Source organism: Hylaeus volcanicus, chromosome 2, assembly GCF_026283585.1.
Source record: "Hylaeus volcanicus isolate JK05 chromosome 2, UHH_iyHylVolc1.0_haploid, whole genome shotgun sequence".
Classification (NCBI taxonomy): domain Eukaryota; kingdom Metazoa; phylum Arthropoda; class Insecta; order Hymenoptera; family Colletidae; genus Hylaeus; species Hylaeus volcanicus.
In genome coordinates this window covers 15,821,911-15,893,999 of record NC_071977.1, presented here as the reverse complement: position 1 = coordinate 15,893,999, position 72,089 = coordinate 15,821,911, and the positions used below count along the sequence as shown (strand labels likewise).

The window sequence follows — 72,089 nt, the reverse complement described above, 5'->3', positions numbered from 1 at the left end:
TTCGAGGGACTGAAACACTTTTCATCTAATTAACTTCTAAAAATATATACTTAGTTCAAGTTTATATATTTTAAACAGAGCTTAGTTTATAAGCTTGACTATTGCATTTGATATTCTAAGAATATAGAAATATCTGCTTTCGGATTTTTCAACAGAAATGGGAAAATTTCTTATGAAGATACAAATTTGGAATAATTTGAGTTACTCTCCGTTCTTTGCTCAGTCAAAATCACTTGTTTTTTTATTATTGTTTATGTTTACATGTATTCTGATGATTTTAACGAGGTACCCCCATTTACAGATAAATATTAATAATAGTATGACTTATGAAATGAGTTTATATTTCATGTTGAATAAATGGAAGTTTATGTTAATATAGAACTACAGAATAGATCATTGTATGATATTTTTATTAATTATTATATGAATTAAATTTTGTCCATTTTTGTCTTACAATACTTGTCAAAAATTCGTGTACAGAAAATGTAATGTTACCTAACGGTTAAACAAATATGTAACTGCAACTCCATACCATAAACGAGGTGTATTGGTGAATCCAACGCCATCAAACGATCGATGCTGGATTCTATCGTCGACGATGAGTTCTCGTCTTCGCGTTTGATTTTTAATTAGTGACTCGTGAACGTGTGAGATCCGTAAACGATATGCATGCACAAGTAGCGTATCTCGACGATGATCATAAGCGAAAGTGGAACCCGTTTAGAAGTAAAAAGTATTTAACAAACTTCAATAGTTGCTTCCCTTGGGTACCGCGTTCAATAGGAAAGGCCTAGTTGGGGGTACTCGAGTAACGCTTAAAAAAAAAGTGGAAAAAAAATATGCTTAAAGATGCATCTATTTACGAGTACTTCTGCACAATATAATGCGCAATACAGTAAAGTCTCCATAAATGCACAAACTCGGGACTGAACTAGTGCATTTATGGTGGACTTCGTACATTCTCTGATATTTCCCGACAAGCTTTGAACGTAGAGAAGGACAGCGATTAAAGGAAGAGGACGGAGCGAAAACACCAGGGTATGTCGGTGAGACAATGTAATGCAACGGTGAAACTTTTTTATTATTAACTTTTTTGTTGTAAAACTTTTACCATCATATTCCTGACATTTTTCTAATTAAAATGAGACCAATCACAATATAATTCGGACGATATTTACCATGCATTTTTTTTTTAGTTAGTGTTCTACTATATATGATACATAATAAGTTGTTACAAGTAAATATGTTGCGAATTACGTCATGTTTGGTCTCATTTTAATTAGAAAAATGTCAGGAATATGATGGTAAAAGTTTTACAACAAAAAAGTCAATAATAAAAAAGTTTCACCGTTGCATTACATTGTCTCACCGACATACCCTGGTGTTTTCGCTCCGTCCTCTTCCTTTAATCGCTGTCCTTCTCTACGTTCGAAGGTCGTCGGAAAACGTCAGAGAATATGCGATCAAGTAAACACTGCTCTGCAATCGAACTCCTCGACCCCCCAAGAGGTATACCCCCCAGTGGTGGGGATGGTTTCGATGCATTTATGGTAGAGATATTTGTGCATTTATGGAGACTTTACTGTAACAGGTACATCCGTAGGATGTATATTTTTAATAATTTGAAATTCTCGCGGTTATACAGGATAAATAGGATATAGCTGTAGAGAATCTGTAAGGAAAATGAAAAGACACGCGCCTACTAGATATAATATTTCCTGTGAAAAAAGAAAACGAAACTGATACACAGATTAATCTTTACCCTCTGCATAGTCGCAAGGGCTAATAGTAATCTTGTTTTTGAGTGTCGAAGATCCCTTTCCGTTCGACAAACTAGACGTATTTTTGTCATTCTCTCTTTGTCGTCCCCTCCCCTCCCCCCTCCTGTATCTCCCCAATTCACTTTCATTAGTTGTATCTTCGTCTTTTACGACTGTTCTGTTATTAAACGATACTACTGTTTTGGCTACTACGATTATAATTATAATATATGGAAAATTATATGTAAACAAATATAAATACTATAAATATTGGAGAAATTACGTCGCAGGTGTGCTTCCTGGAACCTGACCACGATATTCTTTTCGTTTTTAGTTTAGGTATTGGAGGTATTTTTTTAATCTTTTGTTTCTAGAACACTGTTCATGTAATTATATAATAGTACCTCCAAGTATGGTCTAATGTTGATCAATGGTTTATTTTCAGTTTTAGGTAGAAGCAACTGTAGTTGATATTTTCATTTCTGTTATTTTAGAGGTTCCACAATTGGTGATTATAATTACAATCTTTTCACATTTGTATGTGACGCATTTTGATATTAATCATAATTAAACTGGAAAAAGTATGCTAAACAAAAGATACTATATATATTTTAAACGAAATATTATCATTGTTGTATTAATTAATAGAACATATTCTACATGTATTATGTATATTTTTTCCTTGTTTTTCATGTTAGTGTATATCAGTGCTCGGAATTGCTCATTTCGGGCTGATTCCTGAGGCACCGCCTAGTGTACCCTCACTACCGCTCTAGGCTCGACGGCCGAGCCGCGGATCGCGCGCGGGACGCTGTGCCTCAGGGGCGTCCTACAATAGATATGTACAGCTTGTCCCAAAAATGTTGTAACACTTGTAACAATGTTGTTGAAAGGAGTGGTTTGGGAGGTGATTTGAAACAACTTTTTCCTTAGCGAAAATGTTGTCGGACACTTCGTTAAGCAGATATTAACAAAAAGTCCCGACTAATCAGAGCGCGCGTATACCGGTGAAGCGCCCGCGGTAGCGTATGAACGAATCCGCCTAGCGCGTAGCCTACGCTCCACCGGCATACGCGCGCTCCGATTGGTCGGGGTTTTCCATTAATATCTGCTTAACGAAGCCTCGTACAACATTTTCGCTAAGGAAAAAGTTGTTTCACGTCACCTCCCGACCCACCGCTTTCAAGGTATTACAACATTTTTGGGACACCCTGTATTACAAATATGTACGGAAAAATGTGTACGCAGTCTAATTATGATATATTTATAAACATCTACATATTATTAGCTTGGTCAGTAACAAAGTTTCTTCAGGTCCATGTCCATGCTAACTTACCTATTTTCTTACTTTTTTCAAATTTTAACTATTAAAATTGTTACACAAATTCCTTCCATTTTTACAACTGCGCTCACGTATTTTAATAATGTAAACAAAAAATTGTCCCTGTCAGAGCATGTTATTCACTCTATAGTCCTCTTTTTCAGACCAATCCCAAAGACCTCACTCGACAACTAGACAATTGAAAATTTTATGTTCTTGGTGTTATAAATTACAATGTACACAAATGTATAGATATACATATTGATTTATTATGGATCTGTTTGAAAGCAGTAAGTGTACTTTTACGAAAGTTTTCAATTATATTTCTGAACGTGCCTATCTAGAAACAACTATTGGTTGAAACTAGGGATGGCGTGAAAAATCACTAACAGTGATTTTTCACGGTGATCACACAATCACGATCGCAGTCGTGATTAAACTTCGATCACGACCGTGATCCGGAAGGTAGCGTTTCAGAAGCGGTTCATGTTAATTGTTGGTTGGTTAATGCGTTTATTGGTTTACAGCTAAAATGTATACAGCCTTGTTTCCTTATTGCTAGTTATCCTTATCGTATATATCTACAATTAACGTCCATTTGAACTATTGCAGATTCCTTATTTTGGATTTAACTCTCTTACTCACAACTACTATCGATAAATTTATATAAAAAATAATGCACCATACGTCCTATATTCTAGTTATACATTTGTCCTCTAAGTTGCGCACTCTGATTTCAATACTTAATTTGTAGTTTTGTGATTGCATGTTAGTCAGTCTTTCTTACCCTGGGTCCACACTGCGCGAACACGAAACAAGAACATACCCTAAAAACATTCGCAAGGGTGTTCTTACTGTCGCTAACATGTCGGCGAACATCTACGATGTTCGTACTCCTGTGAAACTGATGTTATTTTGTGGATTCGGGCGATCCGCATCCCCTTCATGGTTGGAAATACGCCGGCAGATACTCCAAAGGGATAATATGCGTGACTGTAGTTAATATTATTTTCTTATTACTCATCCAAGTTTGTATATTTTTTGTTGTATCTTGATGAAAATATATGCAATATATTGGCGAGATTTTTCTGATAAAAATGATATCAAACACGACGCAATTCAGACAATTTTGAGTTTCGCTTATGATAAGTAATAGATTTTGTTACAGCCTATATATGTATATTACACATACTCTTCTTCAAGAAATGTTCGTTGAACTTTTTTTTTAAGACAGTATGGTTGCGTATTAATATTTTTAAACATACCATTTTACGTCCTTTGTCAGCTTCACGTCTTAAAAAAGTTAACTATCTGAACCTGATACCCGACTTTTCAAAAATTCATTTGTTTATGGAAAATAATAGCATTTCGTTTGTACTTGATTGAACCATCAATAGTTTCGTTTGTACCTTCATCAATTAATAAATAAAAAAAAAAAATGACAAGCACCTGACATTGAGATTTTGTAATCTGTTTTTTCACTTCGTTTATACTTCACTAGTTTAAATTTTACAGAACAATTGTTGTACGCGTAAGAAAGGAGTAAATGAATTTTCAAAATTTTTTTAATCTGTTCTTCCTCTGTGCCTGTAACTTTCATTTTGAAAACAATGCGGTCTCATTCCCTTACGTTTCCACTTCAAAATGAGATCTTCAGAAATACGCAGAATTGATGAGTGACGAACTCTCCCCTTACGTGTATAAACAATTGCTTATAAATCATAAACTATTGAGGTACAAACGAAACGAAAAGCGATACAAACGGATACAAACGATTCTAAAGAATAGGGAAAAAACAGATTTCAAAAATCTCAATGTCGGGTGCTTGTCATTTTTTTTTTTTTTTTATTAATTGATGAAGGTACAAACGAAACTATTGATGGTACAATCAAGTACAAACGAAATGCTATTATTTTCCATAAAAAAAATGAATTTCTGAAAAGTCGGGTATCAGGTTCACATAGCTACAAAAGTTACCTAGTTTTTTCATAGGCCCTAATTATCTCCTGGCAAGAATTTTACAATCTGTTTCCTATTTTCGAAGAAACTTTCTAATCGGTTACTGACTCACAAAATCAAATATTAATATTATAAAAATATTGCATATTGTAAACGAAACTTGAACTTGTCTGAATTGCATCGTGTTTGGTGCCATTTTTATCAGAAAAATCTCGCCAATATATTGCATATACTTTCATCAAGATACAACAAAAAATATATAAACTTGGATGAGTAATAAGAAAATAATGGTAACTTCGGTCACGCATATTATCCCTTTGGAGTATGTACCTACCTGCGGATGGTCATAAAGACCAGCCCCACAGTTGGAAAGAATAGCAATGCCCAAGCTCCGAAGGTTTGAAAAGCGACAAGAACGAGGAAAAAGGCGATGTCTTTCCCGAACGTGTTCGGCGGATCCACCACCTCGTGGATCGCTGAATTTGGTTCGCGAACTCAGTTTTCGCCTAACCCAGCGGAGCTACTTTTACGATTTTACGCCTATTAGGAAGGTCATTTGTTAGCGAACTCTGCTATTTCCCGTTCACACTACGGCGAAAACCGGTGAATAACAGGGTTAGCTACCATGTTCACGAACGATGTACGCGAACCAGTGTTCGCGCAGTGTGGACCCGAGGTTAGGAACTCTATAAAAATACCGGCTCATTACTTGAGCTATATAAATTCCTAGTGCTTATGTTATAGAACTATATCACAGTCAAAAAAGAATTTTGCAATTATTTTGATTATCCGGGAGTCTATGTTTTTCAATAGATCTTCGATTGACGGGGCTCCTTTAACTCCCAGTTTCTCTAAACTCTCCCTCATGATTCTCCTTTCGTTTTTAAATTTATTGGATCTCCATAGAACATGGTTAAGTTCTTCCGGTTCTTGTCCACAATCACATGTCGGGTTATGTTAATTGTTATCGTTAGTGTCTCGCTGTCTCCCCTTAGCGGAAATTCAAGAAACTACAAATGAGTCAAATTTAAATTGTATTAAAATTGTATTAACATTGCTTTTAGACCATATTATAATACATACATAATCTAAGAACAACATAATTCGTGAAAAGTGAAAAGAAAGTGATTCAAAAGTAGCAGTTCATGCCATTTCTAGTCGAAACCGAACGTTTGGTCTGCCACTACTCGTTTGTGTTCGATCGACCCAGTAACAGTCCACCCAGGGGCACCTGGAGCAACGTCGATGCTTCCAGCCTGTAAAAGACCTTTGGTCTTTAGTTCTTTATCGTATCCTTGTCGGTCGATTCGATATCTATTCGATACCCCACTCGATATTCGTCTCTGTCACAGAGGGGTGTGTATCGGCGATTTAATAAGGCAACCGCGTCACATTGTCATCTCGAGTAAACTCCTTTCCAGCCGGTCTAACCCCTTAAAATGGTAAAGGACCTTTGGTCTTTACTACTTTAAACGCGGTGATAGAGTGGTTGAAAGGTGAGGACCACTCGAGCGGTGCCGGAAGAGACGCGAGTACGTACCAGAAGGGGGTTGGCTGGGCTGCTTTTATGCAGTACCAACGAGGGCCACTCGAGAGGGTAGGAAGCACAAAGGTGAGGGCGACTCCGTGACTATCGCTGAATCTTCCACGGTAATTATTTTTAAACACGTCCTGGAGATACGAATCTTTAGTGGGCTCTAGCACCGAACAGCCGAGTAAACTTCTCGCATCTCCGTAGCCTAACTAAATAACTGGGCTAATTAGGCTGTACCTCACGTGCCTTTCCAGCACGTTGGTGGTATCTGGCGCTGGCAATTGTTTTCTTCTCGTTTTTTAAATCTAGACGACTGCCACCCTTGTCTGGCCGCTGGGAAGCTTCCCCTAATCAATTGCGTGGGCGGTAAATGGCGGCGCCGCTACGGTCCTAGAGAAGTCTGCTTGGAAGCAAACAGTTCTTACGAAATTGAAGATAAATTGTAATGGAAATAGAAGTTGAGGGTGTATAGGTGAATTAAACAGAAATGTATTTTAGTTTTATAGTATTAGGAGTCTCGAGTGGAGGAATGTAATATATTGTATTTATTATTCGTTTCACTGCTTGGATAAGAAAGTAATAAGAAATGGATATAAAACAATTTGTGGAACCCTTATTGTTTTAAGTTTATATATTTTTTTAAATGTATACCTCTACTTTTTATTAGGAACATCAAGTAGAGAAATGTAACAGAATGTATTTATTATCTAGAGACGCAGTAGCGTCTCAACGTCAAATACATGGAAAATTATACACCACCGCGTATGCCTGGCGCTGGAACTACCGCGTATCTTTTACTCATAAACCGGCTATTTCAACCTAACCTGAAACTTCTTTCATTAATGTCTCATCACGCCTGCAATATTTTCTAAAATTAAAGGTACTTTTCTGATGTAAATCGCATATAAGCTTTCGAGTAAAACCAAAATAAATAAATTCGGTCGACGTACAACTGAGATATCGTAATATCATGTCATGAATCTGCCAGAAACGGTATTTTTCGTATGATTTTCCTTTTGCCAACCCTTAGCCAATAGGAGCTAAGCTAAAGCCGAGTGTTTGTTCGTCAACTCTCGGAATCATTTGGTTCAACATGGCTCTTACAGACCGTGGTCGAAACAGATGTCATTATTCATAACTTGTCAAGTGTCAAAAGTTTTTACAGTATTGCGTTATTAATTATATTTATATCAGCAAAATGTTTTCAATTTAGACTTTTTATGTAGGGTTTAATAACAAATTGCAGTCAGTGTTGTAAAGTGATGATCAATCTTGATTACAAGGTAAGTTGTCTAAATCTGAATTGCCAGATACCTTTATTCATACAGAAAACTGTTTTTAATATAGATCCATACCACCAAAGTGTTTTTAATTTAAACTTTTTATGTAGAGCTTATAGAAACGAAGAGGACTCACAGATGTGGAGGTTGTTCAGAGAAATTTGTAGATGGAGAAGCATCTCCTTTCGCATTTCAATTTACCGATAAACATCTTAGATTAATGTTATAATCTAATACAATAAATTGTGCGTTCTCCCTTTCTTTTTCTCTATTCAATTAAAAAAATAATAATTTTGACTATTTATGTAGAGCTTATAGAAATTGTGTGGTACACCTTGCACTGTCCAAGATGTTGAAAAAATCATTTGAATTTAAAGATATAATAAAACACAATTTCACAGGATGAATAAATCTAAAAGGTCCTTGCAATACAAATACAATACAATACAAATTTTCTGAAGAGCGAGCTGCATACAAGGTGCGCAATCATTTTATTTATGCGAATTCACTTACGACTTGGGTGATTTCCATAGTACACAAGTTTTTTTTTCATTTAAAATGAACAATATAAAGAAAAAAAAAATTTGCTCCTGGGGACTGTGTTCGAAAAAAGTCGCCGTCTTGAATGGGGTTAAGGGGCGGGCATGCTAAGTAGTCTTACTGACGAGTCCACTAGCAGGCCCAGGAGACAGTATAAGTACAACCAGTAGCTTCACTTGGCAAAAGTAGCGTCCGCAAATATGTGCATACCAAGAACATGGCGACGACGCTGTTTCCTATATTGTACACTAGATGGTACTAATAGTAACCGACATGTGGCGACCCCTACCGATGCTGGCAGAAAGAAGAGAATCATTTTCATGACAGCGCCATCTGGCGTTTCCGGTTTTAGATAGAAAGCAAACTAGGGAAAACGTGTTCAGTCCAGTTCCGATATTACGAGAGTACATATACGATTTTGAATAAAGCTGTTATTGTTATTAAAAGTTTTCTTTCATTTATTTGTCCGAGGAGTTTTACGGAGTCGAAAGATTCTTGTCGTGTGGTGTTTAACACATTTGAGAACGCCACAGACATGTGGGGTAATCACAGATAATGAATCTGTGATCACGCCCACTCCTGATAGATCAGCCGTGGAAGGATGGTGTAAATAACGATTCTGCAGTACTCAGAATAACTCTCTTTCACTTTCTTCCTACTCTCTACAAAGGTTCACAAAGCTCTTAGACTGAGAGCTGGCTACGAAAATCACGAATGATAAGGCGCACTGAAAATGGGTATCTGAAAACACTCCTTACTAGATGACGAAGCCCATAGCGCTGCAGCCAGAAGGCGCTCCCGGGTCAGGAAGCGTGGGCGGGTGGTCAAACATGTTAATTTTTAATCAAAATAAAATCTTTAAGTGTAGCCCTGAAATTTTGTGTAGTTATAGTTTTTAACTGTAGAAATCGCGTAAAGCTACTGCCAGAAGTTTAGGTCGGGGCTTAAACGCTGCCAGAAGTCGATAAAGTTGTAAAAAAATTGTTTAAATTTTAATGACAAGGTGCAATTCTGGCGAATTCGTTTTCATATTGTTGCGACAGTATGAAGATGCCGCACTACAGTTCCGAGTTACATCTTCGCGACGGTGTGAAAATGTTGCGACGATGTGAAGTTGCGGAAACGAGTTCCCGCGCTTCCGGTCGCCAGGAAGTGGCAAACTTTTAAAACAGAAGAGAGCGATTCGAGATCTCAAAGAGAGAAGACGTATCGCTACAAGTCTCTAAGTTTATTGTTGAATTATTGTTAAATCATTACAAGTTAAAGTTTGTTAATAAACGTTATATATAGTTTAACATGGATTCTCGTGTTTCAACCCCCGGCGTAACAATATTATTTATTGCTTAAACAACCTGGATAACAATTGCCAGAAGACAGTATGGTGGCTAAGTACATGAAAAATGATAATATCGTCATAAGTTGGTAAACAGGAAAGTAATTCTTTACAATTTAAATAATAAGGTACAGTTCTGGCAATGTGTTTTTCTTATTATTTATACTATTAGATAATTAATAAATAAAATAAATAAAATAATTACATTAATTATAATTTTGTTTTAAATTATTTATAATTATTTATACTTATTCTTCTCTTGTATACTCCTTATTTATTTATACTTCATAAAATGTTGATGATCTATTAAACTCGATTCGATTTTATTTATCACATAATTTATTTACTCTTCAATTCAATAATTTGTATTGTTCTTTTTTGTATGCATTTCCCGCACTTTAGCCTTCTGTCATTGCATATGTAATTAACTAATAGTACAAATAATAAGAAAAACACATTACCAGAACTGCAGCTTATTATTTAAATTTTAAAGAATTGCTTTCCTGTTTACCAACTTATGACGATATTATCATTTTTCATGTACTTAGCCACCATTCTGTCTTCTGGCAATTGTTATCCAGGTTTTTTACGCGATAAATAATATGAAAACGAATTCGCCAGAACTGCATCTTGTCATTAAAATTTAAACAATTTTTTTACAACTTTATCGACTTCTGGCAATAGCTTTACGCGATTTCTACAGTTAAAAACTATAACTACACAAAATTTTAGGACTGCACTCAAAGATTTCATTTTGATTAAAAATTAACATGTTTGACCGCCCACCCACGCTTCCAGCCCCGGGAGCGCCTTCTGACTGCCACGCTATGGACTTTGTCATCTAGTAAGGAGTGTTTTCAGATACAAAGGGTATAGCCGGGTTTGAGGGTCAAAAGTGCCCTTAGACCGATTTCGATTCGCGATGAAGTATTCGATAGGTTATCAAAAAAGACTAATCTGTGCCAAGTTTCAAGTCCCTATCTCGACGGGTGGAGGAGTAAACTAGAAAAAACGTGATTTTTGTTTTTTCTTCTTTACTCATGCTTCGTTTTTTCTCATGCGTGGCTCCTTCATTGGATCACATACAAACGTTGAGTCTCAACAACTTAGCTTCCATCTTTACAACAGAAAGCGCTGCCATAGACATGGCACTGGACCTAATCATCTCCAAGAACTGCTCAAAGACTTTGATCTGCACAGACTCGCTATCTGTCCTTCAAGCCATAAATGGAAAAAACTTTCAACAAATATACTAATCAATACATCATTCAAATAAAAAATAAATTATTTCAGTTAACACACAAGTCATCAACAAGCCATACAATCACCTTTATGTGGATACCCTCCCACTTAGGCATCACAGGAAACGAAGCAGCCGATACAGCTGCCAAAGAGGCAACAAATAGTACATCAAATACGGATGACAATCTCCCACTCTCAGATGCACTCAGCCATCTACGGGAGGAAATATGGCTACACACTCTTCAGACATGGATAACGGACTCATCTACTAAGGGATCAATCTATTAGGTACTGGAAAAAGTTCGTGCGGTTTATTCGTTAATTCTAACTATATATCGATTTTTCGTGTGGTAATTGGCAACTGTAAGACATGAGTTTGGTTTCATTTTAAAGCTTGATCTTTGTAATTGGTATGCATGCTCTGTGGAGTTCAATTGTTTCGTTGTTGTGTAGCTATAGGAACCGTAAACATGGACAGCGAAAGAGTAAAAATTCGTGCTTTTATTCTTTACGAATTTAAACTTGGCAGTACAGCAGCAAATGCAGTAAGACGCATTTGTAGCGGAAATAGTTTGTGGGGAAGGTGCTGTTAGTGAAAGAACCGCACAGAAATGGTTTAAAAGGTTCAAAGAAGGAAATGAATCGCTAGATGACGAACCGCGTTCAGGGCGTTCATCTGTCATCGAAGACGAAAAATTCATCGAGTACGTAAGTTCAAATCCAAGAAAAAGATGTTCTGAGCTTGCTCAAGTATTCGAATGTGAAGAATCTACCGCAAGAAAGCGAATTCATTTACTTAATTTTCACAAAATATTGGGCAAATGGATACCGCACTGTTTAACGGAAGAGAACTAATACTCCCGGCTGAGCATTTGCAATATCCATTTATCGATCGAATTTTAACTTGTGATGAAAAGTGGGTGGAATATGATAATGTACGACGATCACATCACTGAGTTCAGAAGGAGTCGTGTGCAACAGGAACCATACAAAAACCGAGTCTCCATTCGAAGAAGGTGCTGATCACTGTTTGGTGGACTACACGAGGTATCGTTCACGTTAATTTTCTTCCACGTGGCAGACTATTACTGCAGATACTTATTGTAAAGAAATTGATGAAGTCATTGATGAAATTGATGATAAATGGTGATTATTTCGTTGAATAAATCTATGATTTAAAACAGATTTGAGTATTTGTATTTTTCTCTGAAAATTCGCACGAACTTTTTCCGGTACCTAATACTTCCAGTGGAAGTCTTCCACACATTTTTTGAACCAATCAAAACTCCTTGGTTCCATAACTGCAGACTTCCCAGATATATCACTTCCTGGATCACACGATATAGGTCTAACCATTACAACCTCGCAGCATCTTTGGGAAGAACTGGGATCATCAAGGATAGTAAATGCTGGTGCTGCCACCCAGAACAAACCTTGAACCACATATTATGGGACTGTCCCAAATACTTGAATACCAGTCAACAAATGATCACCTCGCTGGCTCAACACGGATGGAAATCTCTATACTCCATAGAACCTCTTCTCCAAGGACCTAATATCATAGCAGTGAAAATAATAACTAAGTTTCTGCAAATCAACAACCTTAACATATAACCGTTACAAAAGTCGAAATCACTCTACCCATCAGCTCACAACTCCAACAATCACACACTAATACCTACACACTCACAACTCTACTTTTCTATACTCTATTTGTAACCTTATTGTAATGTAAAATGTAAATGAAAATGTAATATACTTTAATTGTAATTGACAGCTTATGGATCATTATTGAGTCCAAACCTTAATAAATAATGAAAAAATAACGCGCAGGTCACACGTCGATTCAATTTATTGCGCAGCGTCACAGTAACATACTGTGGCAGCGTGGTTACGTGTGGTGTGTTGTGTTTTATTTTTTTTTCTATTTATTACTTTTATTTTTCACTTTTTTTGTTTATAGAAAAATATGAATAGAATGTTTTTTTTATTAAAACACCATATTTTTTAAATTCCGGCATTTATGTTCAGTGTTTTATACATACCGTTTGCAATTACTTTTCTTTTTCTCTCAGTTTAAATATGCGCGCGGTGCATACCAGGAACATGGCGGACCTCGGACACCAACATCAAAGGCGCTGACACCGAGTGACGTTACTGGTTGTACCTATACTGTGTCCAGGACGAAACGCTCCCTTCTTTTTCTCCCGTCTCCCGTTCTCCCATCACAAGAACCGCCACCACAGGCTCATTAGACAATATTGCGAGCTTCCATAAAATTCAAATTTCAAATATCCCCTTTCTGTTTTACTGTCTTACTATTGCTGTCAAAAGTTTCACTCGCTCCTTATTCAATTTCGCCAGATACAAAATTAGTCCAATGTCTCACGATCTCTGGCAACTCCTTATCGTTCATGAAGCGAAAAAAGTAAGAGGGGAAGGTATAAAAGCCCCCCGTTGATGTCTCGAGAACCAGAGTAAGGATCAGCATCGACGGATAGAGGATATATTCGTGGCGGAGGGGACGGCATTACTGCCCACGTGCCGTTTAACTTGATCACCCTGGGCAATCTGGCCTCATTTCAACCTCCGGTTACTACGACACTTCCGCTAACAAATAACATTGTCGACGACCCTGCGGGGGTGTTCTGATTCGATTTGCACACTGCGAAAGCGTGCTGCCGGAGAGCTGGCGAAAGGACAGAGAAGCTCGACAATCGGAAGACCGACGGAGAAGGATCAACAAAAGAAAGGGAAAGGGGTAGAGGCGCGAGAAAAGGGAGAGGAGTGGAAAATTTAATATTATTGGTGTCTACCAATGCATGGCCCTCGAATGACAACAGAAAGTTGTCAATTTTCAAATGTTAAGGAGGGAAGACATTTATTTGTTACTCTTGAAATGGGTAAGAAGATTGGAGGACTTAGGGAAGGCAGGCGTCGAGGAAGAAACAGTTTTGACTACTAAAATAATTGAAATATCGTTGAAATTAGTGCGCACCTAAGCAACTTTTTTTTTCCTTGTCTGTTTTATGTCGCATCGACTACAAGGTCATTAGCGACAGAACTATTTGCGATTATTTATATCTTAGAATATATATTGATGTCTTTGCGGAAGTCTATTGTATTTCTAATGTGGTCCTGCACTGTTAGGGCTGAGTCTGGTTCATTTCAAAACTAGAAATAAAAGAAATAAAGCCTTCCAAAATTAAGATTGTATTTTTCATCCATTTAGAGATGAAGATAAGATCCATATGAATCCTCCGAGACAAATGACATGGACCGTTTATTTTGAAAGTAGTGTAAGTCCATTTTCTCTTGTTTCGAGAAAAGTAAAGGTTAACATATCTGTTAATTAAAAAATTTAGGCAAATTATACGAAGTCTGGCAATGTTTCTACTGTTTTATCAATATGTAATTTGGTTATATAAATTTGTTTTCGTCGTATTTTACTAAACTGATGTATACTTACGGGCTGGCAAATGGACTTACACCACTTTCAAAATTAGACAATTGTAAAAATCGTTTGATTTCAATTTAAAAAAATGAAATATCACTTAAAATATATTTCATATTAATCCAATTTTGTTTACAAAGAATGACACGACATAAAATAAAAGTAGTATTTTTAATTTTAGATGCTAATTACATTGTTAAAATTACAGGATATTGATAGTATTTACTTATGCTCTGCCTGTGGCAGTGTTTCGAAATATGCATGATGCACTGGAGATATATAAAGTAGTAACTGCTTGATGTCTTTATACTTTTCATAAGTAATAGGCCTGGCATCTTGATATAAAGGCGCAAGGGCGATTTTTTCAAATTTTAGCGATCTTCGAGGACGTGTAGGTAATAGATTTATATTTTGTTAATTCTTTGTCCTTCATCGATGTTTTATAGAAAATAGTGTATGGTGCACTTCTGAGAAACCTCATCCAACATATTTACAGCCAATTTACCTGTTTTCCATTAGTGTTTTTTCTTATCTGTAATATGACACGTAATATAAAAAAAATGTGAAATAACAGGCTACTGATTGTCAACCATCTGCTAAGCTACCTACCTCTGTCAATCTAGAGACGCGGTAGCGTCTAGGCGCCAAGTACATGAAAAATTATCCGTCACAGCGTATACATATATGGCGTTGGAGCTACCACGTATCTTTTACAGGAGAGATGGTCCATTCCAACCTGATCTGAAACTTCTTTCATGAATATCTTAACACACCTGCAATATTTTCGAAATTTAAAGGCATCTTTCTCATGTAAACCGCATATAAGCTTTCGAATAAAACTGAGATATCGTAATATCATGTCATGAATCTGTCAGAAACGGTATTTTTCGTATGATTCTCCCGTCGTCAACCCTTAGCCAATAGGAGCTAAGCAAAAGCCGAGTGTGGTTCGTCGACGCTCGGAATCATTCGGTTCGCCATGGCTCGTCGGCCATCGAGCGTCGAGAGTCGAAACAGATGTCATCATTCATAACCTCCCAAGTATCAAAAGTTTTTACACTATTGCATTATTAATTATATTTATATCAGCAAAATGTTTTCAATTTAGACTTTTTATGTAGGGTTTAATAACAAATTGCACCCAGTGTTGTAAAGTGTTGATCAATTTTGATTACAAGGTAAGTTGTAAAAATCTGAATTCCCAGATACCTTTATTCATACAGAAAACTGTTTTTAATATAGATCCATACCACCAAAGTGTTTTTAATTTAGACTTTTTATGTAGAGCTTATAGAAATGGAGTCATTTTCTCATTTCATCATTAACATTAACATTTTTTGCAGCAAGAAAAAAAATTGCAGGTATATATTATTACTTATATATTGAACGAATAAGTATTTATAATTAATAAATTATATGAAATATATAGATATATAGATATAGAATATATAGAAAATAGAATATATATATATATATTTTATTTTATTATATATTCTATTTTATTATCCCCCCTTCCTTTATTTTACTCTATCCAATTAAAAAAACAAATAATAATTTAGACTTCTTATGTAGAGTTTACAGAAATATCAATTTTATTTTTATAAATTTAAAATAGATTCTACATAATAATTGATTTGTAAAAAGAAGTGAGATCTGATAAAAAACTTCAAAAAAGTAAAAAAATTACGCCAAGTACATGAAAAAGTGGAGGACTCAAGGAGTTATCATTGAAAAGTAGGAGATCCCCACAAAAAACTACAAGAAAATAGAAAAAGATGTGAAATCGAAACAAGCTGGTAGATGATTTGCCTAGATTTCCGCGCCCTGGAAGTCAAATGCTTGGCGTGGCCAGGCAAGGTCAAGGTGTCGATGAATAAGAGTTATTTTAAAACGCAAAACAATTTATTGATAATATTGTCAGAGTTTTAAATTGACAAATTATCTGAAAGTCTGTGAGAGAGAAAGTATGGGTATTGATGATCTAAGAATGCCTTGCCTGGCCACGCCAAGCATTTGACTTTCAGGGCGCGGAAATCTAGGCAAATCATCTGCCAGCTTATTTCGATTTCACATCTTTTTCTATTTTCTTGTAGTTTTTTATGGGGATCTTCTATTTTTCAATGATAACTCCTTGAGTCCTCCACTTTTCCATGTACTTGGCGTAATTTTTTTACTTTTTTGAAGTGTTTTATCGGATTGGACTTACACCACTTTCATAGTCGACGATTATGCAATTTCATTTACCGACCAATTTTAAATTGTACAAAACATGGGAATTTTTTAAGAAATTAAACACGGACTACCCATACATAAAAAATTTACCTTAAATTAAGCATGAATTACGTGATATCTCATTCTTTCAAAAATGGACTTACACCACTTTCAAAATAAACGGTCCACATATTGAAACTTGAATAGCTTCTTGCATAAAGCTTTTTTAATTACAGGAAGAAGAGAAACGCGTGGAGGACAATAAATCTGTAAAATAATTGAAATGTCGTTGATATTAGCGAGCACCGTTAAAGGAGTTACTGTTATCCTGACGCAATGAGAGAGCAAGGAGCAGACAATGGTATAACGTTTGATAGGAAGTGAAATGTCAAGCTAAAGAGCGGTAAAGAGGCTCAAGCGCATCGTGTTCGATGAACAGCACCCAACCGTTAGGCTAACAAGCTGTCAAGACGTCGCCGCGTGTCAATCCATGGGTCTCAACGAACCCTCCGAATAAATCTACCCGGAGCCCAGTTTCCCTTCCTCGCTCAACCCTGGAACCAGCAACCAGAGCTACCACTGTCTCTAAACCGCTGCTTACAAATTTTTAGCCCCATGAACGCTTTAACCTCCTCCTATTACGTTTCTCTCGTATTTGGTCACGTGTGACGTAGTTTTTTTTCTTAAATCCTTACTCGTACAGATTAATCGAAGCATGTTTCTTCGTTCTTCATTACTTCGTTAGATGAATTGAGGTATTTATTGTATCAACGCTCGTTCTAAGTCAACATGTATTAGTTGAAAATTTTTCAGTGGATATTTCATAAGCTGGAAAATTTATAAGAGTTTGGAACATTGTGGTTGAGTAATATTGTATATTTAATACAAGATTATTTTGGGAAGGTTGTTGGAACATGTTTTGAGAGAGCGTAATCGATAAATGTATGTTCCAATAATCAAAGCAATAATATGTATTATATAGGGTGAGTCTTCTAACACGATGACCTCAAATAACTCGTAAGATATCCGTTGTACGACAAACCGTTTCAAACAAAAGTTGCATAGTATCTAGGAGGATATACAGTGCTCTAATCTGGTTTTTATTACTTTACTTTTTTATTGAAATATTAGGGTACTCTTCAGTTTTTTAAATGGAATGTCTAATAGTTTTGTTCGAATTTGGATAAATTATCAAATTTTGCGTAAAAAAGTATTTATAAAAAAAATTTTCTCTCAAAAACGATTTAACCGATTTTGATAAAATTTTGGCATATTATAGAGACACATAAAGACTTTCTTGAGACAGATTAACAATCGTATGGTGATTCATTATTTAGTAGAAAAAAATATTTTTTTTTCCAATATTCTTTTTTTTTAAGCGTGATATAATTTGAGAAAAATTATGAAATTCTTGATTTTAAAAGCATCATGTTCCCTTATGTAGCATATATTTTTTTCTATTCATTCGAAATGCTGCGCCAATAATAGTACATTTTATTATGAATTTTCCTTTTTTTTTTATATTTATTGATCATTATTTTGTAACAATTAATATGTTATAAAATTGAGTAAAAAAAAGCAAAATTATTTCACTAAAATTAATAAGAAAATTTGTAGATTTATATGTATAAATATAAATTTATATTATAATAACAAAAACAAGGCAGAGGTCAGGATGAATTACAATCATGTAATAATTATTAAAAGAAACAGGGAAAAGCACGATAATAAAAAGAAAAATATAAATATAATATAATATAAATATAAATTCAGATTTTATTGGTAGTATTAATATATAACATGTATTTGTTTAATCGATTAAAAATCGTAATATGAATTTAAATTACACAGGTAGCCCTTATCCAAGCTACTTAATTAAATATAAGAAAAGTTACAAGACTACTAGAAATCGCCACGTTTATTAACTTGATATATCAACCAGTGAATCGTTCTGTTATTGAATTCGTGAAATGTTCTCTATCGTCATACTTGACAAGTGTGCTCGATTATAAACTTTCCTGGATCCTTTGTGGGGGCGTTCATAGATCTTATCTGCTTGCGGCAGTAATTTGATTTGCTGGGATTACAACATAGGCACATGGCACTCTCGGCGCATGCTATAATTTCCTCCTTTCATCTACCTATGACATACTGTTTCGTGTTATACACTTTATAACCAGTAATAGGTTCAATTTAACATTCGACTGAGATATTCAGATCAATTACGAAGATAAGGAGTCCTTGATACAGTTTATAACTAGCTAGAATCACCTCATAACTTTTATAGTTTCCATGAAATTCCATGAAAAGTGACTACTGTGTAACAATTAATGTATCTATTTTTTTTTTAATTTTAAATTGCAGATTCTTTAAACCCTTTCTCTTTTAAAGAAAGTTATACAATAAATAATCAATACTGTGTTTGAAATCACTGACTTTTCTGGAGGTTTATTAGTTAGAAATTAATTGTTAGTTGTAACATATATGTGCATTAAAATTATGTCTTCTGTAAGAAAATAATTTTTATTTTGTTCGGGAGTATCATTAAATGGTTTGTTCTTAGATTTTCCTTTTTATAATGGTTTTTTCTTCGTTTCTTTTAATTATTATATAAGTATAATTCTTTCGAACCTTTCCTTTGTTTTTCGTTATTATAAATTACATATGAGTTCCGTAATAAATATGAATTACACATATATCTAATTTATTTAAAAAAAAAAAAAAAAACACGAAGTAAGGTTGAATCATTGAATAATAACAACAATCCAAAACTAAGTTTAAATTTCCCGCTGTAAATAATTAAAGAATAAAATCTACAAGCAAATACTTCATTACCATTGGGAAATGATATTTGATCCTTAATAACGTGTTATTATCGTTTAACTCCGTTTTCGGATACATCGGTCTTCAGGCATCTGACGGAAGGTCACTTTGTGGAAAACAAGTTTAATAACCTCTCCAAGAAATAAGCTGAAATTCCATACTCTTGTAATATAAATACAGCTGTTGAGCTCTGGAGTTCACTCGAATTTTGAATGTTGTTCGAGTAATATGCTTGGGACCTCATCGAAGTCGAGCTATGTGAACCTGGCACTCGACTTGTTGAAAATTAATTTTTTTTTATAGAAACTGATAGTATTTCGTTTGTACTTGATTGTACCACCAATAGTTTCGTTTGTACCTTCATCGATTAATAATTTATAAAAATTAAAAAACATAGTCAGCACCAGACATTGAGATTTTTGAAATCTGTTTTTCCCCATTCTTTAGAATCGTTTGTACTCGTTTGTACCGCTTTTCATTTCGTTTGTACCTCAATAGTTCAAATTTTACAAGCAATTGTTGATATGGTTGAATTATAAAATTTAAACTATTGAGGTACAAACGAAACGAAAAGCGGCACAAACGGGTACAAACGATTCTAAAGAATAGGGAAAAAACAGATTTCAAAAATTTTAGTGTTGGGTACTGACCATTTTTTTAATTTTTTTTAATTATTAATTGATGGAGGTACAAACGAAACTATTGGTGGTACAATCAAGTACAAACAAAATACTATCATTTTCTATAAGAAAAAAATTTATTTTTGAAAAGTCGGATGCCAGGTTCACATAGCTTCGAAGTCGCGCGATTTTCCAGTATACCTGCCGCGAGACAAACACGAAGCTCAGATCAGTCAGCACGCATATAAAGCATTTTCTACGAGTACCTTTAGGATTTTAATTTTAATAACTACAGTGGAAACATTTATGCATTTATGCAAAATAAAATATTAATATCATGAATTAATTAATAGAATATATTGTAGTCAGGAACTTTTTTTGCTTGAGAAGATTAATTATTATATTTATTTAATTGTGAATTGAATAAACTTCGAGATTTTATTTTTAATAACTAGAGTGCGAATATTTATGCCTTTATGCAAAACGAAATATTAAAATTATTGAATTAATTAATAGAGTATATTCTAAGATGAATTATTTTGGATTGAAAAAATTAATTATTCCATTTATTTTATTATACCAATTTCGCTATTATCAATATTTACTTCAATAATTGCCCCATTTTTACTGGAGAAATATTTTGGTTTGACAGATAAATAAATTGAACAATTTTAAATTATATGTGTTATGAATATTGGAAAAACATAATTCAGTATGTACATATATTTTTAATATGATCACCACATTATCGTACGCGATAAATGCTTAAATTTGCAATCTAATTATAATTAATGCAGACCAGTTTAGACATTATGGTATTTAAAGTTTAACCAGCGCAATAAATAAAGCGATTCTCGAACACCGAATATTTGACTTGTTTAACGCGTTGAGGCTTTAAATACTTTAATGAGGAACAAATTCAATCGAATAGCCGATCCCTATAATCATGTCAAAAGTAGAGTACATATACAGGGCGTTTTGGAATGCGTAGTGATATAAAAAAAAGAGTAACTGCACGTTATAAATTTCTGTGCAAAATGAATTGTAAAAACTACCAAATATATACCTTAATGTACCTAAAATTTCTTCAAAGCTAAAGAACTTTACATAAATTCTTTTTTGTAAAAAGAAATCACAAGAAATACTTAATATTTGATGTTTTAATCTGGTTTCTTCCTTCGTTCCCTTTAATTGTTATATTAAGGGGACTGAAAAGTAATCAAAATGTTCTCGACTTGGAGAAGTTTTTCAATGAAAAATCGAATGACTTTTTTAAAAAGGGAATCGAAAAACTGCCCTTACGCTGGCAAAAAGTGTTAGAAAATGATGGAAATTATTTTGTTGATTAGTATTTAAGATTTCTTTAATAAATAAATGTTGATAAAATTTTGATTACTTTTCGGTCACTCTAATATAATTATAATTCATGCAGATCTTTGCTTTATTTTTCATTATTATAAATTACATATTGTTATGTCCTAGCATCGATTCGAAGGAATCGAAGTTCACACGTAGATTATTTTTCTCACTTTTGCTTCACGCGAATATGATAAAAGTCTATAAGTTTCAGCGAATGTGGTAAAAGTCTATAAGTTTATCAAAATTCGTCCAGTTTGCGCAGCTGCCTGGCTTCTATCATAACGTAAACCATTGCTAGACAACACGAAACAACGCACTAGCAGCATACAGCCTGTTCATTATTGGCGGTGTTTGTCGATGTTGGAGACTAGTGTCTGCACGTAAGGACGATAAATTAACATTTTCAAAATTTCAACTAACCCTAATCCTACTTCAACACTTGAAGAGTCTCCGGAATTAATGCACTGTTGAATTTTGAAAACCGTCGCGAAACCGTACTTCGATGGAAAAAGGGGCTAATACGGCGTTTTCAGCCACTTTTTCACTTATGCGAGCTGTCTATTAGGGTTACATCCCCCGTTTAGACAGCTTGACGCACTTAGATTTTTGATCCGACGCACTTTTGAAATTTTGAAATTTTGAAATTTTTCAACAATTTTGAAAATTTCAATTCAACGTCCTTATAGCCGAACACTTACCACGAGGTCCTTCAAATGTTATCCCAATCGTTACACCTCCCACAACCTACCTCCCATTTCCGGCTCCTACACGAGTTTTGGGACACCCTGTATAAGAATGAAAGCCCTGACTCACTGACATATCAATGCCCAGGCTAAACCCTTGAACCTAGAAAGCTAAAATTTTGCACAGAGGTTTCCTTTATGATGTATACAAGGAATAAGAGGGGATATTTCGAAATTCTACCCCGAAGGGGGTAAAAAGGGATTTTAACGTTTATATCAAGAATGTTTTATTTATGGTTGGATTTGCATGAAACTTAATCGTAATGCCCTTTAATATAATTAATCAAGTACCTATTTTGGTATTTTAAAAAATTCAATCTCTGAAAAGGGGAAAAATTGTAGTGTCTGTCTGTTTCTCTGTCTATTTAAACGGCCTAATCTCCGGAACTACTGAACCAATTTTAAACATTTGTTCATTAATAAAAAGCTACACTATCCCTAAGTAACATAGCCTATGTTTTATTTTGATAAAAATACGTTTTCAATTTGAAATCTCAAAATTTGTAAATAATATTTTGGCATCGTTATACTCGTAATGAGAAATATCAATTGAAACATTGAGTTACGGAAAACAAAAGGCAGTCACCTAATAATTCACGAAAGGAACAAGCGGTTGACAGTCAGTCGAACGCGAACAATGTAAAATAAATCCGATAAAAAACTTCAAAAAAGAAAAAAAATTACGCCTAGATTTCCGTGGCCTAGAAGTCAAATGCTTGGCGTGGTCAGCCAAGGTCAAGGTGTCTATGAATAAGAACTATTTTCAAACGCAAAATAATGAAAGTGTACTCATATTGTCAAATTTTTAAACTGACAAATTATCTGAAAGCTTGCGAGAGTAAAGGTATTGGCGTCAATGAATGACCTGAGAAATATTTTAAAACCCAATACAATGAAAGTGTACTCATAATATTGTCAGAGTTTTAATAGACGAAACTTGGAAAAGTATTTCAATCGATCGCTGTATTCGTCTTATTGACTCTATGCCACGTCGTGTGGTGAGGTAATAAGAAAAAAGGGAGACACAACGAAATATTAATTTGTTATTGTGAATATGTTGTTTATATTACAAAATAAAATAATTCTGTAGTTCCCTATTTAGATCCTCTCCAAAAATGTCCTTATTTCAAGTCTACTATTTTTTTTATATTAATTAAACGGCGTTAGTAATTAAAACTATACAGCATTGTAAAGCTTAGAAAATGTACTTCTGACGTATGGAAAGACTAAAGGAGAAATACCAATCGGGACTGCAGAACAACGTCTTATAAGTTAACAAAACATTTTCCCTATTTATATGCTCGCCACTGTATGTATAATACTGTTGGCAGGTGGATTTAGAGGTACCTTGGACGTTTACTGAACCGCTGGCGTCCAGCACTGCGCATATCGGTGCCCGAACCCCAGTGACGGAAAATAATGAAAGTAATGGGAACACGCCCACTGCATTTAGCCCGCTCAGCTACCCCACTCGGCTTCAACCCCCGTCGAAGCTCCTCTGGGCTCGCCGCCTTGTTCATTCTCATCCGTCCTAGGCTCCATTGGTTATTGTACCTGCCACTTCATTGTCCTTTATTTCATTATTTTTGCCGCATTCCAGCTCCCTTTGCCCGGCAACGGGTGCGAATCTTCCCCCTTTATTTACGTACTTTAATAACAGACGTCTTAACGGAATCCAATAAACGTCATAAATGGCCTCCTGTGATGTCATTAGTTTACGAGATACTTGCTTTTTCTATACCCACCCTCCGGGTACCGTGTCGCTGTCGTTCCTCGGCTTCGTTCTCCAATCTTCTGGCTTGCGTCGAGGTTCCTAATTGTTAATTACGCATTTTCAAGCCGTTGGGAACATTAGAGCCCCAATTTCGCTATAAATAGAATAATAGGGGGGATCAACTATCCACGGGGTTAAAATTGTTCTAAAGTTTTTGGTTCCGAGTACTTTACTTATTTAGACGCGTGGAAAGTAGGATCAGCGAAAATTAGGTAGTTTGTGGCAGATCAGGTTGGGATAGAGCTTTTCAAGCTGTTGGGAACGTTGAAGCTCTCATTTTGCTATAAATAGAGTGGTACTGGGAATAAATTATCGACAAGATTAAAATTGTCATCAGGTTTTTGTTTCTGAATATTTTTTTGCTTGGTTAGAATTTTTAACTTGCAATTAGAAGTGTGAATGGGAAAATGGACTTCTTTGATTTTTTGGGAATATTTTACATTAGTTATAGGTTTTTATCAATCTAACTCTATGATTTACATTATCACAGAGTTTGACAACATTAGGTAATTGTAGGTTTTCATGATCTATTTCTTTCAAATTTTCGAATATTCTAATGTATTTGTCAAGGCTACTTTACCAATGGAAATTGTATGAAACTGAATAGAAATTATGTAAAAATTGTATAATTCGTTCCTTATTTTTAGGGCCTCTGCAGGAATAGTTTTTTTATAGGCTAGGTAACCACGTGCTTGAAGTGGACAAATTCTTTTACGTACAAGATAATCCTCTATTGTGAAATAGAATAAGAAAATTCCTGTTGAAAAACAGTATAAAATTTCCTTCCCTTCTGTTATTTATGGTTTATACAAATTTTAAAATAAACAAACTTATTAGGACTTTTCAGAAACATTTAAAATTCCAATTCATACATTCAGGGTCCTTTTTAAAATTAGTAAATGCATACATTTAGAATACTTTCTAGAATTAGTAAATTGGTTTTTGGAAAACATTATAAAAATTATTTTCCTTCTGTTTCGCTGGAGAATATAATTTATGAAAGTGTTAAAATAAACACTTATTGGACTCACCTCGATTGAAGTTACCACGTAATTAAAAAAGAAAGGAATTTCTTTGTTTACAGAAACAAGTCTTCGTCAAAGAAATAAGAAAGCAATTTTTAAATAAGGTTTAGTGTCGGCACACACTTGAACAAAAATAAAACAGTTGCTCCCTGCTATTTGCCTTCTGTGTATAATTCAGTCTACCGTGTTGTGTTGTGTTAGTGCGCGCAATGATATGGCGTAACATCTCACTACTACAACATAATAATCCATAGTGTATGCTACACCAACGAGACTCCGAAATATAGAATCTCAACAATGGAAACAAACAATCACAACTCATCGAATACTTGCCCTACCACAGATCACGCAATAATTATTGATGCTGTAAATGGCTTAAGGGGATCCACCTGTGTAAGATTTTCAAAAAATCAAAAATTTTTTGGTAATTATAGAGAACAAGTACATCCTCTCCAATTTCGATGATTTTTAAATATGTTGTAGAAATCAATATTGTGAATAACTTTTTCCTATACATATAACCGTCGCTCGGCCTTAGTTTCCGAGATATTTGCAAAATACCATGTGCTGCTACAACAATGAATATTGCGTATAGCTACGCGTCTGTGACAGCGTGTGTATAAGCGTTGAGTCGTCAATTGTTTAGGGTCGGAATACACGTACGCGCTGTGAGTCTGTATGCGTTAGCTATCATTCGCTGGTAAAGTAGCACATGATCTGTATTCGTACAGTAAAAAAAATGGGGTCCGGGGGCTTGCCCCCGATCGGAAGTTTGGGGGCAAAGCCCCCAACAACAAGTACTGCAGCGCACCACTCAGGTGTGTATATATACGGTTAGCCTGAGGGATGTTTATAGTTTAGCGGGGGGTCGAGCCCCGCCTGGCAGGGGGTCTGGAGGGCGCAGCCCCCCAGCATGCGTATAATTGAGACATATATGCTTTTCAATTTTTGTAAAAGGATTTTGCGCGAAAAATATACGCCTCGAAATTACGGGAACTCACTGACGCGTACGTGCATTCCGAGCCTAAACAATCGACGACAGAACGCTTACACACACGTTGCCACAGTCGCGTAGCTATACGCAGTATAACGCGTGTTTCTATTGAAAATACTTATGACTATTAACAGATGCTTTTAAATTTTAATTCAAACATCCATTCGATCTTTTTATCCAGTTTGTCGACACACCTTTAAACAAAGATATCTCATCCAATCCTAAGCGTTGACGATCCTCACCATCTTTCTTGAATTCTTGTTGAACTAATTGGATCTAAATATTGTATTTAGTCCGATAACAAAAATGAATCTGGCATTTCTTCTATGAAGTCTTTTTTTCGTGGAATTTCCTTTTGATTTTATAATTATTGTAACTCTTCTAAGCATTAAATTAACTAAATTATTAGTTATTCGAAGTGGGATCTTTTTCCATTCCTCTATTCGAGCCATTTTTAAAGGTATTTTACTGGAAATTTGATGTTTTTTAATTCTTACGGAGCAATAAACTAATGTGTTTACGTTACAAACTCTACTGTAAATGGTTCGTCATAAGAATCATACAAATACTTATTGCTTCTATACTTTCACCTAGTTTTCACATTTTTTTGTTAATTTCACAAATTATATTAACTATAGTAAATGTTGTTTGGACTATATCTATCTTAGAGAAGACTTTCGAGAATATGTAAAATATCATTGATTATAATAAAAGAAGTTAAGAAACTACAATTTCACACAAAAGTTTTTTTGGGAAATTGATCGGTGTACGAATACATTCTACACCCACTGTAAACACCCGTGGCGAAAACTTGAGTTCGACGGTTAGAGTGTCAGTTAGTCGAGAGACAACCTCTATGGTGAACGCGACTACCTCTCTTAGCCTCTAAGTGATAAAATATCATTTAATATAAAATTATGTGGTGTCGCGAAAGTCAGGGGACGAGGTAGACACCACGTCAAGAGGTTTCGGCGCGACGCCGCGCCGCACAGTGGTTCGGATCGAGAATTTAGTGACATTTGCTTATAACTTTTGAACCATACGAGATATGAGCATGAAACTTGGACTAAATAATATTCGTATGCATAATAATAGGAAGGAAATTGAAAAATGTTATAACAATAATAATTGTATATACTAACAACAAAAATATTACAAAATTAATTTTTTTTTGTACCCTGTTACTTATTTTTCATACATACATGAAACTATATAATTTTTCTTTATCTTATAATAAATAATAATTTCTTTGTTTTTTTCAATATTTGATTTTATTTGCATAGATACCAATAATATTAAATGAATGGTAAGTACAGATATTATACATGATAAAATCAATCACATCAATAATAAAATAGAATATATACCATGGTTTTGTCGCTCAATTAAATTCGAATTTGTTAAAGAAACCCAGAAAATTATAGATGACATAACAAATACCATTAATCATGAAATAGTAAATCTAAAGCCGGTTAAAATAAATAATGTACAAATAGAATATGTAATGCTCCCTAGAATGGTGGATAATAAAATTTGCAATGCCCTTACTAATACGAAATCTGCAATACGTTGTTATGTTTGTAAGGCTAAACGAACCGAAGTGAATGATTTGGATCTGGAAAATTCAAAAGTGTGCGATGTTAACAATTATTCATTTGGCCTTTCTACTCTCCATGCATGGATCAGATGTTTTGAATGCCTTTTACACGTTTCGTACAACATACCCTTTCAACAATGTACTGCAAATACACCCAATTTACACCATTTTTCGATACGTTTTAAAAATTTGTCCTGTATATAACGAGATTGCACCTATTTCTGTTTTAAATTAGAAACAAACTTTTTTAAATTCGTTTTTAACAAATTTGATGTTTCTAATGGCATATTCATTTCTTTACATACTTTCTCATATAAAAATGAATAGTCATTTAAATCTTTGGACGAATTTCTTAACGTCATAAATAAATCTAAATTTGTATGAAAAGCGTCCATTCTTATTAAGTAACAAATGCCCGAATAAGAAAAGAAGAAGACTTAAACACAGAAAGTACCACACGTAACAAATGTCCATGTATTTAAGTAGGTACTTACCAAATATAAGTGAAATATATAACAGAAACGTAATCACTAATCACTTCACTAAACAATAATTAAACTACAGTAAATAATGTAAAAGAAAAAAACTATATCGAGATAAACATTAAATAAAAACTACGCAATACAAGATTTTAACAATAGGAAAAAAAGATAGAATATAATGCTCAAATAAATGTCACTGTTCACGCTGGTAAGGCTTCGGATCAACTGAATGCAGATCGAAAGAGAAAAGCCTAGTCGAACTCTTATCTGTACCATAGCATAAACATTTGAAGTGTTTCAATCGGAAGGATTTTGTATTGCATTGTGGTGACTGAAACATGACCGCGGCCATCTAGCGCTGATAGATCCTATACACCCAGCGATATGCACAGCTTTGAAGAATAATAACTTGTAAAGTAGGACGAAGTAGGAAATAATTCTTGTATAATTATATAGGAGAGAGTATGCTGAAGATATTCGATGTTGTAGAATTTTATGATCTCTTAAGACTCAAAAGATACTCCTTGCCAATTACTAATAACTTTAAGAATTTTCTTTATTACATTCAACGTAACATTTGTAATACATTATGTACAGTAACTTTTAAGTGACACTGCTAATTTGTAATTTAACGATATACCTTTCATTTAAACAAAAATTGAAAAAAAGATATTGAAAAGAATCATTAGGGCACCTTAAACAAAACAGGTAATTTTTTCTGCGAAGAAAGTTGTTTTCAAAACTTTCAACTTTAATTGTCTATTACACTTACGGCTTTTATTCAATTTTATTAAGTTTTCATTTCTGAGATTACCAGACATTTACAAAGCAATATACATTCATCATACATCTATGTGAAAATGTTGACTTTTTCGTTAAATGTCACTAAATTTCTCGATCCGGACCACTATGCGCCGTCGCCGATGTGTTTAGATTATAAGATACAGCATAGACTGTTTAGTTTTAAAGGATTGCTTGTATGAATGTATGAATGTATGTGTGGATGTTCAGAGAATGAGCTTGGCTGCGTTTTTCTTCAACACAGTCAAGCAGTGGAATGCGAAGCGTGAATGAGGAAACTTCCGTCTACAAGGTGCGACGGAATATTAAATAATTGTTTTTTTTGAGATCTGCAAGGAGCGGTCAAGCGTCGCGTCATATAATATAATTTTACATCTATATTTTATTAAATATACCTATATCCCGTTTTTCTTTTATCGCGAGTTGTGTCAGTCATTTTTCCCACCACAATTATATTCTTATTTTATTTCTTGCTTCCACCCATAATCTAACAATTCTCACCATAAATTATCAAAATGAATTAAGCTATTGTACTAACCATCGTGATCGAGGGATCGATAGTGAAATTGCTCGTGGTATCCATAGTTGAATCGATGAAAGTTGTAAAAGAGGATTTTCATTTACGTCTTTAGCTACCTGTTGCCGAAGATAAGAGAGTTGCGATCATGTCTGGAAAGAAAGGGATATTCCGAACTGACAGCCAGAATATTTTCGGTTCGGGGCACGGCATCGGCATAGGCGGAGTCTGCGGAACACGTCGTGCTTCCAGTTGGGGTGAATCCTAATACCCAGATAATGGGAAGTAATTGCGAGGGATCAGAGCGAGCGTAGCTACTCTCTCGGTTCAGGACCGTACTATATATAGGGAGGGTGGAGGTGTCGGTGTTCTCATCCCCCTTGCGGCACCGGAGATTCGTTGGGTGGCGGCGGCCCGGGGGAGGGAATGAAAAGGACGGTCCAACAGACGCACACGTACACGTACACACGGGGGCGTAGGAGCGTGGGAAGGGATGAAGAGAGAGTGGGAGAGAGACAGAGGACTATAATCACATTATCGGGGCAAAATCACGCTGCATGTTCTCAAATGTATGGTGGATGACAGTATTTTGCGAGGAAAATCACGCACGCTGATCCTTCGATACTCCGTACACGGACACGGTGAATTATCTCGTCAAGAAACTCGATACGAGCGGGATCAAGATGCGGATTTCAAATGGTAATTAAGGGAACGGAGCTTCGCGAACCGAACTTAGACTGAATTTTAGTTCGTGTTGGTTAGCAGGAATTTACCGAGGACTATTGATTATGGAAAGCTTTATGGATGCTTCAACTTGTTGACTCTCTCATGGATCTCGAGTAATTTTAATGGAGTTACTATGCAAAGCTGAGAAGACGACTAGTGGGTCTTGTAAAGTATTGAACTTTAATTTACTTCGTTTCTTGTCTATTATTCGTTTATAGGTGCATGGACAGTTTAAGTAAATGGTTTATAAGTATTTAGTAAGGACTATTGATTATAGGAAGAATGCTTCGGCTTGTTTTTTGTGGATGTAAAGTAATTTTGACGGGGCTACTGTGCGGAGGTAAGAAGATGGTTAGTGGGCTTAATTGACAGCAGTGTAATCTCCCAGATTATAGTACAGAATCCTACACTATGTATACATCTTCTTCTTCAATAAAGACTCGAGAACTAATAATTTTTTTGCCATGGTACTCTAATCATTTTTTACGTAGGATGAACAGAAGAATCGATCTGTGTAAACAAAAATATGCATTTCTATTTAAAGAAATGATGCAATTGTTAATTGCACATGCACTGCTACATCTAAAAAAAATTTAAAGGCCTATAAATGTAGTGCTCTTCGAACCATTTATCTTTCTCCTTTGGCATTTTTTCGTAAATGCAATGATAACGGAGTTATGACTTGAAGCAATTGCGTGGACCACCCTGTATAGTATAGATCAGTGTTTCCCAATCTTTTTTCTGTTATGCCTCACCTAAGCTTTTCTAAAATATTTATGCCTCCCTCCCCTAATATACATCATTTTGAATATTCAGAAATGGAAATCTTCAATAAAGAAACTTAACTGATAGGTTTTAGGAAGAAATGACTAGGAAATTATTGATCAAATACAGTAAATAAACATTCAAATTGTCTCCCCTAACAATCAAATTGCCCCACGTTGGGAAACACTAGTACAGATTATATTATAGAATTTTATAGTATAATCAATGATTTTATTCAATACTTTTTCAATAAATTTTTCAATAAATAAGTAAACCTTTTTCGTGAGATTCAGGCATCTTTTTGTGAAGGATCAAACTGTTTATTTTTATAATATTCTCTAGACTCCCAACTATTAAAAACAGCTTGTAATTTATGCATATCTTTTAGATTTCGCTAAAATTGCAATTTACATAGGAAGTTTTAACTACTTTCTACTAATTGGTTAAGAAAAGTATCTTTACTACAATTGTACGAAGTGAAAGTATTAAGTTTTATGTTTTTATGTTTGTGGTTGCTCACTATAGAGTAATGGAGTATAATGATTAGACTGCAGATGTTTATGCATTTATGGCAAATAAAAGTATGGTGAAATTTATAAAAATATGCACAAATGCAAAATTATATAAAATACCAACAATCAAGTAAATATTCCTCTGTTTAAAAAATAAAATGTACTTTCACTTAAATTTCAAGTCTTTATCTGAAAAAACAAATTTGCATAAACATTCACAGTCTAATGGTCATGAATAGACTGCAAGTATTTTACGCATTCGTACCAAGTGTAAATATGTATATGTACACAAATATACAAGGTTGTGTACAAATGTATAAACATATAAAATATGAAAAATAAAATACACGTTACTGCATTTGGAAGACAAAACATACTTTAATTTACGTTTCTGTTCTTTATTTGTTTATAGAACAGTATGAATTCGCATAAACATCCACAGTATATTCAGTAAAATGAAAAAGTTGAGATAAGTCGAAGTGATACGCAAGCTCAATTATCGTAATGGACGTTGGCTCGTGTCAACTTGAAATTAATCTCGTCCTAATTGCTTTCCTTTAACTCGTTGAACCACATTAAGCCCCGAAAATGTCCCAAACGACGTCGAGAAAATGTCATGCTGTTAATTAGTGGAATGGTAACGTTCCACTAAAGGCACGATCATAGTTCCTGACCCGAAACGCCATAAAATGTCAATCGAACGACACTGTTTGTCACAGTGTGATGTGATGTGTCTATAAGCATGTTGCACAAGCCCCCCTAATTTTCCCATTAAAATTCTTCTTGTAATTAATAATTATATCGTAGTTTCCATTATATATATAATTATTAGACTGTGGATGTCTATACAAATTTATACTTTCACAGATACAGAAAAGAAATGAATCCTAAATGAAAGTATACCTTATCTTCTAAACGGTATAATATACAGGGTGTTCAGGTTATTACTAGCCAGCGTTTTTCTCATAAATGGTATATATGACAAAAAAATGAAAGAGGACAAATTTATACTGTTTTTTGTGTGCAATGTAACCAGGTATATAGATCTTTCGTATTTGTACTATTTTCTGAGAAATGAAGGTGACCTTCAGTTTTTTAAATAGAATGGTATATTTTTTGTACAAAAATATGGTAGAGTATCAAATTTTAAATAAAAAAAGTATTTACTTTTATTAGCCCTAAACCTCATGGGTAACGAGTAATTTCACTTTATTACTTGAAAATTTTTTTAACGTAATATCAAGATGGATATTCAAACAAGTGTTCTATGAATTCTTCGTAAAGAAAAACATCAACCTTGTCACCTAGCACTTCATCAGGAGCTTCATGCCTGCACACGTCGCTGTCCTGCGGAAATCTGTGATAAGGTTGAATCTCTATCTTGATATTACGTTAAGAACATTTTTAAGTAATAAAGTGAAATTACTCGTTACCTATTAGGTGTAGGGCTAATAAAGGTCAATATTTTTTTATTTAGAATTCGATACTCTACCTTATTTTTGTGCAAAAAATGTACCATTCCATTTAAAAAACTGAAGGTCACCTTCATTTCTCAGAAAATAGTACAATCTACCTGGCTACATTGCACGTCAAAAACAGTATCACTTGTTCCTCTTGTATCACATCTTGTAACAGTATCACTTGTACAGTTTTTTTTCATATGTACCATTTACGAAAAAAACGCTGGCTAGTAATAGCCTGAACACCCTGTATATGTACATGGGCAAATCCACAGAACTTTTAGATTTGCAATCTCGCGACTTCATTTAATGTTATCTTCTAATGTTTCAATATTTTAACTATCATATGGACGTTTTTAGTGGAAGGTATGATAAAAAAAGAAGTTTTCCATGGGTTTTGTAAAATTTGTAAGCTATCTGAAAAGCCAGGAAGCCGTTAAAAAATTAATATTTTTAAAATTACCTTGTGAATTTAGTAATTTTCAAGTATTTTAAAATAGTTGTAGGAGCGCTGTCGAATATTTTGATGTGACAATAATCGGAAAAGATTGCAGGCATATATGTGAAATGAACCTACAAATCTCATTAATGTGAGATCATTCTATAAATAGCCATATAAATTCTAAAATTTATGCACAAATATTTACTGACTTTAAAATTCTATAAATTCGTTATTCTGCAAGAAAATTAATTTTAACGAAAATAAGTCTGAAAGAAAATTACTGGCCTATCATATAAAATTTCAAGCTGTCACATTATTAACCCATTTGCATCGCTAGCACATATATGCGCGCAATTTACTTGGAAATTGAATTGAAATAAAATATTGGTGATAAGAACGAATTTTCCACTTTTCTGTGTGGTGCAAATGGGTTAATAAATCTTATTATCTGTAATCTTATTACACTGTTAAGTCTTCAACGTAATAAAATTGTCATATAAAAATTTAACAATCAATTCCAAGAATAAAACCCATGGGAAATAGTAACTGATTGCGTAACTATCATTATCAAATCATCAAAATATAGGAGCGCTGCAGTCTTGTCAATAACTGTTTATATATTTGACGATGACCTGATTCGTGGTCGACAGTGTTCACATCTCCACGACATAAACGTGTTCTATAAAAAAAGATAGAATAAATGTTTAAGTTACTATAGAAAAAACTATATTTTAATTTTCTCTCTCAAACAATTGAATATTAAAATAAAAAAATTGTATAAATATCCCCCAATGTTTAAATTACTATAGAAAAAGCCTTGTTTTAATTTCCCTCTTCAGCAATTGGATAATAAGATAATAAAATTTTATAAATATCCCTCAGTACTCGATAATGGCGACACGACGGAAAAGATGTGATAAGGAGGGCAAAAAGAACATACTGCGTAATTACATCGTGACATTTTAATCCCAACTTGAACCACAGGCTAACTTTCTACTTCGCTATAAAAAGTGACACGAAACAGACTAGCTTTAATTACGGCATTTTGCTATAAAAAGTGTCGCGAGAAATCGATTAGCGAGTCATTTACACGTTTACACTTTCTACATTCTTTTTTTCGCTCGCGGAGCTTATCAAAGTCTTATCTTACACCATTTTACGTCCGCTTTTTTTTTTACAGTATCGTTTAATTCTCATTGGCATTGAAAATAGTTCCAAAGCTTTTCTCTCAACGTTCTCAAGGTTTCACTAATTTCCGAATAATTGAAACGAAAATCGCGGAAAACAGTTCTTCTTACACTTCCATATATATATATATATTTTTACACTTATAACACAGTCTCGTAATACGTTTCAGTTGCTAAAAATTAGGCGCACTGGGAATGAAAAACTTTTATTGAAATTGTTGTCTATCTTCGAAGAATCTACATCACTTTGTTTGATCGACAACGTTTCCTTTCTCTACGATTTCGTCGATTAAATCGTTACCAAGATCATTGAAAATTTGATTGGAACCACGATTTTCCTAAATTCCACAGGTTATCCGATAAAATTAGATTGGTTGAATTGCACGAGGAATTTCCCTGGACGATGGATAAATAAATCTTTCTTGAACGATGATCGTTCGAATCAGCGTTTCTCAAATTTTAACTTTTTCTTGATAAAGAATTTTTGGTGAACCTCCAAAAAGTAGAATGGGAAATTCTTATTTTCTTAGTAACTTTGAAACTGTTTTTCAAAAGACTATGTTTAAGTTTAAACAAATTTTCATTTAATTTGGAGTACGTAGAATTTTTTAATTTAGACTGTTTGTGTTGCTTATAAAAGACATCTGAAGTGATTCTTGAGACTTTTTAGTACTATTTATTAATGAAATTAATCTTTCAAGCAAAACTGTCTTCTTTTACATGATAAATTCATTAAAATTCAGTGGTTTTCTATTGCTTTTAACAAGTGGAATGAAAAAGTGACAGACTGTAGAATTTATACATTAATCGTGCATACAAACACGAAAAACACATGCAAAACGTGTGCAACACACATGCACTTATGCGAAATAAAATATAACAATTTATGAGACATTCATCTACATGTACAATGGGTGTAGAATGTATTCGTACACCGATCAATTTCCCAAAAAAACTTTCGTGTGAAATTGTAATTTCTTAACTTCTTTTTTTATAATTAATGATATTTTACATATTCTCGAAAGTATTCTCTAAGATAGATATAGTCCAAACAACATTTACTAGTTAATATAATTTGTGAAATTAACAAAAATATGCGAAAGTGGGTAAAAGTATAGAAGCAATAAGTATTTGTACGATTCTTATGACGAACCATTTATAGTAGAGTTTGTAACGTAAACACATTAGTTTATTGCTTCGTACGAATTAGAAAACATCAAATTTCCAGTAAAATACTTTTAAAAATGGCTCTAATAGAGGAATTGAAGATCCCACTTTGAATAACTAATAACACTAGTTTACAAAATAAAAAAAAGAAATGTACATTCAATGCCACAATTTTTTTCTTATGTATTTTGGCCTACTAAACTTAAAAATCGCAAGAAAAATTTTTTCTTTGGATAAGTTTTTTTTATATGAATTTTTGAATTTTTTTTCGATTTTTTTCTGATATATGCTCACATTTTAGGCCATATCTTGAGTTAGAAACTTCCGATTGGGTCGCGCAAGACGCCATTTTAAAGGTAATCGAATTTCCAACAATTACTTTTTACATTATTTTCCAATCGGTTCAATAGTTTAAGTGTTTAATTTACTTCGTTTCTTTTCTATTATTTGTTTATAGGTGCATGGACAGTTTAAGTAAATGGGTTATAAGTATTTAGTAAGGACTATTGATTATAGGAAGAATGCTTCGGCTTGTTTTTTGTGGGTGTAAAGTAATTTTGACGGAGGTACTGTGCGGAGGTAAGAAGATGACCAGTGGGTCTGATTGAATTTTAATTTACTTCGTTTCTTTTCTATTGTTCGTTTATAAGTCCATGGACCGTTTAAGTAAATGGCTATCAAGGAATGTGGGATGAAAGAATGTTGGGAGACTACATTTGGTTCCTCATCAGAGAAACGAACCCATCGAATAACAGAAGACAAAGTAAAGGCCGCAATTATTTCTAATCGAAATTAATTAAATAAATGTTTCTCTCCTATATAAATAGGAGAAAACTACAAAAACAGAGTAAAATTGGAATTTTTGTACCTTTACTCAATGGTTCCTAACTCCGGTATTTATCCATAAATTTTCTTCAACAAAAGCTTGTTTTCTTCGTAAAAGTGCGATCTATACGTAAACAATAAGAAACTGGACATAATTTGACAATTTCTATTTTTCATAGCGATGGAAGAAATATTCGTGTTCTATTTTAGCCGAAAAAATCAAAGTTTCTCATATATATTGGCTCGTAACACTTAAACTATTGAACCTATTGAAAAATAATGTAAAAAGCAATTGTTGGAAATTCGATTACCTTTAAAATGGCGTCTTGCGCGACCCAATCGGATGTTTGTAACTCGAGATATGGCCTAAAATGTGAACGTATGTCAGAAAAAATCGAAAAAAAATTAAAAAATTCATATAAAAAAAACCTATACATAGACAAATTTTTTCTTGCAATTTTGGAGTTCAGTAGGCCAAAATACGTAAGAAAAAAATTGTGGCATTGAATGTACATTTTGGCTGTAAACTAGTGTAATTTAGTTAATTTAACGCTTAGAAGAGTTGCAATAATTAAACAATCAAAAGAAAATCCCACGAAGGAAGTATTATATACTTGTAAATTAATGAAAATTTCTTTTTTTTAATGAATTTTCAAAAATTAAACAGTTGTGCAAATACTTATTGCTTCAATATTTCTATCGATTAATTGTTTTTTTTTTTTTTTTGTAATTTCGTAACTTACATGAATAGCTATCTTTTTTTTGTTCTCTATCTATTCTAGAGATTTCCGAGAATATGTAGAATGTCATTGTTTATAAAAAATAAGTTGATAAATTACAATTTTACATAGTTTTTGTTGGAAATTGAACGGTGTACGAATACTATCTACACCCACTGTATTTCGCACGTGTTATTCATATCAGTATGCCTCATAAATGTATAAAATCCACAGTTTAGAGATAAATAACGAATAAAAATCTCATTTATTTATGACTTTCCATTATCTTTTTAAATAATTTCACTCTCATCAACAATAAATTGATTAACCTCTTGAAGGATATTGACATATATGCGTACTTTTGCTTCTGTATTCAAATTACCATTGTTTACGATTATAATATCTTCTAGAATGTTAAAGTGGCAGCATATTTGCATGTCAAAATTAGAGAGCTAAGTATTAGATGCTTTTCGGGATATCTTTTTTCCCAGAAGAATTTATATGAAGTTTTTTTAACTTCGAGAATATTTTAGGTATATTTTAAAGTACGTTTGATAATTTTTATAATTCATTTCGTACAGGAATTTTTGTGATATCGCATTTATTTGATTGTTTTTAAACTTTACATATGTTTTGTTTATTTAATACCTTGAATATGAACTAAAAATTGGGATTCAGTCTTTGTGTAAAATATGTTTTTTTTTATTGCTAAAAGCTTAAAAGATTGCATAAAAGATTGCGAAAATTGATACTTTTTCTTTAGATACTCCTAAAAAATTTAGTTCTTAACTTTTTTAACCACAGTTTGGTTTACTTTCTTGGAAAATATGTTAATAATGTAAAGAATTGTGACCTCCAGAATTTTCATCGATAGAGACTTGGACAAAAACTTGCTACAGAGAACAAAGCTGATATTTCAAATATTTCTTTGAGAAATAAATTGAAAAAATTACCAAATGTACGTTAAAGCATGCCTAAAATATTCTCAAAGTTAAAAGAACTTCATTTGAATTTTTCTGGGAAAAAGAAAATCGCGGAAACACTAATAATAATATTAATATTAATATTTGGCTTCTTAATGTGGTTTTATACCTTGCAGCAAAAGGAAAACCATTGCAAATTCGTTCCTCACAATACAATATAATATCACACGAAGCATTCTTCTTATGCTTCTCTACAATATGCTTTCCACCTCGGCCAATTTGAGAAAAAATAATTCACACAATAACTCTTCGAAAATTAGTACCTACTCGCCTCACCTAAATTAATAACTACTCGCTTCTTGAAACGTCCTTCAAGAGCTTAACCGTTACATGCCCTAAGTTTCAAATTTGATATCGGACTTTCAAATCGAATTGTACACTTGCAATTGGTTTGTTTTTAATATTTTTCTGTATGTATGTTATCTTTGTATAATATTCTTTTGAACAAAAGTTAAAAAAATAAACGTCAGCTGTCAAAATTGTTCAAATAATAAATACATTGGTATTTTTAAAAATTTAATTTGGAAAATCAGGCTTCTAAGGGTTCATGGCTTCTCTCAATATAAACAAAACACTCCAAGAAGCATTTCATTCCACTCAGCAATATCCTTCTCCGTCTTGTCCAATTTGAGAAACTCTTATTCAAACGATAACTCCACGGAAATGAACCTTTAAAGTCTTCAGCCATCCTCGACATCTCGATTCGACATCACCACTCACATCCTGAATGTTTAAGGCTCAAACTTTCCCAATTTCCGTGTCCTCGAGGTGCCACTCGAAGATGTTCGTTTCACCCTGAGGTAGGAGCGTGTCGTTGTTAAAAGATCGACACGCTTGGGCTATCTCATTTCAGCGATGTTGACGTTGGATTGGTTGGCCGTGTTGCGGTTGGTGGGACAAGCTAACCGAATGGGGATGCGTCATCTGATGAAAACTCGTCGGCGAACCAACGCGTCTGGATACGTGGATGTTCCCCGTTCGCGTCGGAGACGGCGCCGGCGTTTCGTCGCCCAGGACGTCGATCTCGTCGTCATCGGAGTCCACGGGAGCGTCGCTGCTTCCTCGCGACTCTCTACCGCCGCTTAGCGAGAAATCCACTGGTCGTTCTGCGAACAATCGTCATAAAATACGGTTAACATTTTGGTACATCCTAAATCCCCTTTGGTTCGTTAACATGTTAACCGTCACGTCATCCACAAATGGCTAACAAGAATTTTTACTAAGGAATTACAGTCTGTCTCATAAGAGCGCGTCGGCTATATTTCTGTGAATGTCTATACAGGGTGTCTACGTATAAGTTCGGACATACGCAGAGTGTGAATTCTACAACAAATTTCCAACAAAGAATTACTCTTAGTCATTTTCTTTGTGTCGTCTCATTCTGGAGTATTTTCACTTTTAACTTTTGTTCTGCATTTTCGACTTGACACTCTTTAAACGGCCATAACTCCAAAAATTATACTGCAAACTTAAAACTAAGTATACCATTCGAAAGAGCGTTAAATTTCCCATCTCTCTGATGTCAACCCAAAATTTATAACGTAAATTTAACAAGTGAAAAATTAGGTCAAACTTTACATTGTGATACTTTCAAAAAATTTGATTCTTTCTCAATCGGTTTTTCGGTTTCAAAGACATAGTTTTTTGGCGGGCACTCTTCGGGAAAAACTTCCCCAGTCTCAACTCTTCAATGCTATATAACAAAAAATTTTACAGTGGTATTTGAGGGAAAAAATGACGTTTGAATGCAGAAAAGTGTGGGTTTTTTTAGGTGAAAATCGAAATTTTTCAACAAAAATCGCCTTGTCACTTTAAAATTAACATGACATCGGGTTCGATGTATTTTTTAGTGACACTCATGAGCCTCCTCAATTAGGAAAAAAAAAACGATTTTTTGACACCTGAAACCTCTCCCAACCGTGTGTAGAGTCTGAGAGCGAGGCGAATAATAATTGTTTTTTGAACATGTATCCATAGAATTTTCGTTTTTAGAGACTACTTAATCAAAATCAACCTCGGTGTACCGATAAATGATATGGAGATTGGAACACGATCGATTACACAAAGCAAGAAATCGATGTTTTTGGCACAGGAGAACCGATAAGTTTTGATTTAGGAGGCAGGCATTTTGAACGCTTTTCTGCATTTAAACTTCATTTTCTCCCTAAAATACCACCGTACAATTTCTTTTGATAATACCATTTAAAAGCTGAGACTTCGAGGATGTTTTTCCCGAAGAGTGCCCATCAAACAACTATGTCTTTGAAACCGAAAAACGAATACAGAAAAAGTTAAATGTTTAAAATTTGTCACAATGTAAAGTTTGACCTAATTTTTCACTTGTTAAATTTACGTTATAAATTTTGGTTTCGAATCAGAGAGATGGTAAATTTAACGCTCTTTCGAATGGTATACTTAGTTTTAAGTTTCCACTGTAATTTAGTGGAGTGGCCGTTTAAAGAGTGTCAAGTCGAAAACGCAGAAAAAATATTAATAGTGAAAATTCTCGAGAATAAGGCGACACAAAGAAAATGTCTAAGAGTAATTTTTTGTTAGAAATTTGTTGTAAAATTGACACCCTGCGTATGTCTGAACTCATACATGGACACCCTGTATATTTGTACAAAATTTTATATGGGTCGAATCTACACCTAAAACACTAATACACATTTACCTGGTAAGGTGTCCAATCTCCTCTATTAGCAATTACAACTTGCCACCGTCTCGGCATGCTTTCTATTAATTTTTCGGGGTAAGATGCTGAAAACGACCTCCATATCTTTCGAATATACATTATACTATCGTTATCACCATAGTACGATGATAACGTTTTCCTCTTTCCATCTTTTATAGACCCGACTTCGATGTTTAGGGTCGTTGTCTCCTTGTAATATCCACTGGTCTTTGGTTTGATTGAACCAACGTTTCATGGATGTGAGTCCCCCTTGATATAATTTCAGCATTGTTTGCGCATTCAGATTGTGAGTGGAGATACAGTGGGTGTAGAAAGTATTCGTACACCGATCAATTTCCAGAAAAACTATGTAGAATTGTAATTTATTAACGTATTTTTTATAAACAATGACATTCTACATGTTCTAGGAAATCTCTAAAATAGATAGATTACAAAAAAGGTAGCTATTTATGTAAGTTGCAAAATTAACAAGAAAAAAACAATTAATCGATAGAAATATTGAAACAATAAGTATCCGCACAACTGTTTAAAAGTACTTTCCTGGAAATTTGATGTTTCCTAATTCGCACGAAGCAATAAACTAATGTGTTTACGTTACAAACTCTGTTGTAAATGGTTCGTCATAAGAATCGTACAAATACTTATTGCTTCTATACTTTTACCCACTTTTCGCATTTTTTTGTTAATTTCACAAATTATATTAACTAGTAAATGTTGTTTGGACTATATCTATCTTGGAGACTTCCGAGAATATCTGAAATATCATTGATTATAAAAAAGGAAGTTAAGAAACTACAATTTCACACAAAAGTTTTTTGGAAAATTGATCGGTGTACGAATACATTCTACACCCACTGTACATAAAGTCCCGAAACATCTTGCAATAAAGCAACTCCAAACATGCACTATTATGGGGTGTTTCACACATCTTTGTATTATTTTTTTTTCCACGGGCAGACCAAGCATGTCTAATAGGACACCAAGCCCAAAACAAAGATTCGTCACTCAACACTGTATTGCTCCAATCACAATCACTACTTTCGTGAGCCAACGCCAGACAATTTTTGACAAGTTAGTAGAGAGCATGCAGAAAAGGTGCCAAACTATAATTGCTAATGGTGGATATTGGACACCTTACTAGGTAAATGCGTATTAGTGTTTTAGGTGTAGATTCGACCCATATAAAACTTTGTACAAATATATAAATATTGTTGCGGCGACAGAGTCCTCTCGTCCAAGAAGAGGACTCTTCATCGCAGACGGCGAGGGTAGGAATTTCTCCGTTTAGCTGGGAGAATTCCTATCCGAGAGACCTCAAGAATGAAACATGCAAGCCTCAAGAGTCAAGAGGAAGGGCGAGAATTAGTCAAGAGTTTACCTCGAACCGGAAACTGGAACACCGGCGCCATGCTCAAGGTTTTTGAGCGGTTTTCCTTGAGCCGATGGACGAATGTCGTGGCGCAAGCTGTCTCGTAAAGGCCGCTCAGATAAATGTTTTGCCTGTTACTTTACTTCCTTTTCAGACAGAGGTGTTTGGATATGTGACAGTTCCGAGGTTAGAGGATAGCTGAATGAAATTGCCGCGGACGGGACGTCCGCCTTGAAGAGGAGGGAGCAATGTTGTACGGAGGTATGAAGATGCCGCAATATTGCGAAGTTGTATCGTCGCGGCAGCGTGAAAATGCTGCGACGATCTGAAGTACGATCTGAAGAGCGAGCGGAAGCGGATCGTCGAGATGTTCCCGTTACCAAGAGAACCGGCAACTTTTGAATTGGTAGAACGTCGCCAGACTTGCTATCGAACAGACATGTTTACCGATTGTGTTCTTGTTATTGTTGATAAACGTTTTGAGTTCTTGTTCCTTTTATAAAAGACATGTTGATTATTAAAAATGTCTACTCCTCGAAGTGCCACCACCCCCGGCGTAACAATATTTACAAAAATATAGACAACATGCCCTTGTGACACAGACTGTAAATAAATTAATTCTGAAGATGAGATATTAAAGAAAATAAGTCTCGATAGGATTGGTAACTTTTAAAGAGGTTGCAAAAATGAGTTCTACCATAGATATTAGATTACGTCATTTGTAATTGTATAGAAACGAAAGTTTAGCCTTGTAGGAATTTCACAACACAAAAACGTCCTACATATCTTGTTTCTCACTGTTAGTAAAATACATTTTCTTGTATTTAGTGAAATACAGTTACACTTTTTCAAATTCTTAGTTTTCGTACTCGAGTTACGATACGTGCATCGCTACTGAATGATGAAATGCTTACTCGTACAAATCAATTTCTGTTATGATAACAATGTCCAACCTTTACAAGCGTGTTTACTTTACTAGTCATGAAGCGTTTGAGCATCTTCTTCAATAAAGACATATTTTGAAAATATCTCGAGATCTAATAATTTTTTTGCCATGGTACCCTAATTATTTCTTACGTAGAATGAACAGAAGAATCGATCTATGTAAAAAAAAATACATTTCTATTTAAAGAAATAATGCAATTGTTAGTTGCATATACACTGCTGCATCTAAAAAAAATTGTAAGGCCTACAGATGTAGTGCTCTTCGAATCATTTATCTTTCTCCTTTGGCATTTTTTCGTTGATGCAATAATAACGGAGTTATGACTTGAAACAATTGTGTGGACCACCCTGTATATAATGGTAGCAAGAATTTAAGAGTGTATGTTTTGTCACTCGAACAGAAAGTTATATCAAGTTTGGTAATTTTTAATGTAAGTAATTTTTAATTTTGTGCGGACTACGAAAAGGTTATTTAACATAATTTAATATAACATAATAGAAGATTGCGGATTATGATAGATGTTGTGTTGATAAACACTGTCACGTAAACATCGCTGTCCTGTGGAAATCTATGATAAGATTGAATTTCCAACTTGATACCTCCGGGACAAAAAGATAGCACACTTTAAAATTAACATAATTTTTATTTATTTAACATTACAACCAAAGTTTTGTTTTTATACATTCTTGCAGAATACCTCTATAAACATACACAAATAAAATTGGATTGAATTTCGTCAGTCTATACAATTTTATTAAAAAAAAAAAGAACTTTTAAGGAAATATGGTGGGGCAAAGTGATAGCACATTTAACTTAAAATTGTGTATAACAATGAATCAACGAATGATATTTAATGCTTAATATCTTATGGCTCCTCCTTTACATTTAATAACAGCCATCATTCTCTTTGGCAAAGATTTATAGAGTTTGTTAATAGTTTTTTGCTTTAATTGCTCCCACTCATCTTGAATACATTTTTTTAATTCGGCAATATTTCTAAATTGTCTGCCATTTCCATATACAGCTCGGGCAAGATTTCCCGAACAATTTTCAGTAATGTTAAGGTCAGGTGACCTTGCTGGCTAATCCAAAACGTGAATTTTTTCTCGAGAAAAGTATTCTTTTACTACTTTTGCAGTGTGTACTGCGGCATTATCCTGCTGAAAAATAAACTTCTCTCCAGCAATTCTGGTGGCGTACGTGTTTATTTGTTCCTTAATCATTTCCAAGTACATTTTGCTATTCATTTTTCCTGTTGTAAATTTGATTTCCATTTTACCATAGTACCCGATACCGCACTAAATCATCACACCACCACCTCCCATTTGCCGACGACTCAAAAACTGTTCCTCTTTTCGCATATCGTGAAAATAGTAACTCAGACCATCAGGTCCATCTAAGTTAAACCTCTTTTCATCCGTAAATATTATTCTTCGCCATTTCTTTCGCATATGAATATTCTTTTCCGCAAAGTGTAATCGATTCATCTTACGTTGCACAGTTAACCAAGGCTTTATCTTCAATTTTCTTCGAGTTATGTTTTTGCAGTTTTGTAAAACACGTCTCACATTCTTTATATTAGTGTCTACACCAACACTTTGAGCTATTTGCCTTGCAGTCATCTTAGAATTTGATGCTGCTCTTAGTATTGCACACCGTTCCCGGGATTTTTCAAGAAGTTCATTATTACTTTTCGACTTCTATTCATAATTTTTGCTATTTTTGTCACTTAATGTTGTTCTTCTTTCAATTTTATTATAGTGTCAATTTCATACGCGTTCAATCTTTTTCCGCGATCCATTTTTGTATAATACTTCGCCTTTTTTGAACAAATATACAACACGAAATAATATCATGGACTTTATTAACTATGTTCCGGAGTTGATGTTCGGAATTTGCGAGCTTCAGTGTAACTGGAAAGCGTAGATTTACTACATGTGCTATCATTTTGTCCCGCTTGCGAATAATAATATTTACATTTTTTATGTTAGAATCCTGTCGAGGTATATGTTGTGGACGATATTTCGTAAATTGTATACACAGACATGGTCTGGGTTATCAGTAAAAGAAAATATGTATCTTAATCAGCTTTTAACACAAAATAGGGGAAAATATAAGGTATGCTATCTTTTTGTCCCGGAGTGCATTACGCGAAGAAAATGTTTAAGTAATAAAGTAAAATTACTCGTTACCTATTCGTGTTAGGGCTAATAAAGGTCAATACTTTCTTATTCAGAATTTGATACTCTACTATATTTTTGTATAAAAAACATAGCATTCCATTTAAAAGAATGAGATTGACCTCCAGATCTCCTCTATTACTCCATCCACAACTTGTGGACCACAAGGAAACGATTATTACTACATGATGTAAGCCGCTGTATCGAACAACTTTTATAGGAACAGATTTTTAATAACTACAACATCTTTCAAGATATCCTGCTGTACTCGCTTAAACAAAACATCCTGTATAACAATTGTCAATGAAAAAAATACAAATAATTAGTTTCAGCACTACTCAATGTTACGAGGAAATCTTGTGTCAATATTCCTTACCTTTTTAACGAAAAAGAAAAGATTCTAGAAAATCGACTATTTTTCAGTTGTACAAACCAGAACAGTCCCTTAAAAACGAAGCGCCTTGAATCGACCAGAGGGGCTCGGCTAACGCGATAATTCGATCGTTGAATGTTTCACGCAAAACTGAAACTGTTCGGGTTCGTCGTCGTCGAACGAACGAACGAACGAACGAACGATGAAATATCTCAAATTTCGCGTCGGCGGTAATTACCTCTCGCCGTAGAGCACTAGGACGAAAGTAATAATCCGCGTAAAAGTAGATCGGCGGCTTGTGTATCGCAATTAAATCGTTATTAGTATAAACTTCGTAATTGTGATTATCAATTTTGCATTTGAGCGCGGCATGGCCGGGGCGTCGGAATTTCGGTGTACGTCAAATAGTTCCCCCGGTTATCATGCTAATGGACCATATAATGCAACCAAAATTCGGCTGGCAATAAATTACGCAACTTTAGTTAACTAACCATACAATAACCGAGCCGGCAGGAACTATAATGATCAACTGCCGTTGCCCTGGGGATAATGATCGCTTTTTCCTCGTCTACGATTCCCCCGCAAATTCGTATTTCCCTGGGTTTTAACAATGTTATCGCTTTATAAATTGGCACGGGGACCTTGAATCGGGACAATTAATTGCCCCACCGGCCGTGATTATATTATATTATCGAGCGATAGTTTCACCGTAGAGGGAGACCAAAAAAAAAGAAAATAAAAGCAAAGTAGGTAGATCGAATCCACTCGAATCGGTTCCGTTCGTTTGTTTATAGATTCGTGTTATTAATTTCACACCGGCCGTTGTAAATTATCGATTGCGCAGTCGCGATAAAAGGTGTTAATCGCAGATGAAAATTTCCAAACGCCACTTGTGTTTCCAGAGATTAATCAACCCCCCTCGACGAGTTTTCGGGCAAGGCTTTCGAATTAAAATTTCATGCAAAATCGCTTGATCCCATCAGCCGCTGCTACCAGGTTACGACAGATCGTCCCCGCTATATTTTAACGTCGAAATTCAATTACCATTTTTTTTCCACCCTCTCCAACGGAGACGAGTTTACTTTTCTCGTTTAAAAGCTCGATTCTTACGAAAAATGATGAAACGTTTGGGTTGGGTTTAAGAAAACGGAGTACCTTCCGATCGAGCTGATCTTTGTATCGTAGATAGCCCTTGGCCTGACGATTACAATGGTGGTCATCTTGACCCTTAACTCTGTTGGGATCCAGGTGCGGACCGTGGAGACCGATTTGTACACTTACAAATATATTTCGAACGTTTCAAAAATACAACTCTGGATACGTGCGGAATCAAAATATCAGACTGACACGCAGAAGGATCGATTACAACGATGGTCTCTACTGAAGATTTCTAAATCTTATAACCTAGACCTCTTGGGTTGAAAGGGGGTAACTATGACCCTTGGTACTGGATGACCAACTCCAGGAAAACATCCTGTAGGGTCTTTGATAACAGTGTTACGTATGGAGCCTTCACTCTATTTCGTAATTTCTATCAAACTTCTCCTCCGTGACATTTGGCCTTTCGAGCGGATATGGCCGCGACACTTTGATAAAGTTTTTACTAAGAAACTAAGGCGCGTCGCGGGACTGATTTCCACGGAAAAATAGGAGCTGCGTGCCTCTACGCATCTCCGCATACGGCAGCATAGAATTCATAGAATCAACTCCCACTACCGATTTTTAATAAAATTTACAGTATATAAACCGATGCGTTTCGCATCTCTGGGGCTCATTTCTTGAGGACACGTTACAGTTACGTCGCGCTATATTTTAACCCGCGTAGCAAGATCGGATAGCTATTCCCATTGAGCATAACATTAAAATAGGAGTTCGGGACTCTATTGAGTACAATTTAGCTGCAGACTTCAGCTTCGTCGACTCACTGCAAGATCGAGTAGAATTCTCTTCTGAATTGTAAACGTGACCCCCACATTTCAACCTCGGTGCGTAACCTAGAAAGGAGAAATTAGGTTCCGCAATTTACACAAAATCACTTCTATAGTCCATTAACCAATCCTTCAATATATACATAGTTTAGTAGATTAAATTTAACTATTTTTCTGAATACCTATCCCTTGAATTATCTAGTTAAGGAGACCTACAGCAATACATCTTTACCGCTCGATGTGTATTGCATAATAGAAGTTACGAGGCCAACTAACAATCCTAGTGGCAACCCTACGTTAGCCATATGTAGGTACGTCCACGAACGCACATCCCCATTAACAAAAATTGTCCAAACGACAACTATCTTCGGCAGCGCGGCCGAAACAAGCCTCTCAGCCCTCGGCTCATAACAACAGATATGAAAAACAAGTCTGACTAGTTTGTGTTGACACTTTGATTCCGATATCTTTATCTATAGTTCGTCAATAGATTGGTCAGCCAACAACTCCCACCCTCTCCCTCCCAGGGGTCAAAAACTGAAATGGTTCAAAAATTGTTTTTTGCACCGGTCTCGGTGATTACGTCATTTCCAACTTTTTTTTTATGTGGAGAATGTTGGTTTATTATTAAATAAACGTAACAAAAATAAATCTAGAGTTGAGGGACACTGCTTCTCTCATAAGGGAAAGTTTCATTTCTGCTGCCTTCGTAGTTGGGCTTCTGGCAGTATTTGTGTTCAAGAGGGCAGTGTGAAAAACATGTGGCAGACCCAAGCCGTATTTTTCTTCTACGACGTAGGCGCCGGTTTTTCTATGCGCTTTGGAAAAAGCTTTCACTTTTAGTTTGACTCTTGCGACGAAAAGACGTCCTTCCGCGACTAAGAAATAAACGTTAAAACATATAAAGATTTGCAGACTAAATATTTATTCTCGTAACCAATCCCATAATCCAATAGAGGAACATCATAACACTAGGCTCGAAATCTACTGTTCGAGTAGGTTTGGAGTAGTTTGGTGTACGTGGGGGTGGCAATACTGAATACTGTTAATGTCAACAACTGATGTTCCTCCACGGAAAACAAATTGGAAATGATGTCAAAGGCTATCTATGATAAAAGAATCAGCTCGATCGGAGGGTATCCCATTTTCTTAAGACTTTATCAACCGGGCTATTTAGAAACAGTCTTTAATTCAAAAAAGAATTTTCTATAGTAACATATGCCAATCTAGGCTGACAATAATTCCTTCATACTATTGGGTTGGAAAGAAAGTTCGTAGTGTTTTTAAAGCAAACCTTTAAAGCAAAGTTTATATTCTTCCACATAATATTATTCTACAATGTATTTGCCACTTTGTTCTATTACTTTTTGCCATCTATATGGTAGCTTGAAGATTCCATTCTTCCAGAAAGTGTCCTCTTTCTAGGCGATAAACTGGTTCACATGACTTTTGCAAGCTTCTATGGAGTTGACCTTTGTTCCATTTAGAAAATTTTGTAGGGATCGAAATAGGTGGAAATCTGATGGTGCCAGATCAGGTGAATATGGCGGATGTAGAAGAACATCCCACCCAAGCTGCAACAACTTCTGTCTTGTTTGTATCGAGACGTGCGGTCTGGCGTTGTCGTGCTGGAACACGATACCTTTTCGATTTGCTAATTCCGGTCGTTTTTCGTCAATAGCTGTCTTCAAACGGTCCAGTTGGGCACAGTATGTATCGGAATTTATCGTTCTGTTATGCGGTAACAGTTCGTAGTATAGGACACCTTTCCAATCCCACCAAATGCATAGCATGACCTTTTTTTGGTGAAGACCGTCTTTTGCAGTCGTTAATGGTGCCTCACTTTGTTTTCCCCATGATCTCTTTCGCTGCACATTGTTATAGAGGACCCATTTTTCATCACCCGTTATTAGCCGTTTTAAGAATGGATCATTTTCATTTCGCTTCAGGAGTGAATCGTTTATGGAAATGCGATCCATTAAGTTTTTCTCCGTCAGGTCGTGCGGCACCCAGACATCCTAACGACTTACGAATCCGAGGGCCTTTAAACAGTTGACAACGGTCGTGTGGGATATGTGGGCTATCTCTGCGATGTTCCGTGTTGTTTGCCGTGGATTATTTTCCACTAGTGTTCTGATTAAATCGTTATCGGCAACTAAAGGCCTACCAGAACGTTCTCGGTCCTCCAAATCAAAATTGCCACTTTTGAAGCGAGCAAACCATTTTCGCACGGTACTTTCAGCAACAGAACCTTCTCCATAAACGGCAGAAATCTTTCGTGCTGTTTCTGTAGCGTTTTTTCCCTTTCGAAAATAAAAAGCCATCAAATGACGGAAGTGCACCTTATATTCCTCCATATTTACACTTCTATTACGTAGTTGTAAAATTGATTAATACAAAAATTACTTGCACAGAAAGATGCGTTGAACCATAACCTTTTATAATATGTATGCATGTCTTTTGTTTTAAACAAACATCGAACTGACACACGCTTCCAACGCAACCTGCTAGAAAACGCTACGAACTTTCTTTCCAACCCAATATTACTAGGTACATTGAAAGCCAAGTCTGTTTCCAAAACCTCAACATTGTAAGTAAACAACCATCAGCACAGTAAATAAATTCGAAAAGCTAAATACTAGAATTAAAAATATATAAATATATATATATACATAAATGGGCTCACGGTAAATAAAGTGTTAAGACACCGATCAGTGGGAAAAAAATATCAATTTGAAATGTAATTACAGCTGAATATATGTAAAGGCACTGAACTTATTTGTACACCTAATATATCGTACGTCATAAATGCATAAAATCCGCGATGTAATCATAATACATGTAATTGTACAACTTGGTACCCATGATTCATCTATTCTACTCGTTCCGTTTCATTCATATTCGACGGTTGATTTCAGTCACATACGCCAGACAATGGGACGCCATGTGGACAGTATTTTTGTTTATGAACATCACGTTGCAACTTTTAATCGGTTCCACTGTATGCGGGCGTGAGAAAACCGATTCAATTGATTGCAGATCGTACCATTTACTCCACTACACCTACGTCGATCGTACGCGATGTTATATCGAGGGTCTGCGTGTGTGTATAAAACGACGCAGTTATCACCAATTACTGTTCCATCTATGCTCTATTTGTGTAATGGCGTTACCCCTTCTTGAACGTTGTTATTGATACCTTGATGCAATGGTATCGCGTTCCTTTTAACAAAGACTATTAACGAACGCTTGCTGCCATTAGATTGACGCACTGAAATTGATTCCGACACCAAAATTGAATTCCTCCAAATGAATTTCCCTCGCAACAACTAAGGGGGTATTCTGGGTCGAACGACTGAAACAAAGTCATTCCATGTGACATCGGGTACTAAATGAAATAACATTTCAGATTTTGTCCAAATTTGTATATGTTGTAGTCTTTAGTGATACTTACACATACCCCAAAGGATTTTTCAAAATATCAAAAATTATGGATTTTACAGGTGTTTGAAAATGAGTGCTACATTTTTCACGAAATTATAGCTCTTGAACTAATGGATGAACGAGAATGAGGTTTTTGGGACCTTATACAGAAGATATTGAAGTATCAACTAAAATTTTTTTTACAATTTTTTTAAACAAATGCACAATTCTTATAGCCGGTACGGAGTTTAAAAATCCTGAAAAAAATAGAGAATGTAATCCTATATGTCTCCTTTAAGAAGCAGCGTTTAAAAATATTGACATTTTAAAACTGACTGAATAAATGTTATATTAAGATTATCTCAACTTTTTCAGATTTTAAACAAAATTAAAAAAAAAATAATAAAAAACCTTTTTTTTAACTGAAAGAAATTTTAGTTCGTACTTCAATATCTTCTGTATAAGCTCCCAAAACCTCATTCTCGTTCATCCATTAGTTCAAGAGCTATAATTTCTTGAAAAAATGTAGCACTCATTTTCAAACACTTGTAAAATCCGTAATTTTAAAAATTTTCAGGAATCCTTTGAGATACGTTTAAGTTTCACTAAAGAATAATTTCATACTCATATTTGCACAAAATCTAACATGTTATTCCATTTAGTGCCCAATTTCACACGGAATGACCCAAAATAGACGAATATTGAAACAGGACTTTCCCATAATATTAAGTGGTGTTAAAATTACTTATTTGTATTTTTTTCATTGAGAGTTATTTTATAATAAATATTGAAACATTGGCTTCAACGATGCGGAATGTACACGACAGGTTCGCGCTCCGTGTACGTTTTCTTCCAGTTTGTGTAATTGAAACAAATCAAACTGATGAATTCTCAAGTAAAACAACTTTCTACGGAATATGACATACAGTTTTTTTGCAAAATATTGAATACAGGCGAGATGGTATCACTTTGAATGTGAAGTCGTTACTTCGCACGCCTTTTTTTTTCATTCGTGGTACGTAAAAAACAGTAATTTATAATATTTACAAAATTCTCCGTTGTTATTTTCCGTGTGACACCATCTTTTTTTGGAAAATCATTGGTTTAAGGAAATCGGTTGAACCATCATTGAGAAACTTTGCGCACAAGGACGAAAAAAATAGTTTCAAGAAAAACGTGTGTAAAGTTTGTCGTTAGGCTAGCCACTATCTTTATTCCAATGCTCTTTCATTAGTTTTTGGAAAAAATCTACACAATTTAATTTATTTACATCGTAGGTATCCAAGTCGAGAACAATTTTAAATATTTGTGTGTCCCCATTGTCAATATAATAAGCATATTTGAATTTCGAAAAATCCTTTAGCAGAATATTTTTAAATATTTTAAAGATTCCAAATATACATTATTTTTAAAATTGTCTTTTTGAACCGGTTAGACCAGAACATCTCCTTAATGTGTTTAAAATCACAGCTACAGATTTTATTATTTTTCTCCTTGATAGAATTTCCTTTGGAATGGTTAAATATAGTTTAAATCGACCCAAATATAAAATTTCCTGGATATAATGTTTATTCGTTCCACGTTTCGACTTTGTCTCAGGTGCTCTTGAGTAGGAGACATTCAAGCAAGTGAATCATTCAGAGAGATATGATTTATCTTCATAGGCGATTACCTCTTTTTATTTCCCACTGATACCAGTAGATAAATGTAGTTTATTGTTTCGAAATTATTTTTCTTTCGCTCTGAGATTATCTGTTGTGACTCTGACGATATCTTGTTGAAAACCGTCCACACACTGCATTATCGCATAGGTTTGTTTATTCGTTTAAACCGAAATATGAGCTTGTACTGTACGTTCACAACAAGTTGGCGAGGCAAACTCATTTTCTTTCTCACTCTGTCTCTCTCTTCTGCTACCATGAGTTACGTCGTTATTGGCTACGGCCAATGACAATGGACGACAGCGAATATATCGAGACAGAGTGAAACAGAATGCCGACTTTACAGCATTGGCGTAGCTTTCTAATCAAAGTGTCGACTATTAAGGGTGTTTATATTAAGATACAGTCCTATAAACACTTATAAAGATAACGAAAACCCGAGAATGATTAAGAAAAGATGACTGAAGCCAACAGCATCACTATGTTGCGGGAATAGATCGAACGTATAAATTGTATCTTTTTCTAGTCGACACTTCAGGGTGGTCCACGCAATTGTTTCATGTCATAACTCCGTTATTATTGCATCAACGAAAAAATGCCAAAGGAGAAAGATAAATGATTCGAAGAGCACTACATCTGTAGGCCTTACAATTTTTTTTAGATGCAGCAGTGTATATGCAACTAACAATTGCATTATTTCTTTAAATAGAAATGTATTTTTTTTTACATAGATCGATTCTTCTGTTCATTCTACGTAAGAAATAATTAGGGTACCATGGCAAAAAAATTATTAGATCTCGAGATATCTTCAATAGATGTCTTTATTTCAAAGAAGAAAATCTGACAGTGTAGATTTAATTTGAATGTATACATATATAGATATAGTAGTCGCAAGGAAAGAATTCGGTCAAAACGGTGGGACGTATAGCACATTGAATTTTTATCCGATTCACTTGATTCAACGCTTAAATTGAAGGTAATTAAGTTTATACGCTTATGAACCTCGACTATTAATGAATTATTATTATAGCATAAAGTTATTGCAAAATAATGGCCGACATGTACCGTTCATTTTCATGTTTTTTGCCGCCAGTTTTGCAATTAACAATTTTTTTTGCAAATTGCGGTTCATACGCATTTTACGTACCTACTAAAGAAAACAAATTTCTGACTTTACGTATCAGATGTTTTCCCAGGGCTCCACGTATCCCTCCATTTTGACTGAATCCTTTCCTTGTCACTACTATGTATATCTATATACAGTGGGTGTAGAAAGTATTCGTACACCCATAAATTTCCAAAAAAACTGTGTAAAATTGTAATTTATTAACTTATTTTTTATAAACAATGACATTCTACACATTCTCGGAAATCTCTAGAATAGATAGAGTACAAAAAAAATAGCTATTTATGTACGTTGCGAAATTAACAGGAAGAAAACAATTAACCGGTAGAAATATTGAAGCAATAATTATTCGTACAACTGTTTATTTTTAGAACTTCATAAAAAAAAAAAGAAATTTACATTAATTTATAAAAATATAATACTTCCTTCGTGGAATTTCCTTTTGATTTTATAATTATTGCAACTCTTCTAAGCGTTAAATTAATTAAATTATTACTTATTCGAAGTGAGATCTTCTTCAATTCCTCTATTAGAGGCTTTTTTAAAAGTGCTTTACTGGAAATTCGATGTTTTCTAATTCGTACGGAGCAATATACTAATGTGTTTAAGTTACAAACTTTACTATAAATGGTTCGTCATAATAATCGTACAGATACTTATTGCTTCTATACTTTTACCCACTTTTCGCATATTCTTGTTAATTTCACAAATTATATTAACTAGTAAATGTTGTTTGGACTATATCTTTATTTTAAAGATTTTTGAGAATATGTAAAATATCATTGATTATGAAAAAAGAAAGTTAAGAAGCTACAATTTCACACAAAAGTTTTTTGGAAATTGATCGGTGTACGAATACATTCTACACTCACTGTAGGCTGACAATAATTCCTCCATACTGTTACTGGGTACATTGAAAGCCAAGTCTGTTTTCAAACATTGAACATTGTTCGTAGACAACCATCAACACAGTAAATAAATTCTAATAGCTAAATACTGCAATTAAAAAGCCTAAAAATAGGCACCCGGTAAATAAAGCGTTAACACAGATTTATTGAAGTGTAATGCAAGGTTCACATGGTGACCCAAGACTCGTGGACATGACTGCATGTTCCCGAAGATTTTATTATCGCGTAAACATCCGCAGTCCACATACGAAGCATCGCATCCCATCACCTTCCTATTCTGGCAGCATAATATAAAAAAAAGCTTAAGCCAAGGATGCCGTCGGACGCATTGAAAATCGCCTGATTAAATTGGGTCGGATATATACCGATATACAAGGTACGGTCTTCGATAGGCCGCCTTGGTGGCGAGCGCAATCGTGAATGTAGGTCTGGCCGAGCACTTAGCCGATAATTGACTAATTTTCTCCGAAGACCGAATCGAGAAGACAAGAGTAAGGTAAGAAAGGGAAGTGGTAGGGGTTGGTGTAGCGAGGACAGGGGTTCAGACAGGGGTGGAACAGAGAGAAAAGAGAGTGCGGCGAAGGGGTGCCGTAACTCTCCTGGGTTTCTTAGACGGTATCCGTTCGAGTCTCTAGACGACGAGGCGGTCTCATCTTCTACGTGCTTTCCACCCCTCGCTATCCCCCTTCTTCCTGGCTGCCAAGGAGATGTCTGCTAACTTCATTAGCCCTTCCTACCGAACGAAGCCATCTTGGCTACCGAGACTAGCAACTTGGCGAAGGTTACCAGTACTAGATGTGCCACGAGTCGGAGATGACTTGAGATCGTACCCTCACCCCTCACCACACCCCCCTCGCTCTGTACGGCGATAGCTAGCAATCATTTAGAAAAGCGGACTCGTGTGGTTGGAATAATAGTCTAAGAGCCAACGACAATTTTACTTACGTCATTTTCAAATGAAAATAATCTTTTTTATGAAAGTACTAGCTACACCCCACGGTATTTCACCCGTGTGGAATACCGTTCTTATTCTATGTCGCTTTTAAAGGTCAAAGGAAATGCTTCGTGCGTGTCGCAATGCTAACTGAACTTATTCTGTTTTATAGCATTTATTACGTATCTGCACTTTTGCATTGGTGCATATCCTCATAATTTTTCCCATACTCCCACTTGTCATACATCCATAAACATCCCCAATCTAGTTATGTATTATAGAAATTCATTACCTTTTTTCTCCCAAAGAAAAAGAAACGAAATTACTTTCCCAACTGCCCAATATTAAGACGTACATAGAATTAATACCCCTGAAGAAGCGTCATACATCTTCCTATCTGGCAAAATAATAGCAAAATATAAAATCAAATTCTTGAGTATACTGTATATCGAAAAATACATTGACCATTTTGATCCAATATCTTTTCATCATCTTTTTGGTAGTACGATGATTCTTGCCATTTCATATTTCACATATTGGGTTGGCTAATAAGTTCGTGGCGTTTTATTTTTTATTTTAGCCTGGAACGATTTGTTTGCTGCTTGGCAAAGTGTGTATATGCATTCGAAAAAGTTGTTTCTGCTCTACGAAACTGTGATAATCGTCATTTTGAATAATTCAACTTTTTATTATTTTTCAAACTTAGAAATGGAATTTTCAGGAGGCAAAAGATAATATATTCGACATCTGCTTTTCTTCGTTTTTCATCGCTTTCATCAGCTTTTTTACATCGATGAAAACAAAAAAAAGCAAATTTTTTGCTTAAACGATACTTTAGGGCCATACAAATAATACGTCATTTGATTTATAGTGAAAAACAAATAATAAAAGGTTCAATTATCGATTTTGCCGCAGCGCCTCAGAGCGCGATTAAAGTGTTTATAAAACTTTAAACGCGTTTTTCTCGGAACCACTTTTTTTAAACTGGGAAGACGGATTTTTCAGTGACTATTGTATGGATCGATTTGAAATTTTTACAGTACATTCACAACAATATTCTCTTTGGAAGTACGTAGCCGTTTTTTGATTAAATGTAAACTATTTTTTTTACAAACAATTTAATGCTCATTTTTAGGGCAAAAAGTTGATTCATTGCTTAAAAAGTGCGCCACTGCCACAAAAATTGATTAAGAAGAAAAACCCCACGTACTTCCAAAGCCAATTGTATATAGATTATAAATTTTCTTTAGTTTTTGTTCCATGATTCATAGATGCCGAGAAATCCATCCTCCCGTGGCGGTGTTTTCAAAAAAGCTGTTTTCGACGACGGGCTCTGTCGCCGCCATTTTGTATGAAAATGACAATAAAAAAATTGTTTTTCGTTCTTCAATATGTGTTAAATAAACCCTCTGAAAAGAAATTCTATTCCAATTGTCACACTCGCAAAATAAATTGTCAAATTTAGGTCTTTTTTTCTGCCTCTAGGGTGGTTTTACCCGTTAAGATCTTCTATCGTGATACGGAATCAAAAATATACCGATCCATATAAAAAAATGGAGGTGACCCTCAAATGTTCGAAGTACCTTTACCTGGGAAAAAGCCATTATCGCCACCGGATGGCCTCCTTCATACTCTGCAATTTTATTTCAGCAAACATTTCTATAAAACTTATACAGTAGAGACTCCTGTATCCGTACCCCCATTATCCGAATCCCCTAATGTACAGACGTTCTATTATCCGTATGTTCTGTTATCCGAATAACGTGCCTTCTCATGTCGAAGCATTTGGATCATATGAAAAAGGAGTTGTATCTTGTATAGTTTGAGGCAGTGTTGTGCATAATCGTAATCAAATGTTTCCGAGTTGTGATTACGATTACGATTACGATTACGATTGCAATCTGCGTTTACGATCGTATTTTCACGTGTTTTCAGACATAACAATTTTGTACCACAAAACAGACTTCAGATTCGTGTTCGTCGCCTCAAAAAACTTAGAAAACCATGCTTTTGTCAAAATCAAAAAGTAAAAATTTTCAGTTAAAATAATTCGTGGCATAGAGTAGGGTCTGGATAGGGTAACTTTTTAAAATTGTTGATTTTGACGAAAACATGGTTTTCTAAGTTTTTTGAGGCGAAGGACACGAATCTGAAGTCGGTTTTGAGGTACAAAATTTCTATCGCTGAAAAACCCTGAAAATACGATCGTAATCACAGAAAAATTTGTGATTACGATTGTAATTGTAAATGTAATCACAATTTGGAAACATTTGATTAGAAACGTAATCATAATTATGACTACGATTATGCCCACTGGTTTGGGGCACAACGGGAATGTAATTCTACGCAGCTACTTACAATACAAAATTGATGTGACTTAGGGACTCTTAGATGTTGGAAAAAACTCAATTTTGTTCATTTCTACTTGATTAAACGATATTTAATGCTAAAGAAAGTAATTGTTCTATTATCCGAAAATTCCACTATCCGGCCACTTTTGTCTCCCTATTAGTTCGGATACGGGAATCTCTTCTGTAGTTTCCAAGATATCTGAGGTGCTAATAGTTATTGCCCTCTCTGTATACAGTAATATAAAAAGGCGTTTTCTAAGTATAAACTCTTTTCTAATTGAGCCGTGCTTAAGTGTTAATGAACGGGTAATAAATATGTAATAGGATGTTTACTTTTCCATAACAAATTCAACAGATATACTATAGAATGTCCACTTCCATAATAAAATTGAATAGATATAAAATAGAATATTCACTTTTCCATAACAAAATTCAAAAGACTGAATTCAACAAAAATTCTATTCTCATCCCCACTCTATCGAAAAACAAATAATTTAGCAGCCATCGAACTCGATAAAAATAAGACGAATGAATCGATATTATCCACTCTGCCTCTCGAATGCAGAGAAAATAACTTTAATTATTCGCCGAGAATTCAACAATCGAATACATAGCTACCTATCAATTAAGCCTTGAACATTTTTCAAATCGGGCGAAACGATACTCCTACAAATCTTGTCCAATTCTCTTAAAATTTGAGGCTGATGTCTCTAATACATACATTATCTAGTATACAGCGTATGGTTGTTGCGATAAGTTGTAAACTTTTTCTTTTATAAACAATTTTGTGATGAAATTTCCGAGAAATAATTGATTCTTTTTTGTTTGTGTATTTTCAAATTTCCACATGTTGTCTGCTAGCTTTTGCAATATATTGTTGCGTCAGGGATTTCAACACCGCGGTGTCATTTTAATGACACAGGATTTATAAAGGAATCTGAACTCAAGCTTTATTTATAAGAATGTCAGCACAATACAATATCTAACATAAAACTGACTATTCAAATAACTGCCGGTTCTTTAATGTAATAGGATATTTACTTTTTCATAATAAAATTGAATAGATATAAAATAGTATTGAAATATGTCAAAATTAAATATCGTTTCATACTCGGTATGATCGATTTAATAATTGTATATTTCAGATTGTTTATAATAAGCGTTGTTAGTTTGTTTTTCAATATCATTGATTTGCTGCTCCTTGCCAGACGTGTCGTCTTAATATAATAAAGACGAGTCGTTCTTATGTTAATAATATTTTCAAATAAATAACATTTCATTTATTAATGTAAAGTGTACAGTTTAATAAGTGACGTAATCTAATAAATAGAATATCCACTTTTCCATAACAAAATTCAACAGATTGAATTCAACAAAAATACTACCTTCATCCCCACTCTATCGAAAAACAAATAATTTAGCAGCCATCGAACTCGATAAAAATAAGACGAATGAATCGATATTATCCACTCTGCCTCTCGAATGCAGAGAAAATAACTTTACGCACATTTATCTTCAATTTTTTTTGTCGTCTCCCTCTTCGAAATTACAAATGTGATTTATGAATAATTGATTATGTACGACAGATCCCGCTGTTAATCCGTGCTAATTGATGCGAACCAGCGCGCGCGAGCGCAACCCTGTACTGTTTATCGAAAAGTCGATACACGTGTTTAGCGGTAATTACGTATTGTGACGCGGATAGGAAATTGCATAGGTTCTGCAATCGCAATTAAACGCTTGCATTAACCGAGGCGATGCGGGAAAATTTTAAGCGTCATCGAGTTTATAATAGGAGCCTAACTTCCGTTTTATCAACTATCTTCCCTTGAAAATAGCAATGCTATAGTCACGCAACCATCCTTTTTTATGAAAAAAGAAGCCATAAAATTTTTAATCTTCTCTTATTCACACATTTCAAATGCGCACATAAATTTGAAAAACTAAATGTTGAAGCAATCTGTGTGTTTTATTAATAACGTAACAAAATGGACGGTAAATATTTCTATTCAAACTAAAGTTATGAATAGACTTCGGATCTTTATGGAAAATAAAATCTTTGCGAACGTACCTACAGAAATTGAATCTAAATAGGAATTTATTTTTCTCTGCAAATATTATAAAAATATCGAAATTAATGTTCACATTATGTTATTGTATACTGTATGCATTTTATAGTCTCTTGCTCGTTCCCCATAAATGCATAAAAATCCGCAATCTAGTTATGAATAATTGAATAGAAATTGTAACGGCATGGAATTAATTTCTACAGCTAATAATTCTCATTTAATTGCATTTCTTAAGTACGACATTTCTAATTTGTTAAAGAAACAACAATGTGTAAAATTTGTTGGTTACTGAACCCTCGCATATACATGTATCTATATAGATGAACTGAAATGTCCATCAGGTTGAAACTCAGGTTATACACATAGATTCATTGTAATGGAAATGAAATTCAAAATTCAAAATTCAAAAGGTGACAATTTAACGTAACAAAATGACGAGAAAATATTTTAACTTACATATAGAAACTACATGTAAAATGATTAAATGTAAAAGCATGGAAATAATTTATACATCTAATAGATCCCTCTGAGCTACCGAAGAACGATATGCAAGTATTTCCTTGCATAGAAATTTTACATAGTCCATAAAAGACATTCTAGAAGAAAACTAATAGATCCTACATTTCCATCCAAGTTATCGAAACATCCGTAGATTAAACATCTCCTATTTCCCATCTAAATTAATTCCATCGAATCAAAACGCAGAAAACATCCTTTTTTACTAAATATTTGGAGGGTGTTATCCCCCTCGATAGAAATGTTTTACGAAATAAATATAAAAGTTATGAATGGAAGAAAAATGGGAGATTGGAGAAGAGAAGTTAAAGCTTAAGGCTGGATGCGTCTCAAATTTGTCTTCTTTTATATTTCCTCCTTATAAACCAAGTTGGGCATATTTAAACGAAATTAAGAAGTAGCTAAAATTATGATTGATCATTAATCAGAATAAATTAGTCGTTAGTCACAAACGTTTTGTCAAAAGTACCTGCAATTGGAAACTTTGTACCATTCTAATTGAAAACAAATTTGTTTTATTGCAATTTGACTCTTTGTCACATATCCAGCTCTAAGCTTTAACTACTCTTCAATCACCCATTTTTCAACCATTCATACTTGTTATCTAAAAGATTTCTATTCTATTGATAGATAAATAGATAGATAAATTCATTATAATGGAATTTAAAACATAGAAGGTTGGTCATTTGACGTAACAAAATGACGAATTAATATTTTTACTCAAACTATAGTTATAACTAGACTGCGGATCTTTATGCATTTATAGGAAATTTGAATGTGCAAGAACCTACAAAATATACAATATACAAGATATAAAAAAAAATTGAAAGTAAAGTTCAGGTTATAATATCTGCAGAATAAAATAAATTCCTATTTAGGTTCAATTTTTGTAGGCACGTTCGCGAAGATTTTATTTTGCATAAAAATCCGCAGTCTAGTTATAACCTATAACTATAACTATATAGATTAATTTGTAATGGCCATCAGGTTGATACTAATATGTACACAGGGTGTCCCAGGTTTTAATGAACAAGTAGAAATAAGAAAAAAGATGTTATTTGAAGTTTGCTGAGAAACGCTTTATTACAAAGTTATAAACAAATAAATAAATAGAATCGATAACGGTGGATTTTACTTTACTGAACATTGAAAGGTCGAACGTGTTTATCGGATTATTTCAAAATGTCGTCCTTGAGCGCAAAATCAAGCTTGACATCGATTTTTTATGGAATTTATTACAGAATAAATTTCTTCCTTATTTTATTGCATTTCAGCAACGAAGATATTATTCCGTCACAACATTCGTAGATGAAATGAATACAGGGTGGTCCACGCAATTGTTTCACGTCATAACTCCGTTATTATTGCATTTACGAAAAAAATGCAATCTTCTTCAATTTTTTTTTTTTTTTTATTATTATTATTATTATTAAGTAATTACAATCAATTCTTATAGAGAATTATAGGCAATTAGGTTAGCATGTTACAGTGGCATGGTTTGTAATTTTTAGTTACTTACATTCTAGAGTTAACTATGTATTTAGTGTGATTACAATATGCAAGTCTATATTTGGTTAATTAAATCTACTGGCGAGTTCCAGCGGGTAATATCTTTTCAATCTACGTGCGTGAGTTGTAGTGTCTTTGAGTTAAGTGACAAGAGGATTCGGATGACTAGTGAGGCGTGAGCTATAGGGAATGCTGTATCTTGATATTTCTTCTTTTACTGTGGGCATCTTTAAGTCACGATGAATTACTTCATTGGTAACATACCAAGGTGCGTTAGAAATTAGTCTTAATACTTTAGATTGGAATCTTTGCAAGATCTCGATGTTAGAGTTGCTCGCAGTGCGCCATAACTGTATTGCATAAGTCCATATGGGCTGTAATATGGCTTTGTATAGGATGAGTTTACTTTCCATTCTTAGATTCAATCGTAGAAGCCAGTAGAATTTGTTAACTCTTCCTTTGAGATAGGAGCATTCGGCTTTGATATGTTGTTTCCACGTTAATCTCTTGTCCAACAACAACCCTAAATATTTAACTGAGTCTTTGTGTGGGATATCGGTATTATTTATTTTTATGGGGGGGCATGTGGATCTACGTAGAATGAAAGTAACATGCGATGATTTACTTTCGTTTACGACAATACGCCATCTGTGGAGCCATTTTTCAATATTGCAAATATGTTCCTGAAGAGTCGCAGAAGCTGTTCGAGGATCTTCATGGGATGAAAGAAGAGCTGTATCATCAGCAAATGTAGCTGTAATTATCTTATCTGTAGTAGGTAAATCAGCCGTATAGATGGAATATAACAGCGGTCCGAAGACACTTCCTTGAGGTACACCAGGTTCGATTGGAAAGGGCGAATTTATTACGTTTAATAGTCGTACTTTGAATTGTCTGTTATTTAAATATAACTGCATAATCAGGAAATACAGGTACGGTAAAATCCGTTTAAGCTTGTATAACAGACCAGTATGCCACACCTTATCAAAAGCTTGTTTGATGTCCAAGAATAATGCAGAGCAATACTTTTTCTTTTCCAAATCCTGACTGATGTTGTGTACTAAACGATGAATTTGCTCCGTTGTTGTATGTTGTTTCCTAAATCCGAACTGATGTTTCGGGGTAATTTCTAATTCTTCAAGGATAGGATACAGGCGCTTGGCAAGAATTTTTTCAAAAAGTTTGGACAAGCTAGGTAGGAGACTGATTGAGCAATATGAGTTGACCTCGTGGATTGGTTTTCCTGATTTATGAACAGGAGTAATGATAGACAATTTCCAAGAGGTTGGGTAAAATCCTAGACGGAGAATGGCATTAAAGATAGATGCAATGATAGCTATCCCTTTCTTAGGTAGTTCCTTGATCATTTTATCACTAACCATATCGTGTCCAGGGGCTTTCCTCGGGTTGAGATTGCCGATCATTAGTTTAACCTCTGCAGATGAGAACGGTTCCAGAGCAGGAGACAACTGAAGTGGCGATTGTAAGTAATCGATTATATCTGTTTCGTTAGAAGTAGTCGAAGATGGAAATGGCTTAGTGAGCCATTTCCATTAGTGAGGCTTACTTCTGTCATATGACTTGCAAATATGTTAGCCTTGTCTATGGGACTTCTCGCCCATCCACCTTGTGGTAATCTAATGGAAGGTATTACCTGTTGTGGACGAGTCAGTCGCTTAGTTGCTTTCCACAAGGAGTAATTTGAGTCGGCTGTAGGGGACAAGTTTCTCAGGTACCTTTGGAAGCAATCATTTTTGTAATTTTAGAGTATCTTTGAAAGTTCTCTTGTCGCTTTGTTCAATTTACGTTTATCTTCCGGACATCTACTGATATGCCATGTTTCCGTTTATCTGCGATTTTCTTTTTTATGAAGTCTGGATATTCACGCCAGCTTACGTACTCAAGGTTAGGAGTAGAGGAACGGACTGCATTAATTATATTGTGAAACAGATATTCTATAGCAGCATCTACATCTTCGTTTGTTTTTAGAGGTAATGAGGCCGATGTCGAAGAATTGAACGATTCTTGGAAGTGAGACCAGTTAGTGAGTTTGTTGCTGATGGAGAATGAGGGTCGATTTTCGATAATTGTGGAATTGATAGTTGCAATGACAGGAGAGCGATCAGAGTATAACTCAAGACAAGAAGTGACCTGAATATATCTTGAAGATATATTTTTGGTTATAAAGAAATCCAGTAAGTCTGGTAATTTATTTGTATCGGTTGGCCAGTATGTAGGTTCGCCTGTACTGAGACGATTTAATCTATTTACTTGGATACTTTTTAAGAGAGATCTGCCTTTAGCAGTAATAATTCTGCTGTCCCATTGAGAATGTTTGGCATTAAAATCGCCTCCTACTACGAACTTGTGTCTAAATCCTGCGAAAAAGTCATCGAAGTCCTCTTTGGGGATACTGTGTCTAGGTGGACAGTAAATTGCTGATATAGCAACCAGAGTATGCCAGTCTTGAATCATGATACTTGTTGCTTGGAGGTAATCTTTTTTATAAGGTGAAAGTTCGTAGTGTTTCACGTTAGATTTTACGATAATTGCAGTGCCACCATGCGCTCTGCCACTGGGATGATTTGTATGGTAAATCTGATATCCGTTCATTTTGATAAAGTTTTTATCCGTAAGATGCGTTTCTGAGATAAGCATTACGTGAATATTCTGGTTGTTTAAAAAGTATTCTAGTTAATTTTTATGTTGAACTAACCCGTTGACATTCCAAAGAGCAATACGTACTGGCATCATTGGTTAGCATTAAACGTTAGTTTATTTATGATGATTGTCAGTAATGATAATAAATTGTTTATTTGTTCTGTTTGTTTCTCGATAAGTTTCTCCAGCCTACTGAAGTTGTCTGTGATTTGTGTATCAGTATCATGGTTTACCAAGGTGTTCCCATATGTATTTATGTATTTTGGTTTCCTTGGACCGCCTGGGCATAAGTAACAGAAAGAATTATGTTGCTTTGATTGCTTCTTACCATATTGATTGTTGGAGTCGAAGTAGGATTATCCTTAGTTCTAGGCCTGGGGAACTTCTTTTTATAGAGTTCTTTGTAGACTGGGCAACCTTTATAATTCGCCGGATGGTTTCCTTCGCAATGAATGCATTTTGCTGGAGTACTAGCTACTTTCGTGCATTGAACTGTTGGATGTGAGCCTGAGCATTTTACACAACGAAAATTGTAATTACAATATTTTTGAGTGTGCCCATATCTCTGACACCTTTTGCATTGAATTATTTCTCTTTTTTTTTTATGTGGAGGTTCTATTTTCACTATAGAGTTCATTAGATGAGTGATATCGTAAACTTTTTTATTATTGGGTTTTTGCTTGAGATCGATAAAAAATAAAGAAAGAGGATTTTGAGTAACGCTATGATTAATGTTGAAAATGTTTGTTACTTCGTGTCCATGTTTCAAGAATTCTTCCTTTAAATCTTCAAGGTTTGCTGAGTGATGAATATTACGTAGAACCACTCTGAATGATCTTTCTTGCTTTAGTTGGAATGTATGAAAATTTGCGTTAAGCGATTTTAAGAGCTTTGTTATTTTCCTATAGGCATCGGAATCGATTGGTAATATTTTGATTTGGTCATTATTTGTTTTAAGTTTGTATTCTTCCTTGTTAACAGCCTTGTCTAGTGAATGTATCATTGTTTGAATATCAATGACGCCCTCAAGGTAGATTGGTGGAGGTGGAGGCTCTTTTTGCGGTAGTTGATTGTCGGTCATGTTGATATCTGTTGACGATTCTAATAGTGAAAATCTGTTTATTGTAGGAATTGCACATGTCGGTAGTTCAGTACTGGGTTTAGTATTATTTCCAGAGATATCGAGCTTTCTTTCTTTGTGTTCGGACTTGGTCCTCGGATTGCAGTGTTTATCTGCCACGGCGGCGGTAGATAGCTAGGAAGTAATTCTAGATCTTGATTATGTATCTGACTTAGTGCCATCTTCGAACTAGATATTACCGATTAAAATCGGAATAACTAGTCGAGAGGCATAGATATTGATTCGGTTGTTAAGGAAGATTGTTCGATTGGAACTTTGAAATATGTATATGTATCACGATCAGTCTTATTTATGCACAGGTAGACGTACACTCACTATGTTTGTAAACTCACGGAGCATAATCACACACGTCTGTACGCTTCGACTGTCGAACACGAACTCTTCTTCAATAAAGACATTTTTTGAAAATATCTCGAGATCTAATAATTTTTTTGCCATGGTATCCTAATCATTTTTTACGTAGAACAAACAGAAGAATCGATCTGTGTAAAAAAAAATATGCATTTCTATTTCTATTTCTTGTTAATTGCACGTGCATTGCTGCATCTAAAAAAAATTTTAAGGCCTAAAGATGTAGTGCTCTTCGAACCATTTATCTTTCTCCTTTGGCATTTTTTCGTAAATGCAATAATAACGGAGTTATGACTTGAAACAATTGCGTGGACCACCCTGTATAGCGTATTCCTCATTTGAGAACACAGGCATTTTCACCACGATTCTTGATGTAACTATTCGGTAACACTAACAGCAAATCATATCGAAATAGTAAACATGACATGAATAGACAAATAAGATAAACACGTTCGACCTTTGAATTTTCAATAAAGTAAAGTCCGCCATCATCTATTCGAAATTTATTACTTTATAACTAGACTGCGGATCTTTATGCAAAATAAAATCTTCGCGAACGTGCCTACAAAAATTGAAATTACATAAGAATTCATTTTGCCCTGCAAATATTATAATACAAACTTTACTTTCAATATTTTTTTATATTATTACATATTGTGTGCATTTTGTAGTGTCTTGCATATTCAAATTCCCAGAAATGCATAAAAATCCGCAGTCTATTTATAATTTTATAATAAAGTGTTTCTAAGCAAACTTCAATTAACACTTCTTTCTTATTTCCACTTGTAGTATTATATATGGTCCCCAAATTTGTCAATTTAAATCTGGTACATCCTGTATAAATACACTGTAATGGAGATCAGATTGAGAACTTAGATGGTTGGTAATTTACCATAATAAAATGACGAATAAATATTCTTAGCAAGACTACACTTACAAATGATTGCATGTAAAAGAACTAATTTCTACGCCTAATATTTTTCAATGAAAACAATACCAACGACGAGGGGACAGTTTTGTTTAAAAGTTTCCGTAACAATGACGCTTTTTAATCCTTTAGCGTTTTGAAAAAGAATACCTTACTCACCGACAGGCGATGTGCCGGAAACGGATTGGCCGGTGCATTGCTGATTGGAATTCTGATTGCTGTTGCTTCCCGCGCTTGTGCTCAATTTTCTCAATTGTTTCTTGTGCTTCATTCGCCGGTTTTGAAACCACGTTTTCACTTGAGTCTCCGAGAGGTGAAGAGCCGCCGCAAGCTCGACCCTCTCCGGGGTGCTGAGGTACCTCTGCACCTCGAATCTGGCTTCCAAACCCGCTAATTGTTGATCACTGAACACCTAAATACGACAGAGTACGTAACCGTGTAGCGTTTAAACAATATTCGATGATTCGTGAAGTATTTCTGTTTTATAATTTGTACAATGCATACAGACACGATTACATTATGTTATATTTATCACTTCGATTAGCGCTCTATGTAGAAAGATTTTACAAGAGAATTTTAAATAAACAATTTAAAAGAAAATTTTCATTACGTTTTCAGAATGTTTCATTAGGAGTGTGTACATAAACAGACTTTACACGTTTATATACTTGCAATACGAAATTTATTTGAAAAACATCAAACCTATTATTTAATTTAGACAAGTTTCTTTAATTTCTTTAGACATTGAAGGTACGAATATTTATGGGACTGGCTGTAAGTGATAACCTAATTTTATCATACTCTGCATATGATTTAGATCATGTAGCGCAAATCAAACTACATCATCTAGCTCTTCTAGCTCAAATAGAACTACAACAAGTAAAAATTCAATTACCCAAAATGCATCAATGTCAAATAATAATCGAGGGATATCAAACAGATAAAGCCGTCAAGGGCTGTAGCTACGTATGTTTGATTGCAGCTACAGTAGGAGTTTAGCAATCCTAAGGTACTCGAACTACAGAAGGGTCGATGGGCCCGAACAGACTGCTGACAACCCCATTAGGGATTTCAAATAATTATAACGAGAGGTGTGAAAACAAATGAAACCGCAAAGTAATGTAAAGCAAGAATTAAATGAATATAAAGAATGAACAAATGCAAAACTGGTATAGAACTGGTTAACTGATTCTTGGAAAGCTTTTTTTATTTCATATTTGACTATTTTAATTGCTTGTTTTATTGTTTGAATTATCGCGTCGTTTTCAGAGTTATAATTGCAAAGTCTTGACATGTAGATTGTTTAACCCTCCGACACCGGTCACTTTTCCGACGTTAATTTCGAAGTCCCATTCCTCTGTCGTCGAGAGTATCGAGCCATGTGTTTACATTGTAACTCGATCCGTAGCAATCGGCTCTCCCCACTATTCTAACTTTTACCGACAGAAACGTTTCGAAAAACGAAACGTTTTGCTTATTGCAAAAGAAGTAGTTTTCGGGACAAAATATTAACAAAACGGATTGGTTACGAGACATTATTAATATGATAATAATATTTGCATATAAAAATTTGATTTTAAACCTTCTTTTGTAGCGCGTATGGACTTGGATTTCGATGCCTGAATAGTGACCCGACTCCGTGGTTCGTGCGAGCGCCCGGCGTCCGAAGGTTAAGTATTATAGTCATGTTATTCGACTTTGCACCCTTATATTAAGTGTAGAAATTAATTCTGCGCCTTTACATTAAGTCGTTTATAACTGTAGTTTAACTAAAAATATTTATTCGACGTTTTGTTACGGTAAATTACTAACCTTCTATAGTAAGTTTTAAACCTGACTTACATTATAATGAATCTATATATTAGGTGTAAATATTAATTATGTTCCTTTCTATGGTAAAGTTACCATTCATTTATACGGAAAAATCATACAACTTTTAATTTGTTCTCAGTCACACATTCTAATTTCATTACTATGAAGGTTGGTACTCTAACATAATAAAGTGGCTAGTATATATTTCTACATAAACTACTGTTATAAATAATTATGTAAATGTTAAGATGCAGAATTCATTTCTACACCTATTAACACTTTATTTACCGGGAGCCTATTTATAGACTTTTAATTGCAGTATTTAGCTATTCGAATTTGTTTACTGTGTCGAGGGTTGTCTACTTACAATGTTCAGTTTTTAGAAACATACTTGGCTTTCAATGTACCCAGTAACAATATGGAGGAATTATTGTCAGCCTAGATTGGCATATGTCACTGTAGAAAATTCTTTTTTTAATTAAAGACTGTTTCTAAATAGACCGGTAGATAAAGTGTTAAATAAAACTCACTCACTCACTGAGATAAATCATTTTCCAAGCACTAATAAAAGCTCTTCCTTCTGCTAACACTAAACCAAAATTTGTATGAAGAGATCATTTCATCATAGACAACCTCAAATGACTACATTTCCATTAAAACCATATCAATTATTATTCACACCTAAAGCTACACCCATAAGAACAAGTAATTAGAAAAATTGAAGTAAGAATAAGAAATGTGAGGTTTTCACTGACCGTTCGTGCTTTCCGTCGACGGCAGTGCTTCAAGGCCGCAAGTTCACTGACTCCCGGCACTACACCGACCCCCATTGCCGTGTTACCGAACAATGGTCCCAAAAAGAAGGCCGCGGTGGGTGGTGCCGATGGATAGCCAGGCAGCAAACTGGCGAATTGTTGGTAGTGTTGATGCTGCACCCCGTGATTAGACGTCAGATGCTGATGATGGAGCTGATGATGAGAATGCGGAGGAACGGTGCCGCGGCTTAGGATATCCTCTATCAGGAATGACGTCCTATTGGCGGATGTTCCGTTCTGACCTGGCTGAGCCTGCTGCTGCTGGCAAGTCGACTGCATTTTTGCAAAAAGTTTTCTCCAACTTTGCTGTTTCGATGGTTACATTCTCAACCACGAACATTCGCGATCCATTCGAACATCTAAATTCTGACCTCGGGGCTTGATTTTTCAAATTCAAAGTTCGTCACGATAGGATCTTGGCGTAGAGATCGATGAATCTTTGGTAACTTGTGTTATTTCAGATGTCATCGGAATAAGTCATTCGAGACGTTGGGAAGAATTTCTTGATAAAGAAAAATGGCTGTATGATTTTTGTTCACGGAGGGACTAGTTCTGAGCGTTCCGTCGCTCATCAGTGTGAGTTATTGCTAAGGAAGATGAAGTGGACGATTTTGGCAATCTTCAATCTTCAAGCGATCTTTGAGAAACATTCAATGGCGTTATGAGATCCTCAAAAGAATTGACTTCCATTTATTTATCACATATTCCACGTCTCCTCATAAACACTACACTATTGCAAACTTCAGAATCGCTAGTTTCAGAATTATGGAGTGGCGCAAAGGATTTCTTTTGTAGCATTTGTAGTCCAAGTATATGGTAAGCCAGTGTCTTTCGTCGCCAGCGTGACGCCCTCCAAAAATCAAACACCAAGAAGTACAAATTCTCAGAGTACTATGTTCACCAAACACGCACCAACTATCGATATACTTTTTTTCTAAAGTCTATCCTTCTGCAAACTATGGTTTCAGAGGCGTTGGATTCTTCTTCGACATCTACAGTCCAAGTAAATTGCAAATTCTTTGTGAAACGTGTTTATTAATCCTGTAAACGTTCGACAATTCCAAACTGTTGCAAACTTTAATGTCAGGATCATGGAAGGTTGAGGAATTGTTCATTGAAGTTTACAGGCCAGTAGAACACTATGATACTCTCTTGGAAGAGAAAACGTTCACCAAACACGCACCAACATTGTTCAACCTGAATTCTAGATGGTTGCAAACTATGAAAGATGACGAATTCTTTAATAACGTCTACAGTTCAAGTGCACCGTAAAATAATTTCCAAAAGTGTCTGTACAAATTTTTTTCTGGTAACTCACATTTGTCAAACATTCACCAACACGTGTCAATCTAACTTGTAAAGTATTGTAAATTCTTCAATGATGGTTGCAGGTCAAGTACACCATTAAATAATTCTTGTTTTCGTCGTGATGAACGAAACAAACTCTTCCAAAAGTATGTGTCAATTATCGGTCCTCCTGGTAGTCCACGTTCACCAAACACCCACGCACCAACATGGTTCACGCCTCTGATATATTTCCCTATCAATTCTAATATTTTGTAAACTGCAAAAGATGACGAATCCTTCTGTACTGCTTACAATCCACCACAAGACAATTTATTCTCACGTTGTCATCATCGAGAAATCAAACTTGTCCAAACGAATGCATATAAATCCTTCTCTGGTTGCCCACGTTCACCAAACAACCACCATACACAGTCTAACCTAAATTCTAGATGGATACAAACTCTAAAGGATGACAAATTCTTCAATAACGACTACAATTCATGTGCACCGTAAAATGATCCTCAAAAGTGTGTATACAAATCCTTCTGATAGCCCACATTAAATATTTACCAATAAGATAATTTTTGTTCTCGTCGTGATGAACGAAACAAACTATTTCAAATTTATGTTTTCAAGTCCTGTTGGTATCCCACCGTGTTCATCAAACACACACCGGCACAATTCGAGCCTGATATATTTCTTTACCAACTCTATATTTTTGCAAACTACAAAAGATGACAAATTCCTCAGTACTATCTACAGACCACCACAAGAGAATTCATTTCTTCACTATCATCATCGTCGTCGTCGTCGTCGTCGTCGTCGTCGTCGTCATCATCATTATCATCATCGCCAGCTCTTCTTAAACTGTACATATATCTCCAAATTCGCGCTCACTAAACACGCACTATATTTAAACTACCGAAAGCTCACAGGACTGTTGACGAAAAG

General features: G+C 34.7%; 1 protein-coding gene across 1 annotated transcript; it reads right to left on the bottom strand.

The window, feature by feature from the left end:
* Window positions 1-34,227: 34,227 nt before the first annotated feature.
* Window positions 34,228-70,690, bottom strand: LOC128872350 (brain-specific homeobox protein homolog). Its single transcript, XM_054114957.1, has 3 exons — window positions 69,792-70,690; window positions 67,384-67,636; window positions 34,228-39,261 (listed from the first exon to the last, which is right to left on the bottom strand). The coding sequence occupies exons 1-3, from the start codon at window positions 70,128-70,130 to the stop codon at window positions 39,005-39,007; spliced, it is 849 nt and encodes a 282-aa protein (XP_053970932.1). The 5' UTR covers window positions 70,131-70,690; the 3' UTR covers window positions 34,228-39,004.
* Between the last annotated feature and the right edge of the window lie 1,399 nt (window positions 70,691-72,089).

What these genes read in the sequence shown, in the direction of transcription:
- LOC128872350 (XM_054114957.1), bottom strand. Translation starts at nt 70,130, where the DNA reads ATGCAGTCGACTTGCCAGCAGCAGCAGGCTCAGCCAGGTCAGAACGGA. An exon ending in GTCGACGGAAAGCACGAACG is followed by an intron (nt 67,637 to 69,791) that starts GTCAGTGAAAAC and finishes TGTCGTATTTAG; the next exon opens with GTGTTCAGTGATCAACAATT. An exon ending in TTCCGGCACATCGCCTGTCG is followed by an intron (nt 39,262 to 67,383) that starts GTGAGTAAGGTA and finishes GATTGTTCGCAG; the next exon opens with AACGACCAGTGGATTTCTCG.